The sequence below is a fragment of the Sphaerodactylus townsendi genome, linkage group LG13 (genome assembly GCF_021028975.2).
Source record: "Sphaerodactylus townsendi isolate TG3544 linkage group LG13, MPM_Stown_v2.3, whole genome shotgun sequence".
Taxonomy (NCBI): Eukaryota; Metazoa; Chordata; class Lepidosauria; order Squamata; family Sphaerodactylidae; genus Sphaerodactylus; species Sphaerodactylus townsendi.
The window spans coordinates 38,648,434-38,704,772 of NC_059437.1; the positions used below are offsets into that span (position 1 = coordinate 38,648,434).

The 56,339-nt window shown below is 43.7% G+C and overlaps 1 protein-coding gene across 1 annotated transcript; it reads right to left on the bottom strand.

Annotated features, from left to right (window-relative positions):
• Positions 1–25,062: 25,062 nt before the first annotated feature.
• LIF (LIF interleukin 6 family cytokine) lies at positions 25,063–31,322 on the bottom strand. Its single transcript, XM_048513841.1, has 3 exons — positions 31,303–31,322; positions 26,330–26,508; positions 25,063–25,494 (listed from the first exon to the last, which is right to left on the bottom strand). Exons 1-3 carry the CDS (start codon positions 31,319–31,321, stop codon positions 25,063–25,065), a joined length of 630 nt encoding a protein of 209 aa, XP_048369798.1. The 5' UTR covers position 31,322.
• Positions 31,323–56,339: the final 25,017 nt, after the last annotated feature.

Below are 56,339 nucleotides of genomic sequence, written 5' to 3' on the forward strand. Positions count from 1 at the left end.
GCAAGTATGCCTAGACAAGTTCATCACCTGTCAGTCATCACCTTGCACTCTTTGTATTTGGGTGTAACTTTTATTTATTTATTATTGGGTTTATTCACCACCCTACCCCGGAGGCTAAGGGTGGTTTCTGCCAACTAATAAAGCAATACATCTGATACAACAATATCCAATAAAGCAATACATAAATCATTACAAATATTTTAAAATTACACTTACAAGAGATTCAAATTTAAAATATATCTGTTAAAACTCATGGAGGCCCACAGTTCAATTTAATATATGGATCTTCCCTCCTAATAAAATGTCATTATCTGATCAGAGTGGAACCTCAACAAGGGGATCAGGAGAACAGAATAAAAGAGGGGGGAGGGGAGGGGAGGGGAGAGTCAATTGATGTATCACCATAATTGGCTCAACCATATGCCTGGTGGAACAGCTCTGTCTTACAGACCCCAGAACTGCATTAAGGCTTCCAAAGAACAGTTATGCATCCAAAGTAGATAAGCATCTGTCAGTCAAAACAGGATGAAAGCTCTGTCTCATAGAGAACTGTTGATTTATCAGTCTGCATTGTTGCCTTATGTTGACTCAGACTACTGGTCCATATGTCTCAGTTCTGTCTTTGCTGCCTAACAGTGGTCCATTCTGCACAGCACAAATAAGACGCCCTGAAGACATCTTAAAAAGAACCGGTTTTTTCCTCCTACACAGCACAAATAAAACGTCTTTCGGACTTCAAAAAGAACCCCTGTTGACTTTGTTGTCTGCATAGCAGACGTCTTCTATTTTTCCCATCTTTCACCCCACTTCCCTCATTAGAGCACTTGCTTTCATTTTCATAGCAGCTTGAACCCACTGTTTTGTACAGCTTGAGAGTCCCTGCTGCCATCATTTGCTGCATTTGTTTCCCATGGAGGTTTCCTCTGCTTGCAGCTCATTCGATTGCTATTTCCTTGTAAAACGTTAATGAATAAAGTTTGTTTTTCTTGGCGATCCTGTGCACGTGTCTGTATTTGTAGCCATGATGACAGACATAAGAGAATCACAGCCACTTGGTCTACCTCCCATTAAGAAGCATTGGGCAGACCTGGCCTCTGTGGACCATCTTTTTTTCTTTTCTTTTACTGCACAGAAAAACTTGATTACTGCAATATGGTCCAAGTGGGGCTGCCTTTGAAGACAGTGCAAAAGCTTTAATTGGTACAAAATGAGATATCATCACTTAGTAGTGAAAAAACTAAGATGGTAGGCAGAATGCCCCAGGTTCAGTTGCCAACATCTCCAGTTAAAGAGTTCCAAGTGATAAGTGTTTTTCTGTCCAGGACCCTGGAGAGTGCTGATTATCACAGTAGCCCAGGGGTCTGCAACCTGCGGCTCTCCAGATGTTCATGGACTACAGATCCCTCCATTGTAGTGGGAATTGTAGTCCATGAACATCTGGAGAGCCGCAGGTTGCAGACCCCTGCAGTAGCCAGTACTAAGCTGGGTGACTGGTGACATAACTAGAAATGCTCACCTTTCTCCATATGTATAAGATTTGATGATATTATTTTCTTGCTCTTCTGTAATTGGCCAATATTTTAATCCTATCTCTCCCTGGGCAGAGTAACCTGTCTTGACTAGGGAAGCTTTTGAACGCAAGGGATGGATTCATTAGATTCTCAAGGAGAATTCATTTTGACTGGACCTGGTTTTACAATGGAAGTGAGCCAATCACAAGACAAATTTCCTTCATTTTCTAGGGCTGTTTTTATTTTGAAAGAAAAAGATGCTTTTAGTCAAATGAGTTTGAACTTTGGGGGCCATAAAGTTCTTGGCCTATTCAAGACTTTTTGGCTAAGGAAACTCAAATTTGGGGGTGGGGGAAGTAGATAATTATTCCCTGGAAGAGGAAGGTTCCTGAATTTTAGAGCCATCATTGTAAAGAGTCTGCCTCTCCCTTGCCACTGTTGCGGTCATAACAAAAATAGTTTGTAGCCCCAATCTTAATTTTATAGGGGCTGAGTCAGAAAAAGGCAGTCTTTCTGGTATTTGGATCCTAGGCCATAAAAATCCTTAAAAATTAAACTGAGCACTTTGCATTGAACCTAGAGCAGGGATGGCGAACCTTTTCAAGACCGAGTGCCCAAATTGCAACCCCAAACCCACTTATTTATTGCAAAGTGCCAACATGGCAATTTAACCTGAATACTGAGGTTTTAGTTTAGAAAAAACGGTTGGCTCCGAGGTGCATGTTACTTGGGAGTAAGCTTGATGAAGCAACCGTGCAACGCTTCGAAGAGGTGAATCATGACCCTAGGAGGGTTTACTCAGAAGCAAGCCCCATTGCCAGCAACCGAGCTTACTCCCAGGTAAAGGATCGTGCCCAGGCTAGCCTAGATGTGTGTGTGTGTGTGTGGGGTGATTTTCTGCCCCCCCACATGATGAACTCTGTGCACGTGTGCCCACAGAAAGGGCTCTGAGTGCCACCTCTGGCACCAGTGCCATAGGTTCGCCACCGCTGACCTAGAGGACAACAGACAACCAATGCCACTGGAGTAGAATGAGCTGGATCTACTCATACTTCCCTTCTCCTGAGAGGAAGCACACAACTACTTTTTATTACTCCATCATCCACCAGCCTCAGTATTATCTACCCTCACCAATAACAGTTCACCAAGATCTTAGGCAAAAAAACCCCTGCTAGCTCTAACTGATGAGGCCAGAAATTGCATTTGTGACTTTGCTCATATAAGGCTTACACTCTCACACAGCTAGGTTATATGCCATGGAATATATCTCTGTCTAAGGTAGGTCTCCTGTCCAAAGAACGGAGTTTGTACGCAATAGTTGACCAAATTTTAGAAATCCAGCCAAGAGACTATTCCCATCACACTCTCCAAATTACAATCCCCAGGATTTTTGAAGGGTAAAAAACATCCTGACTATTACATCCACATAAAACAAATAAAGTCAAATCCATCTCACTGCCTCTTTCATAAACTGAAGCCAAGTTAGGGATGAAATACTATGATTGGATTGTGCATCAACAGACTGTGCTACCTAGCATAGGCTCTCATGTAATAAACTGGAATAGTCTCAAAAGTTATGAAATCCCACTGCAAAAGTAATTTAAAAATAAATAAAAATCAATACAATTTTTGGAAACTGCCATAAGATCTGTCCGTATACCAGACATATTCTCATTAATTAAGTTCAGTTGGTTCTATATAGGGTATTTGGCTAAAAGAGTTGCCCCACCCCATGTCTTCTCCTTGACAGGTAGGACAGAAAGCAACTTTTCTGCTTCCTGTGATGATGATAGACCATATCCTGTGATGCCACCCTGGGTGTGGTAAAGAATCTTGCTTTAGGGTGCTAATCTCTGTAAAGTGAGCTTTGGTTGTTCCAGGCTGAAATGTGTTGCAATATTAGGTCTCTTTCTGCGCCAATATTAGGTCTCTTTCTGCGCCAAAGTATCTGTTCTCTAGGAGAATCTTTATGCCTTGCTAGTAAAATTGGAAGTCTCCCTTATGGAGATTTAGCAGAGCAATGAACTCCAGAGCTGCAGGAAAGCCTTGTTTCACATTTGCCTTTTGGCACAAGCTGAATAGTTAGCTTTAGGCCAGGGATGGGCAGAAGATCATTTTGGGAGTGACCAGTTGCTCTCCAAGCAATTAAAAACCTTTTCCTTGAAAAGGAAAAAGAGGCATGTGCATGCATGTACCTTTGCTCTGGATAGGAAAACAGCTCCCTTTCCGGTTTGCCTCTCCTCCACCTCCTCCTCCATATGTGCACAGATACACCTTTCCTCTAGATAAGAAAAGAGCATTCTATTGCCTTTTTACCCCTGACGGAAAGCTGCTATTTGCTTCTTCTAGCCCTGGCAATGGCAAGGTTTAATGTATTACCTTCGGCTCTTCTGACTGGAAGATACAGGAACGTTCATCGAACCAAAAGATTTTGCCCTTGTAATAATGGTAGCATGGAAATGCTTATGCACTCTTTGTTTGAATGCCCTAGGCATGAAAAGATCAGGTCCGAATATAATTTGGCAAATTGCTGGGGGGTGGGGGGTGGGCGTAAAATATGTCCACAGCCAAAATTCTGCCCCGAAGGGAATGTGTGCTTACCACTAGGCAGAGCGCAAGTGCATAATAGGCCGGCGTTTCTTCTGACCCTCCCTCACAAGCTTTTCACCTGCAAACATAAGAACCCTAAGATGTAGCGGGGGCATTTCCTGGGAGAGGGACATTGGAACCCACATTTTAGCCCAAAATATAGCTCAGAGGCAGTTTTTGGACCTCTCCCCAACAGTTGTGTGGTGTGTCATAATGGAACCAGAGAAGCCATCACAGGGTGGAGCTCCAGGGAGCTCACTTAGCTCTAGATTCTTTTGGCCTCCCTCACTAGTTGTGCACCCCCTACAGCAGGTGGCATCAGCTACTGATTTCTTGTGTGCCTTGTGGTAGATTAAGTCCTGGCAGTACAGTTGAAGCAACCAGGTTACCATATCTTGTTCAAAGTTACTTTGTTATGTGGCAGAGACTCTGCAAGGACCTTGGGGATATCTCATCCACCTAGTGAGCATCTAGGATTCACTGGCAGCAGAAGGCACACGTGTAAAGTCAGATGTAATAAGAAGGTCAAGGCAGGATGCTGTCAAAAGGGTGTAAGTGCTACCACATCTAGGAAATTCCCAGATTGCATAGTTGGGAGTTTTGTGCCCTGCGTATACAGGGCAATCAGTGTTGATTCACAAGGCCCTAGAAAGACTGTTTGGGGTCAAGGTTAGCCAGTGCTTAAGAAATCAATCTGTTTCCCTGCTTTGACCTTTGCAAATCAGAGGGAAGCTCACAAATTTTTACTAAAGTGAAGTTCCTTTGATCCTAACCTTAATAGATAGGATTCTCCTCTCTCTTGTGAGAGTGGGCAACACACTTTAGTCCTACAGCTGGGCATAGTATAGGGCCAAACTATCAGCAAGCACAACTTGAAAACTGGAGAGGGTTGCCAACCTCCAGGTGAGACCTGGGGATCTCCTGGAATCATACCTCATCTTTTGACTAGAGAGATCAATTGTACTGGAGAAAATAGATGCTTTCAATGTTGAACTCTAAGGCAGTGTACTCCACTCACTGAGAACCTTCTCTTCCTCAGGTTGCTTCCCCAAATTTCCAGGAGTTTTCCAGTCTGGATATGGCAACCCTACCCCTCCATCCCCTGTTGATGGCCCAGATGGACCTTGCAACCCTAGAACAAGAGCCACCAGTCTTTGCTCTACAGCAGCAGGGTGGTGATGCTTTTCAAGGGTCGTTTCCCCACTTACCATCTGCTGCGCGCTACTCTTGCCAAGTAGTGTAGGGTCCTGCAGCACTCCCCACTATAGGGGCAGCGACAACGCAGCCGCCCCTTCGCTGCCGCTCTCGCGGCCCCTCAGTGCGCGTCATTCCTGGCGCTCCTCAAAACGGCGCCTTTTGATGACCCCGCGCTCGTGGGGAAGCCCGGGAGTGGGCCAGAAATGACGCACGCTGAGAGTAGCGCACAGCAAAGGGTGGTTGATGGTAAGTGGGGAAACGACCAAGGAGAGAAGAAATGGGAGAATATAAACCTTCCACTGTTCCACAGTCTTCTGTGAACTTTTGCCACCAGCTGCTCTTCTTGCAGAGAGGGTTCCCAGATATGTTTTTGTAATCATGTGGGGGAAAGCAGTTGGGAGATGACAAGGAGAAACTGAAAGGTGGGAGCAAAGATTAGAGAGCCAGCGTGGTGTAGTTGTTAAGAGCAGCTGGATTTTAATCTGGAGAACTGGGTTTGATCCGCCACTCCTCCATCTGAGTAATAGAGGCTTACTGGTGAACCAGATGTGTTACCGCACTCCTACATTCCGGCTGGGTGACCTTAAGCTAGTCACAGTTCTCTCAGAACCCCCTCAGCCCCACCTACTCACAAGGTGTCTGTTGTGGGGAGAGGAAGGGAAAGGAGCTTGTAAGAAACCTTGAGTCTCTTTACAGGAAGGGAAAGGTGGAGTATAAATCCAAACTCTTCTTCTTAAGCCCTAGGACACAATTTTAAAGCAATTTCTCTATTGGAAGACCTAGGAAATCACTGATAAATGTGCCTGTTCCACCCATCATCCAAGGGGAGTTTAACATAATATTTTGAATAAGCTCCAACGGGGTGTGCCAAATATGTTTTTTTAAAACTACATGTGAAGCAACATGCCTCCTGCCATATTTCCACGGCTGTATCCCTTAACCTTGGGTGACTTGCTATTCTGATAAGTTTTTCCAGTGAATTGCCTGGGGTTTAATTTCTCTTTCGACTGATGCCAAAGCAGTTAATCTGGATCCAAATGCAATGCCCCCCCCCCCCCCCGGTCACTTCCGCAAAAGGATTGTTCCCATGCACATGCGGAACTGTTTGCTGTTGATATATTTATTGCTGCCAGTATGTTCTTTAATTTCCTTTGTGGCATGGAGAAAAAAGGGGAGAAAACAACTGCAATTTTAAAAAAAACATTTGGAAGAAAGTCTATTTTGCTAGGTCATCAGTGCTGTGGTTATTGGCTGTCTGGAGGCTGGGTGAGGGCAGGAGTCCAAAGGGAACTGGCTAGCTTTCCAGCTTATGTTTATATTCAGGAATGCTCATGTGCCCCCCACCATCTCCAGACAGAGTTAAAGAATTGTTGTTACACTCCAAGGATGCATTCAGACAGCCAGTTTAACCATGGTTTATAATGAGCCAGCATGAGGTAGTGGTTAAGAGCAGGTGGGTTCTAATGTGGAGAACCGGGTTTGATTCCCTGTTCCTCCACCTAAGTGGTGGAGGCGTGTCTGGTGAACCAGTTGTGTTTAGTTACTCCTGCATTCCTGCTGGGTAACCTTGGGCTAGTCACAGTTCGCTCCAAACTCTCTCAGCCCCACCTACCTCACAAAGTGTCTGTTGTGGGGAGAGGAAGAAAAAGGAACTTGTAAGTCACCTTGAGTTTCCTTACTAAAGAGAAAGGTGGGATATGAATCCAAACTCCTCTTGTTCTTCTGTACATAACTGCTGCTTGGGAAAAGACTGCTGCAAAGCCAGGATTCCACACTGACTTCAGTGTAGATGGGATAGACATGATTTTCTCAGTGCCACTCACATTTTCCCAGCTTACATACAATACCAAAAGTACAAAATTTAATACAGTACGGCAAGTGCAGACATCTTGCAACAGACTACAAAAACAGCCAGAATGTCTGAGACAATGATAGAGTCCACAATTGTATAAAGAATCCAAATGTGGGATGAACTTGCCGCTGTTGCCTGATTTGTGGTAAAATTATTCCTCTTCCACAATAGATTTTAATCTTGCCGATATATTCAAAAGCCATAATAGGATCTATTATGCAAAACAGTAGTTTAGAATTACAAACTGATATGTATGTTTATGATTGACTGTCTGTGCACTATACCTGTCCTTGTTATGTCTATGTCCCATTTTTCCAGTTGCCACCATAATGATGCTTTCACCACTATGTCACACTGGTGGGAAAGGACATTGATGCATACCTTCATAATGACAAAATATTGTTTAGGAAGAGTTCTGCCTGCTATTTTACATTCTGTTTTTCTTCCTATCACATCACAGAAAGAAGCACCCTAGAATTAAGAAACTGAGGCAAAATGATAACATAGCCATGCATGAACCCCACTTCTCTGCATAGGGCTTCTTCTTATGCAAAGAATATTCTGGTCCTTAAAGATAAATGTCCAGACAGCAGGAGAGTCCATAAATTCTCCCCACCCCCACCCCCTGTATCTGTCATGTGTCACTTGGATAAAGATATTTTCTGTCTTGGTGGTTGTAAGTCTGTCTCAGTGGAAACTTTTCAAAGGCAGCATGTGAATGATAAAAGAATGGCAAAGCAGATTAGATGTTGGTCTTGATTGTTGGATTTCAACATCACTGCCCTTTTATCTGGAAAAAAAGACCTTCAGTTTCCATTTTTCTTTCACTCTTTTGCAAAGCATTTCTACATTCCACCAATCCTCCTCCCCCAATATTTTCTTTCTTCGGGATAGAAAATGGACAGTTCTCCCAACGGAAGAGTCTTTTAAGTAGGAGGAAGATTCTTCAGGCTGGAAGAAGGCTTCAAACTTTGCTGAGCAAAGTTGCTGTCTGATGCCGACTGATGGTTTTCAAACTATGGAGCAAGATCCTTAGGTGCATCATGGAACCCCTACATGCCTTTCTTGTTTTTGAGTTGGACTATTAGATCATCTAGTTTAGCTTTGTCTGACTGGCAGCAGTTTCTAACAAGGCAACACAAATAAAAAACTAGGTACAGACTAGCAAAAGCAGTCACAACCAGAAGAAAAACTGTACCTTGGCTGCCAGAATATCAAATAGTAACTTACAGGTTGTTTACAAAAACAAAGTTAAATGTATTTCCATCAGAAGATTTTTGTGGTAGGTTTACAGGTATTCTATACTCTCTTAGACCATGCCCCTGTAATTTTCGTGGAAACTGAAACCCTGCAGCACATTTATTTTATCCTGTGAGTTTTCCATTGTGAGCAACAACAAAGTATCCCCCCCCCCCACTGACAAATCTGAGACAAAGTTCAATACACTCTTGCATTTACTGTCTGCTAGAAGACAAGAACTTCAAGATCACACGGGACGTAGCAACATGATTGCTGGAGGTACCCAGAATTAAAAATCAGAGAAGTTCTTCTGACTTCCATGTCAGAAACAAAAGGCTGCAAAAAGGAATCAACAAATTGTAACAAAGGCTCGAAGACTGAGTCTGTCAGAGTCAATAGGTCTCCTCTGAGGTAAAAACCCAGACTTGTATATTTTTGGCAACACATAAAATACAGGCACATGGGGAATTGACACATGAGGAATTTTGCTGTATTCTCTTTGGGCCTTTCCCCACTCTCCTCGTTCCCCTCTATACCTCGCGCTGCTCTCAGCGCGCAGCATCCCAGGCGCACGCCCGGCCATTCCCATCAATTCACAGCTTCATGCTGGCCATCGAAAGGCTACCAAGTAAGAAGAGCGCCTGGGATGCTGCGCGCTGAGGGGCGCGACAGCAGCAGCTTCGGGGCGGCTGCGCTGTCGCCGCCCCTCTCAGTGGGGAGTGCCGAGGGACCCCACGCTACTCTCCTCGAGTAGCGCGGGGCTTAAGGTAAGTGGGGAAAGGCCCATTGATATACTTCCTCTACTACTACTTTGATGATGTACATTGTATAATCTGTGGAGGTATCTGTAAACTGTTTCCTAATCTCATATAGAGAATTTGTGCTATTTATGTCTCCCCCTTTATCTGCTTCCTTGATGACCATGTTTCTGCCTTCTGTAAGTCCTCTTAGAATTTCTTTTTTGATAGATTATGGTGCTTATAGGTGACTCTTTTTTCTATCCTATTTAAATCCCTCAAGATTTGTTTCTCAAATGTATGTTTGGTCATCTCATTAACTTCCAGAACAAACATGGATCTCACTTTAAACGTATTGTGTTCTTTTTGACCAATATCTACCCTGAGAAAGCTTTTACTTTAATTCATCTATTTATAAATGCCCACCCTGATTTGGAAAGCATCATACAGGGGTACAGGAACAAAACCCATGCCAAAATTAAATGTGTATGTCACTTTAAATTATTAAGTTGTTATTTCAAGCCAGAGAATGCTGTTTCTCATCACCAGGTACGCAATTTCTTTTTAACTTGTGATGCTGGGGACCAGCCCCAAGATCTGCCTACAACGCATGAGCTTGCACAAACTTCTCTCTAAAATAAAAATTTTAAAAGGTGACTTCACTTGTGATCTTTCAACCTTATATTCTAGCTTTGACACTAAACAAGAACAAGACATTTGCTCCATTGGCTAAGTCTGGAATCGTAAGCAGCCTTGTTGTGGGAATTCTATTGAAATCAGTGGGATGTTCCGAGTAATCTCTTCAAATATAACTTGGCTATTCTTGTCCTGGCTGCTTTCCAAAACCACAAATGTCATGCTTAATGTCCCCACACTTACTGTTCATGCCCAACTGAGACAGATAACTGCATGATGTGATCGGAGGTTTGATCAGATTTGCTGCCAGCATGTGATTTTATTATTGGTTGTTTCTTGCTGTTGTTTCCCCCTATGCCAAGCATAGGAGAATATTGTTTACTTACTTTAAACATTTATTAGCTGGCTTCCTTGTGGAGCTCCAGATGGCTTACAATGTAAACAAAACATATAAAATAGATTAAAAACACATCTAGAGAGTGCTTTAAATTGTTTTTGGGTTTCTAACTGAGGCCCCTTCTGCACATGCGGAATAATGCACTTTCAATCCACTTTCAATGCACTTCGAAGCTGGATTTTACTGTGTGGAGTACCAAAATTCACTTTCAAACAGTTGTGAAAGTGGATTGAATGTGCATTATTCTGCATGTGCGGAAGGGCCTGAGGCCCTTTCCGCACAGCAAATGTAGACTGGATTGCAGCCAGGATAAATGAACCCAGCATAGCCCTGGGCCGTTCGCATGGCTGGCTGTCCTGTGGACAGGTAGTGCATTGGCCAGGGTGCACGCCTTCACATGGAGGCACATCTTGTTTCTTAAAACTTACCTCCCACCAATGCCCAGTTCCACAGGTGTGTGCCCCTGCTCCCCCAGAGCCTTGCTGAAGCCAGAACTCCCTGCGTGGCTCCATAGAGGTAAGCAGGTAAGCAAAAACAAAAAAACAAAAAACCCCAACACCCTATGGGAACCATCAGAAAAAGCATGAGAGGCAAATTAGGGTATGTTCTGAAGGCACATGACATTTAAACCTTGGTTCCCTCAAGACACTAACACACATGGATTGTGTTATTTCCAAAAAGATCAGAGTATAGCAAGTTTGGTAAAAGCATACTGAGGATTGGGGAAAACCTGAAGAGAGGATAATTAACACCTCCCCAAAGACCCCCCCCCCTCCCCAAGTCCAGTTTGGAAGCCAAGGTAAAGAAAAACTTCCATGCGGAAGCAATCATGATCGCTGCTTTCCACCTGAAAATTAATTGCCCACACTTTACTCTTGCAATCCTTCGGCTAAGTGCTACCATCTGCTGCTTCCTCTGCTCTCCTTGTTTTGTCTACCATACTGGAATCCGAGTCTAAACACCCTCATTTAAATTAGCAGCTTGTGGATGTACTCAGAGATCCATGTCTCTCAGAGCGCTGTGGGTTTCTGTTAGGAACATCTGCAAGGCAGCCGTCTTTCTTTCTCAGTCAAAACTTTTGGTTACAGTTGGATGCGAAGTTCCCATGAAGGCTATCCTGTGTCATGGCTCTGGGAAACCAGTCACAGCTTCCTCTGATCTTGCAACTGCAGCAGTTTGACTTGTGAATGACAAGGAACCACAACAGCTTGGCGGCACAGATTGAATAGGATTTAAAGTTGCATGAGTATGTTGGATTCAAAATAAATCTGGCCCTTACACAAGCATATGGAGAAACCAGAGTTTCTTCAGTTGCTTCAAGTCTGTGGTGTGTCAGGCCTGTTCCACAGGGGCCAATAAACACAGGTGTAGGACTCTAAAAAATTGTTGGGGGAGGGGGAAATCGCACAGATCCTGCCTCCAAAACGAGTCTGCCCTGTGTTATTTCCCTCAAACCAGGTTTTTTGAAAGTCGCTAAACAGGCGAGTCTTTTCAAAAATCCCGGAGCTGCAACCTCTTGTGAGCAAATGGCTGGGCAGGAGACACTTTGTTCGCCTCCATTTTCCTTTTTAAAAATTTTTGCGGTTTGCATCTGCGTAGCTGTGTAGCTATGCAGGTGCAGAAGGTCATATAGTGGGACATCGGCATTGCTGCAGGGGGCTCATTTGTGCATGACTGGTGGGATCCAAAATTTTTAGTAACAGGTACCCATGGTGGTGGGATTCAAACAGTGGCATAGCGCCAATGGGGCTGGGCGGGGCACGGCGGGGGCGTGACCGGGCATTCTGGGAGTGGGGCATTGATGGGCGGGGCTGTGGCAAGGATGCAGCCACTGCGCCGGTCCTTGGGTGGGAAACGAATGCACGCAGGCGCAGGCTGCCTCGCACGCCGGTGCACTTCCTGCTAGACTGCTTCAAGTTCTGCGCGCTACTGCTGAGGAGCGGAGGAGGAGCGTAACTAAGGCAAAAATCACGTGGCAAAATCACCAATTAGTAACCCCCTCTCGGCACACACAAATAATTAGTAACCTACTCTCGGGAACCTGTGAGAACCTGCTGGATCCCACCTCTGCCTGTCTAGCTACGCATGGGTGGGAAGTAATTTTTAAAAAGATGTGTCTCCATGTGAAGGTGCAACAGCAACCCAGATTGTTTCCGTGGGCTCCAATTGCTGCCTGCACGGATGCATGCAAACGTGAAAACAGGAAAATGGGTTCCTTTATCCTGATTGCAATCCATAAGAACATAAGAACTAGCCTGCTGGATCAGACCAGAGTCCATCTAGTCCAGCACTCTGCTACTCGCAGTGGCCCACCAGGTGCCTTTGGGAGCTCACATGCAGAATGTGAAAGTAATGGCCTTCTTCTGCTGCTGCTCCTGAGCACCTGGTCTGCTAAGGCATTTGCAATCTGAGATCAAGGAGGATCAAAATTGGTAGCCATAGATTGACTTCTCCTCCATAAATCTGTCCAAGCCCTTTTTAAAGCTATCCAGGTTAGTGGCCAACACCACCTCCTGTGGCAGCATATTCCAAACACCAATCACAAAATTTCTCTCTGTCAACATTTTTGATCCCATGCATAATTTTATAGACTTCAATCATATCCCCCCTCAGACGTTTCCTCTCCAAACTAAAGAGTCCCAAATGCTGCAGCCTCTCCTCATAAGGAAGGTGCTCCATTCCTTCAGTCATCCTCGTTGCCCTTCTCTGCACTTTTTCTCTCTTCGATATCCTTTTTGAAAACATTTACTATGTGGAACGGCCCCCAGTTAATGAGGTGAAGGTAATTAAAAGACCTCTTTTCTAGGCCCATTTTGTTTCAGGATGGCATGTATGCATCATATCATTACGTCAAAGTTGGTGATGGATGGATTTCTCAGAAACAAGCAGGGCAGATCTGCATTATAAACATATCAATTTCATACCAGTTTAGCTATCATGGTCGTTTCCAAAGAATTCTGGAAATTGTAGTTTGCTGGGCATTTTGTTTGAGAAATCCCTAATCCCCCATTCAGAATGACAGTTGCCAGGATTCCCTGAAAAGAAAGAATGGGTTTTAGCCATACCTACAGTGCACTAGTCTAAGAACTACCAGATGCAAAATGGAAACAGGATCTTATGCACCTTTTACATAGAAAGGAGAATTTCGGTAGGTGTGCCTTTTCCCTTCATAATGTAGCTACAGTGGAAATCTCCCTTCTGTTAAGATTTACATTCGGCTAACTGTTGTAGATTTCTCTCCCAAGGTCTTTAAGAAAATTGTGCAAATGTCACATCTACTTGCAATTTCCTTTTTTTAAAAAAAAATCAGAAACAATGAACTGAAACCAGGGTTGCATTTTGGTCACGTCCTTATCTGGAATGCGAAGATTCTTACTGAATTCCCCAGAAAAACATTTTTTGCTTCATACCGCCTTATGTTTAGTTTCCACATACTTAGATGTATGGCAGATGACTGTTTTGGCTTCAGATGCAAGGAAGTTGATTGGGACTTGTGAAGGGCAGTTCATGGAAACCGTCCAAGTACATGACAGTGAACAATTCAATGGACAGAAGAAGAAGAAGAAGAAGAAGAAGAAGAAGAAGAAGAAGAAGAAGAAGAAGAAGAAGAAGAAGAAGAAGAAGAAGAAGAAGAAGAAGAAGACTTTATTTACAGTCAATGACCAAATATATTACAAATCTCCAAAATATCTACAACAAAACAAGAATGCAGATCTCTCTCCCGTATTCCAGCACTATTCATCTATATATCATTATACTTTGTAAACACACCGAACAGCATAAAAATACTAAACAAAACAAAAATATCTAAGGGGGATACCATATTCAGATCATTTTTTCTTTTTCATAATGAATTGACAGAATTTTGCTACCCATTTAGTAATATTCTCCTTCTTATCTTGTAATAGTTTTTCACAACAAACTTTATCAGAACAATATGTCGTCTTGTGTAGTAGATGTGACAGGCATTTTTTCCTTGCCTCATAAAGGGGACACTTTAATAACATATGCCCTATAGTTTCTACAGAATTCAGAGAATTCAATGGACAGAGCGGCACTTCCTTCCACGGAGGGAAGGAATGGTTCCCATGAAATGTCATACAGAGGAGAAGAACTATGCCAACATGATTCTGCACATTACATGCACACACAGATGGATGGCGCACACCAGATCAAGAAAGACTCAAAGCAAAACTGACACATTTGATATGGCAGCCAAGAAAGCCATTACAATTCTGGGATGCATCAATTAGTGTCTAGATCGAGGGAAGTAATTGTACCACTCTACTCTGCATTGGTCAGACCTAATTTTGAGTACTGTGTTCAGTTCTGGTCACCACAATTTAAGAAGGATATTGACAAGCTGGAATGTGTCCACAGGAGGGCAACCAAAATGGTAAAAGGTCAGGAGTCCATACCCTACGAAGAGAGGCTTAGGGAACTGGGGATGTTTAGTCGTCTAGAGAAGCGAAAGTTAAGGGGGGACATGATAGCTATGTTTAAATATTTGAAGGGATGCCATGTTGAAGAGGGAGCAAGCTTGTTTTCTGCTGCCTCAGATACTAGGACACAGAACAATGGATTCAAGGTGCAGGAAAAGAGATTTCACCTAAACATTATGAAGAACTTTCTGCCAGGGCTGAGCGGCAGTGGAATTCACTACCTCAGAGAATGGTGGAGTCTCCTTTGGAGGTTTTTAAGCAGAGGCTGGATAAACATATGTCAGGAGTGCTTTGATTGTGTGTTCCTGCATAGCAGGGACTTGGTGGCCCTTGTGGTCTCTTCCAACTCTAGGATTCTATGATTCTACATTTGTTCAAAAGTCAGTCTGACAGACCATTTTGGTCATGCCACAGTAGCAACAGCACTCTTAACATACCTGCATATGTTTCATAGAGGATAACAGGGATACTCATTGGCCATTGTTGCTGCCATCCGGCACATTTTAATTGCACATGCACACTGACTGCACAATCCACATATAGGATGACATAAGATGGATGCATTGTGTACAATAACAGCATTAACAATCCAAGCAATTTAAGGTAAGGAAAGATTACAGTTAAAGAACCTTTAAGACTGTGTGTTTTTGAGGGTCCAGGCTGCGCTGGTGCCATTTTCTTGCTTCTGCCCCTGTAGTCAAGTCAAGTAGTATTTATTGTTTGAGCCATTGGCTATAACATCCAAAAATACATACAGTTAATCTGCCCCCGTAGTAACCATTCATCCCCCAAATAGACACTGGATGGCTTTTTTCTGTGTGCTGGGCACTCAGAAGATTCCAGGTTCAGACCCCAGCATCCCCAATGAAAGGATCCAACAGCAGGTGATGTGAAAGATCTTCATCAGAGACACATGGCTGCAGAATTAAAAAAAATACCTGTTAAAGCTCATGTTATAGTGAACACACATACACCCTGCAGGTATGTGCAGAATTTGCCAACACACATCCACTTTACAAACTCAACCAGATGACAGGCATTTCAATAACTGCAGAGTTTATATTCCATGTTCAGCTGTACATGTACACGTGGGTATATGTAGAAATAGCCAACATACATCCACTTTACAAACTAAATTGGATAACAAGCATGTGGATAACTGTGGGGGTTAATATCCCATGTTCAGTTGTACAGTTGTTGAATGTAACATAAGGATGTATCTATCTATCTATCTATCTATCTATCTATCTATCTATCTATCTATCTATCTATCTATCTATCTATCTATCTATCTATCTATCTATCTATCTATCTATCTATCTATCTATCTATCTATCTATCTATCTATCTATCTATCTATCTATCATCTGCCTATCTATCACCTGTCTGTCTGTCTGTCTGTCTGTCTACTTACTTACTTACTTACTTACTTACTTACTTACTTATACCCCTCCCTCCTCAATAGGGTGGCAAACAACAGGGTGGCAAACAACAACAGTTATTCAGTATACAGTATACAGACAAATCACTTTGTGAATAGGGCTGCTGTGAGGCAGCTTTGTGTGTTCAGGTTTGCGGCAGCAGCCAGGGAAGAAAGATGAGCAAAGGAATTGGGCAGGAGACCGAGAAAGCAACTTTTTTGAGTTTGGTTACTAGGAAGAGGTTTTAATTGCAAAGTTTATGTTTAAGCAAGCAAAGCGTTCCAGAGTGTTCACTTGAATGTTTTCAAAAGACTTTGAGCTTTAATAAAAAGAGCAACACAGCCTGCTCAGCTGGCCAATTAGTATTTGAAAATCCTTGGGACAGTGCCCTGCAGAGACAGAAGAAATAGAACTCTGATTCTTTTGGGTTTTCAGATATCTGAACCATGGAAGACCCTGGATTAAGGGATTTCTATGTTGGGTCTGTGACGCAGGGCTCTGATGCTATCTCAGCAGGACAGAGGTGACACATAGCAAGACCCAGTTTCACCGCAAGAAAATCTAAACGGAGCTATCAATAGAGCATTTGTAAGGCCAGCCATTGTCCAGAGGCTGCCAAAAGGATAAACAGGCATCCACGCACTTTGCATCACTGCAGGTCAAAGGTCAGCCTTCGACAGCCTCCTCGCTCATCCCTCGTGATTTCTCCGCTTAGCAAGCCCAGAGAAACCCCAGCACAGTAACCTGACACGGCATGTTGTTACACAGAGAGAAAGGTTTTTTTTTAACATTCCCTGGAGAGGCGGACGATGATCAAACAGGATCTTAGCTCATCCAACTTTCTGTCTCATGCCTTGGAGGTTTGGCAAAAATCCATTGAGACTTTGGAGGAGGATTTCATCACACTGCTCACAAATCACAATTGCCCTTTTGTGAACTGATACAATCCTGGTTTTATTGGCTAGAGGAAGGTCACTGTTCTCTTTTAAATCTAGGTGGTCCAAGCTGAAGTAAATGTTCCAAGGGCTAGTATCTTTGAGGTGGCTATAGTATTATCTGATCTCTTCCTTTCTTTGGTCCATCTGTAACTGTACATCTATCTGCCAACATACTGAGGTTTCACTTTTTGCAAGAGGCAACACCCTTCCTGTCCAATAACCCAAAATCTGATTCTTGAAATCAGCATGCATACCACTGCTGTTGCCCTATGCTATCTTTTTATCCGCTTAGATTTATAACTCACCTTACCTCAAGGACTCATGTTTACTACTGGAAACTCTGGTGTTCCAAATAAACCAACATGCTCTTTGAGTATCAACGTTGTTTAGATTTCTTGTCCTCTAGCAACGCATTCTATTTTGTTTTAAGAGCCATGGGACTCTTGCAAAGAACTGCAGATGACACTGGGTATCTTACAGCAGTGGCGTACCACCCAGGGGGACATTTGGGGTCAAATATCCCCGGGTGTGGCCATTTAGTCATGTGGGGGTGCCGAAAATCAACTCCCACACTCCTCCTCCTTCCCTGACTTCAAGATCTGGTGCAAAAAAACGTTGTTTGGTAGTGGTGGGGGAGAGTGGCCGCCCATACGGAGAGGGTGGGGCAAAAAACCTCAGTTTTTGCACCGGGCTACATTTTCCCTAGATACACCTCTACCTTACAGTCACCCTGCATGAATTGAAAATTAATGTTGAGACATGGTCAATATTCCCCTGCCAGCAGCTCCATGTAGTAGTAGCAGAAGCTGGATCATCAAGTCATCCTTGATGTGATCCTAAGGAACAGTGGGTTTCTCAAGAACATGGCTTGCACATGATTGCACACAAATGCTTCTCCAGGACTACTTTCTTCCCCTCTCATGACTTCAGCGTACTTTACTATCACAAAGAGAGAGAGAGAGAGAGAGAGAGAGAGAGAGAGAGAGAGAGAGAGACCTCTCCCCTCAGTGCTATGGGAAGCTTTGTATCAATGCTGGATGAATGTAGAGCATCTATTGCTACATGACAACTAGACATAAGAACAGTTTTTTCCCGAATGCCATCACTCTGTTAAACAAATAATTCCCTCGATAATGTCAAACTATTTATTATATATTTATTATATAATTACTGCGCTACTTTTTTCATCATTCCTATTACCCATCTCCTCCCAATTATGACTGTATGACTATAGCCTGTGCTGACATTTCATTTTATTTTATGATTTTACATTTTATGTTTTTATTACTATTGATTGTTTCCTGATTGCTTACTAGACCTATATGACAATCATTAAGTGCTGTACCTTATGATTCTTGACAAATGTATTTTTCTTTTATGTACACTGAGAGCATATGCACCGGAGACAAATTCCTTGTGTGTCCAATCACACTTGGCCAATAAAGATTCTATTCTATTCTATTCTATTCTATTCTATTCTATTCTATTCTATTCTATTCTATTGTTGGTGTGAAAACTATTCAGGCATCAGGTGGAGGGGTCAGATTTTCACATAAGAATTGATGCTACACATCAAGTACAAAAGCGGGAAATTATATGGAAGTTGCTACCATTTGGATGAAGTAAGGAGTACACCTGCTCCAAAACAGAAATCCCAGGGGGAAAATCCAGCCAGCACATAATCTTGTGGCACCTTAAAGATCAACCAGTTACTTGTGGCATAAACTTTCATGTGCTAGAGTCCACTTCATCAGATGTAGGAAGCATGTTAAAATGCAATTATGTGGTTCTGCATAAAGGAAGCCATTGACTATATTTAGGGCAAATGCAACTCATCCAATGTTGATTTTAAAGAGTTTTTTTTTTAAATTGGGATCTACTTTGTAGAATGTAGTAACTTCTTTTGCATTGTCTGTGATTAAAAAACAAAAGATGCAAATTTCACATCAAATAATAGACATGAGTTCCAAAGGCTGTTGTTCAGTCATGGTTCCTATTTTCTTGATCCTATTCAAGATAAATCTCTCCCTCTCCCTCTCCCTCCCTCCCTCCCTCCCTCCCTCTCTCTCTCATCCCTATTTCTGCCTTTGGGGAATGAATAACTTTTGTTAACATGAGCTGCTACACTTAAGTTTCTTTATATTTTAGCTCTCTTCCTTTTGACTTGAGCAGAGGACATTGTACATATGCACATTAATGTTTGCACTCAATGCAGGGCTCCAGCTATTATATCACTTGCACTACAGCTGATGAAGTTCAATGTAAATTGTTGATAATACACTAGATAATACACTAGTTTGTTATTTTCTAGAGGGAAACCCTTCTGGCTTTTAAAACAGCATTAATGGGTTATTGCAGAGTAATTAAACATAGCAGATAGTCAGTGGAGTAGAACTATGAAGCACCTTAAAGATTAATGTGCAATTGTGAGTGTGTGGGCTTCAGGAATAATCTTTGGTATATGATTAGGAGCATCACATGTAGTTTCCTCTGGAGAAAGATACCAACAGTGCTTCTGTCTGCACAAATCTTTGCCTTCTGAGCTTAGGTTTGGATCCAGCAATGAAAATGTATTTAGTGCAGTTCTTCTTGTGCGAGCAAAAGCAGGACCGCAGCAGGACACAGCGCTTCCATATAATTTTAATTAAAGGACAACGCACATACGGAACAAACAGAACGTACAACAGACGGTCTGCATGATTTTGTTTATGAAATTGTATGGGAAGAGACCATTCTTGTGTATGCGGAAAATATAGGAGGGAATGGGATCCCAGTAGCACAAGCAGACAGCAGAGAGCTGAGCTTAGCACTGCATTGTTCACGTGGAAGTTTTCAAAGCGATCCAGCCCCGGCTTTGAGGAACTTGCTGTTAGCTGATGCCAGAGTTTGTCATGGGACAGAAGCTTTCCGAATAATTGGGTGAAAATGGGAAGAACACTTTGTTTCCTTTTCTGTGGAATAGCTGCATAAGGAACACCCAAAGTTTTAACCATTGAAAATGGTAAAAAGATGATGGCCTAGGTTTCTGGGACCTATTTGGAAGAAGAGGAGGAGGAGGAGGAGTATATCCCACCTTTCTCTCTTATAAGGAGACTCAAGGTGGCTTACAAGCTCCATTCCCTTCCTCTCCCTACAACAGATACTTTGTGAGATAGGTGGGGCTGAGAGAGTTCTGAGAGAACTGTAACTAGCCTAAGGTCACCTGGCAGGAATGTAGGAGTGCAGAAACACATCTGGTTCACCAGATAAGCCTCCGCCACTTAGGTGGAGTAGTGGGAAATCAAACCCAGTTCTCCAGATTAGAATCCACCTGCTCTTAATCACTACATCATGCCGGCTCTCAATTTAAATTCACATGTATTCCCCAACTTTGTGTTTGGCTTTTGGCACACAGGATGAAGCTGTTATACCCTCTCGCCCCAACTGTGCAATCCCAGTGGGGTTTCTATTAACATTTCTGTTAACATTTCTATTAGCACCAAGAGTATCTTCCCAAATCTTCCCAACCCCTCACCTACTACCTGACCTGTGATGCCACTCTAGCCCTTCTGTGTGCTCCTCAACAAATCAAAGTGCCTGACAGTTGAGCTATCAGGGGTTTCCAACTCTGGCTCTTCAGATGTTCATGGACTACAGGGGCTGGTGGGAATTGTTGTCCATGAACATCTGAAGCACCAGAGTTTGACACCCTTGAGCTATAGCCTCTTGCTGAACTACTTCACCATCCTGGCTCTCCTATACTTCTGCTTACTGGGAACTGCGACAATGACTTCATTGCCTTCTTTTCCCAGGAACATCCTTTCTATGGGCAGGGCATCTACTATCACTGACTCAGGTCTGGAGGTGCCTGTTGTACTTTGTGTGTGGGAACCTTCTTCCCTTTCCCCTGCAACATTCCTTGGGTTACCCTGCCTAGGGTTACCATCCTCCAGGTAGCGCCTAGGGTTCACCCACAGTTACAATCGATCTCCAGCCTAGAGACAGCTATTATCCTAGAGAAAACAGCTGTTTTGGGGTGTGGCCTCTATGATATCACATCACTAATGAACTTCCTCCTATCCCAAAACTCCACTTTCCCCAGGCACTGTCCCTAAATCTCCAGGAATGTCCCAAGCCAGAGTTGGCAGTTCTACTCCTGTCCCACTGAGGGCCTTCCACTTCCTCTCTGTTGGCTTGACCAAGCTTGTTAAAGGGACCTCTGGACTTCCTGCTTCTGTGTATAGGGAAGTTTTTCCAAGGGTGGCAGAAAGGTGACTGGGAGCCAGGATGTATCTGTGCCACTGGCTGATGGCAGGGGCATTGACATCAAAGAAGGACCCCTGGCGGACCTACCAGCTGTCATGGAGTGTGTGTCACCAGCTGTCATGGAGTAGGATCGTGCATTCCACTGGTAGAATCTACAAGCTTCTTTTCAGAACTGCAGCTTCCTTGGTTAAGAATCATTAAGCAATTCTGAAGTCGGTTTAAATCCAACGTGTAGAACAGATGGAAAGGTGACAAAAGACACTTCTGAACAGAATCTCTTAGAAAAATTTATTTTATAAAAGGCATTTTTGATAAAAAATATAAAAAATAAATATTTAAATAATGTACAATATATTAACCTCAGAAATATTATTATTATTACCATTTAAACGTCATATAAAATATGATCCTAGGTCTCTCCAAGGATCACTAGATGATACTGTCCGTAGACCAAGGAACACTGGCTACCCTGTTGCCATAGACCAAATAAATAGTCATTCTAAATCATAATAATTATTACAGTAACAATAATAGCAATAGTTAAAAATTAGACCTGACACTGCGAAATATTAAATACCCTGGCCTCACAACATCCCTGTGAGGTAGGTATGTCATGGTTGCTCCCACTTCCTACACTATTTTAAATAGGATAGGTAGGGGAGATCCAATTCTGACCCATCTTATATAACAGCAAACCCTGATTATCACCATTGTAAGTGTGAAAAGAATTCTCTGTGTCCAAACAGGTCAGCCAAGAGACTGTATTGTTCCTGGCTCAACTGTAACATTCATCTGTCAGTCTGTACATCCCTCGGGTTCATTGTACATTGCTCTCTTTATCTGGGAAGAGGGCAAAAATTTTTTTGACAGAACGTTCCTTCTGAGGATTTTCTTAGGAATCAAATTCTTGGGGTAAAAGTGCTATGCCTCCCAGAAGGGAAGGGGGGGGGGTGTATTTGCATATATTCAGACATCTAAATGTAGGTTGTTTGTTTTTAAAAAGCCCTTTGCTTAGCTTTGAATCTGAGCTAAAGAAAAAGGACGGTGGCAAAGATCAACAACAAGCCGCTTCTCAAGATCGTGGCTAAATATGACGCCAGGAAACGGTAAAAAAAGAACCGCCATAGCGCAGAGCTGCTCGCGACAAGAAGGGCGGCGGAGGGTGGCGCGATTCGCTACTGCCGCCGCTGAAACGCCTTAAACCGGCGCGAAGACGCCGTATTCAGAAAACGCTTTAAACCACTCTTTTTCCCCCTGTGGACGCGATCGGGACGCGAGCACTTCGCTACGTAACAAGCCGAAGGGAGCCGTCTTTCAAAATGGCTTAACTGCCAGACGGCCGTTAAGCTGGGTCACCTTTTCCCCTTCCACACACACACATCGCCTTCGTCACCTGGTGCGCTTCTCTGCATGGCCAAGCACCTTTCCCAGACCCATGCACTGGGACTGACAGTAGCTGGGAGGGGAGGCACTGACAGATGGGGGACGGGCAGGACATCAGGGCAGTCACGCCGGTTCCATCGTGACCGACTGCTGCGCGGCATGACGCCGGGCCTGCATCGGCTTCGCGAAGTGCGCGAGGCGCTAACATCGCGAGACGCCAGCTTCCGCGAGCGCTTCAGTGCGAACCGCCACATTTTCATGGGCGGGCTGGCTGCTGGACGCTTCTCGCGAGTCCCGCCTTCGTCTGTGTGAACGCTTTTTTTCAGATAAGCGTTCGCAATTTATGCACGCTATCGCTACGTCGCTGCTTTTGGCCGTGCGGAAACGGCCAAACAAATAAAAACACCCTCAGACCAACATGGAACCAGCCAGATGGCAACAACTTGGAAGTCAATATTACAAAAACTGAGGTTGTTCAAGACAATACAAAAAACATTCAGAGCACTTTTTAGAAGGTTTAAAGTGTAAACACCCCACATTCATTATATCAGTGTTTTTTACAACAGTCCATGTAAAGTAGGACACTGTTATAATAACCATGTCAACCTATATAACCATGGTTATACATGGATACATACATGGTTTTCCTCACAACAGTCCTGTGAGATAGGCTAAGTTGGGAGCATGTGACAGTCCCAAAGTCAGCTAATGAGCTTCAGAGCTAAAGATCTGAAGTCTCCAAGGGCCTACCCACACCACTAGGCTGGTTGTCTTACTTAGCAGCTAAAAGAGCAAGGTGTACTCCCGCAAACGGAGGGAGGGATTGACAGAAGGAGTATGTTTACCATAGGTCTACCTAGTGGGGGTTGTTGTTGGGGTTTTTTTTGGCAGAAATTAGGTTTGCCAGAAGAGTTTCCTGGATCACACCTTAGTCCCTTAGCTGCTGGACCACCCTGGCTCTTGTAAATGTTAAACTGTGACCCTAAATAAATACATCTGAATGTTAATAAAGATAAGCCTGCAGAGGCTGCTTGGTCAGAGAACAGGCCACTGTCTTACCTGCCAGAATTTGGGTGCCACTAAAAGTAAACAAGAGAAAAACTGACAGATGATATCCATAGAGCAAAATCCACCAGATGTTCTAGAAACACTTGAAGAGGTGTGCTATGTCAACAGTTTGGATCAGGGATATCATTGTGGCTCTGGCACCAAAATGTCATAGGCGGATCCTGCAGACAAGAGCTATAAATCCTACTTTTAAAAAAATTGAATATGTTTTTTCACTTGCCCAACAGTCCACTTTTATCTTGCTAATTCCCCACCCTCCTAGAACAATGATACCTTTAACCTTGAAAGGTGCTGAATTTTATTGTAAAAAGCTAGAATTAAAATACTTTTAAAATAAAGTAAATCACTGGGATTCAAATAAATATTAACCCGACAGCTACCAAGTAGCTGATATAACGATAAAAACCAGGTGAGCTGGACAATAAATAAAGAATTTTCACAAGGCTGACTCCAGGTTTTACAGGACCCAGGGCATTTATAGTTCCTCCCCCAGAGCCCCTTTCTGATTACCTGTGCACACATGCACAAACCTGTATGCATGTGTACACACAATTCCTCCTGGCAGAAGGAGAAAAGCATATTTTGGTGGTCCTTTAAACCCATGAGCAGTGGCACGGGAAAAAGTAGTTTGGAAGTTATGCCCTCTGTTTCTTCCTCCAAGTGCCACTAGCACCAGATTGAAATGAATAGGCAAGCAAGCGAGCTATTACCCCGGACAACGAAATCCTTCCCCGGAATCCTACACTGGACAACAAAACAGCCATGATGGCAAAAAGCAGCGGCTGGTCTGCCACCACTTGCTTGCTTTTCTCCTTCTCAGTGGAAGCAGCAGCAACTACATTGGAACTGGGTCCTCTTTTTGGCACTTGTGCAAAAAAAAAAAAACATCCATAAGCTGTTTGCATCACCAGAGGAAAGAAAGCCTAATCCCTTCAGGGAGCCAAATCCCGCCACCACAAACACCATCCAAAGAGAGTACAGGAAGCAATGTCTGTGCCTTACTCTTACACAGCAGCAAGTCTCTGGGTTAGTGGTGGTGAGACATCCTGGTGCACCAACAAGGCCTCAGCAACTGCCTAGCAATGCCGACCCCGGATGCTGGCCCTAGATTGCAAAGAGAACCTTTGACTAGAAATTGCCTTGGAATTGCAAGATGAATTCAGCCACCCATGGAAGAGAGTTCTACCATGAAGGAGGAATCAAAACTCCAAGGAATGCTGGGAAGATATTTTGAGAGAGGCTGGAGACCTCATCTGAGGACCATATGGATGTAACCAGTGGAGCAACAGTGGCCATTTCAACACATTATCCCCTGCCTGGATGGATTTTTTCCCCATGTCTTTCCATGAATCACTTGTTGCTGATCCTTGAACGTTCTCCAAAGCAAGCAGGAGGAGCCAGGTGAACTTATACCGGCTTGTGGAGTTTCTTCAAGATGGAAGCTGCCTCTGAGATGACTCCTTTGTACCACCTTAGCACCTGGCAGCCTTGCTTCTTACTCTGGAACATATGCTTCCAACTGGAGCTGCTGCCATAAGTCACATCCACGTGGGTGACGTTGTACACAGAGCACAGCAGGCACGTGAGGTTGGAAAGGAGGCCTCGAACCGCTTCAGAGGTTTGATTGAGGTTTTGTAGCAGCTGAGTGGCATCGCTGTTGATGACCTCTTGATCTATGCTGATGTTGCCCAACGAGGTTTGGAAAAAGACGAAGATCTTGTACAGGGCTATCAGGATCTCCTTTTCGTCATTTGTTTGATTGATAGAAGGGAAAGTGGCATTAAGTGGGCAGACATGATTCAGTTTCTTCGGATTGAATGCGTGGCCTTGTTTTTCCACCTGTTCAGGAGAGACAGAGGGAAAAAACCACTTTAAGTGCTGAAACAAATGTTTTTAATATCCCCCCCCCATTTCAAATCTTGCCACTCACATTTGGAATGCAGCGTGTTGAATTTGAATTCTGGATTTACTGACTTCTAGTTCAAAAAGCGTTCTTGTTGGCATCTCTAGGGTGTTTGACTTTTAGCAGGTATGGAGTTGGATATACTACCATAAGAACATAAGAAAGAGCCTGCTGGATCAGACCAGAGTCCATCTAGTCCAGCACTCTGCTACTCGCAGTGGCCCACCAGACGCTTTAGGGAGCTCACAGTGATGTGAGGATGTGAAAGCAATGGCCTTCTGCCGCTGCTGCTCCTGAGCACCTGGTCTGCTAAGGCATTTGCAATCTCAGATCAAGGAGGATCAAGATTGGTAGCCATAGATTGACTTTTCCATAAATCTGTCCAAGCCCCTTTTAAAGCTGTCCAGGTTAGACCAGTTGTCTAGTGCTGTCGAATACTAAATGGCACATCGTCCATCAGATACTAAGTACCACTGCATGCATCATCTAGTGCAGTGAAATACTATAAATACTAATTGCAGGGCAACTATCAAATTGTTAGAGTATTCAACTTCAAAATATCCATAGAAAAATTTGAAAAGCAATCCCTCCCCCACACCACTAAATAGATTGGCCCAATTTCTTACAGCCACCTGAGTGGAATACACATGAAATTTCCAAAATGACCCAGAACTGTGCCCCAGATGTTTGACCACCTCTGGCATGAAACTTAAGGGCATGGTGTTCCAATTACATGTATGTGTGTTGGAAAATGGTTGCATGAAAACTTACGTAGAGGTTCAATAGACCTGGAGCCCGCCTGTTCAGATCTGCCACCTGGTGCCGAACCTGACTGAAGACGTGATGGTTGCATTGACTTGAATTGTTGCACATGAGATTGCCTTTCTGCATCGGCAATGGTTTCCCAGACATCAGCTTGCAGTGCAAGACCAGCAGCAATGGAATAATTCCTGTTTGGAAGAGAAAGGGTGGGGGGATGTCAGGTTTCTGCTCCATGGGAAAAACACTCTGCATCTAAACTGAATAGCCAGGTTGCAGATGAGGAGCCAATGAAGCAGGGTTCTTAATCAGCTTTCAGATCTCTTAGCCTTGGATGTTAGATGGATGTTGACTGGGAAAGGCCTGTTCTGTGCTGGCACCACAGCTATGCAGTATTCCCCACAGAGACATTGTCCTCCTCTCTTGACTTAAAAGCAGAGGTGGGATCCAGCAGGTTCTCACCAGTTCCCGAGAGTGGGTTACTAATTATTTGTGTGTGCCGAGAGGGGGTTACTAATTGGGTCTGCTTTTCCGTTAGAAATTCCATTAGGTCCAAAAATCTTAAAGTCCTGTTGTTTCCTATGTGGCTGGTTAGCGAAGGTAGAAAACAGGATAATTCTCCCTGTTGGCCTGTTTTAAAAATATGTTTTAGAAATATGGTAAAGTTGCTTGTTTAAGGAAAGTATCCTTCTTTTGATTTCTAGAAACAAAATGAAGTATTTGAAAGTATTAAGTATTTGACAGGCAGTCAATTAGAGGAGAAGTAGTTGTTTCTGTTGGCAGTAGACGATAGGACTTGCTATAATGAGTTTAAATTATGGACAGATACCAGCTGGAAATTAGGGACTTTTTTTACAGTAAGAGTTTTTTACAGTAACAGAGAAATTATTAATGCCCTGCCCCGGAATGCCCGCCCACGTCCCCGTTGTGCCCCGCCCAGCCCCATTGGCACTATGCCACTGTTTGAATCCCACCACCAAGGAAACCTGTTACTAAAATTTTTGGATCCCACCACTGCTTAAAAGTTCTATGTTAAGATGATACTACTCTGGTTTTTAATGCATGACATATCCATTTTTTTTAACCACTGTTGCTGCTATACCTCCTATAGCATCTTTTTAGGGTTGGCGGCTGTTTGATATTTGCCACCATAGTCTTTGTTTGCTTTCAAGGGTATAACCATTTTAAATAATTAAATAAAAGTCTATGCTGGCCTGGATCCAACCACACAGTCTCCTTCCACGGAAGTGGGGATTTCTTCCATCTTCTCCCCTCCCTCCAGCCTCTTGAAATTTTGTTCTTGGGGTTCAGCAAACCCTCAGGAAGTGTACAGTGGTAGTCTTGGGGAGGTGTTGATGAAAGCTTAAAAGCACTTACAGTACCATCCTAAGAATATTTTCTTGGGCGAAAGACTCACCGATTACAGCTCAATAAGATTCTAAGTAGACCTGTTTGGGATTTATTTCTTACAGAGACAAAGCTAAGCAATCAAAATACTTAATTGGGGGGGGGGATGTGAAAATGGCACAGAACAAGTCATGCGCCAATCATAATCTGCTTGTATTGGACCCAGCAAAAATACAGACATGTTTATGGAGCGTGTAGGGATGGAGACGGGAGAAGGCATGTTGATGTGATGCTGAGATCTACTGATCATCAAGAGTTGCTGAAAACCACCACTGGCACTAGGGTGGTCACTGGCCAGCTCTGGGTTTGGAAATATCTGGAGATTGGTGGGGTGGGGCAGGGTGGGCCGGGGGGAGGCAGAGCCTGATGAGGGTGGGGTTTGGGGAGAGAAGGAACTTCAGTAGGGTATACAGGCTTAGAGTTCGTCTTCCAACGCAGCCATTTTCTCCAGGGGAAACAGATCTCTGTAGCCTGGAGATCAGTTGGAATAGTGGGAGATCTCCAGCCACCATCTGGAAGTTGGCAACTATCTGGCACTCAAATAAAGACCTTCATCCACACCACTCTGACCTAAACCAACATCACCGGAAAACAAATACCTGACTTGCAAAGCTCCATGGGCTTCCAGAATGATCAAATCCTCCAGAATTCTACTCTTTATTCCCCTCCTCTTGATGGACAGATCAGAAGCAAAGCTAACTTTTCAGTCCATTTTATGTAGTGTAAAAGGCAGACAAGTGGAGAGGTAGAGCTTCAATTGGTTAGGAAATTTGAGACTCGCACATTTAATATTGCCTTTTCCGTTTTGCACAGTTACACGCCAATAGAGGGAGGTGGCTGCAAAGTGCTCTCTCAATGGCACATGCAAATTGAGTCATCCCCATGCCACAAGGAGAAGTCTGGACATGCCCGAATGTTCAGCAGCCAGTGCTGCCTGTCTATCTCTCTTCTCCCAGAGTATTACAGCCAGGTGTCTTCCCCCTCCCCTCTCCGGCCACCCACTGCCATGCTCCTGCTCTCAGTTCGGGAAGCCCTACCCAGCTACGTCATTAGAATTTCCCTTCCAGCCTGAGAGCCAGGAGGCAGCGTTCCCAGATTTCGTAATAACCTGTCAAATATGCAAAGCAGTTCCAGCTCCACGTGTCCTCCGTGCAAAGCAACGAGAAAGAAGCAAGCCAGCTGGAATGTCTCCAATTAAGCAGATGAACAGACACACTTTAGGACGAATCTGTCCCTTCCTCAGCATGGCCACTGGCTTTTCTGCGATTATTATGGGCTACATTTGCATCATCTCTTTCTCCTCTGAGGACCTTGGAAGGCATTCTTACCTCAGAACCACACTGGGAGATAGGCTAGGCTGGGAGCCGACAATAAACACAAGGCCACCCATTTAGGAAGGTGCCTTGTACTGAAGAAGAGTTTGGATTTATATCCCACCTTTCGCTCCTGTAAGGAGACTCAAAGGGGCTTACGATCTCCTTTCCCTTCCCCCACCCCTAAAACAAACACCCTGTGAAGTGGGTGGGACTGAGAGAGCTCCGTAGAGCTGTGACTAGCCCAAGGTCACCCAGCTGGCATGTGTTGGAGTGCACAAGTTAATCTGGTTCACCAGATAAAGTGGCAGAGCAGGGAATCAAACCAGGTTCTCCAGATTAGAGTGCACCTGCTCTTAACCACTACATCATGCTGGTTCTCTGAGTCAAACCATTGGTCTAGCTAGTTTGTTATTATCTGCTCTGGCTGGTAGCAGCTCTCCAGAGAACAGCCTTTCTCACCATTTGCTTTTGGAGATCCTTTAACCGGAGATGCTAAGATTGGACCTGGGATCTTCTGTGGCGCACCATGTATTCTGTCACTGAATGAATTCTCCTCCACCTGATCAGCTTTGTATCTGGCAGTAGTTTTATAGGCTAAACAGCAATTGTGTTGGCTACTATAGGTACACCAGCATCACCAGCTGTGTTCCCTGTACCAAACACAAGAGGTATGAATGACAGCCACCCCTCCTTTAGAGATCCTCCAGGAGACTTTATTGAAACAAATGTTGTTAGTCTTTAAACTATCACTGGCCTTTCATTTTACTTTGCCGTTGGGAAGCCAGAGTGGAACTCCTGTCACAGGCACGTGTGCACAGATGTTTAACACACACATGCAAAGTGTGGAGGTACTCATAATGGGGCTTCCAGCATAATGGGGCTTACACGAAAAACTCACTAATTGTGTGCCTGTTTAATTGTTGCCTCCAAAACACTCTGCGAAATGTAGTTTGGTGAAAGTGCTGAGAATTCTATTTTGGAAAGTTTTTTTTTCTTTGATCACTTTTTAAACTTATTTATTTGTTCTAATACTCAAATTACAGAGGGAGATAATGTCACCTGGTATTATCAACACCAATAAAGGTACCCTCAGTATTAACAGTGTTTGATAATAGTAACGCAAAATGTATCTAGCTAGCCCATGTTCAGAAAACAACAAAGGTTAGCTGCACCTGATCCCAATGAATTTGTATATTGTATCTTATGTATTTTGGGCAAAGTTAAACTCTAATTAAACTCTGATTAAATCTCCAAGCTGCTTCAAAAGGACAATTTACCCTGAGATCAAATGTCTATTACATTTCTGTAACAGCTAGCAAGGTGCCTCTGAGAAGCTTAAAAGAAGGGCTTTTCCTTGTTTGTTTTCTACAGCATTTGATCATTGGAGGTATACTGCCTCTATACAGGGAAGCTCCATTTAGCCATAATAATCATTTACCTAATCTATTGGAAATAATTTCAATAGAAATAATTCACTGTATTGGCATGATACAGCCTTTGAAAAATCACACTGTGATAAATTTTGTAAGTTTCTTTTAAAGTCTGCTCTGGTTATTTTCGTTAGAGTATGATAATATTCCAGCTGCGGAGTTATTTCATGATTTACATGGCTCTAGCAGAATAGCTTATATTGCTTATCTTAGTGTGAAATAAAATGGTTTAAGAAAAAAAATCTAGTGAAGAAATACTTTGTAATTCAGATAAACCTGATCACAGAAGATCGATCCATACATAAGTGATGTTATAAAAGAAGCAACCAACAAAGTAGGGGAAATAATCTAAGCAACCCAAACTGACAGAACTAGATCATTCCTTAGAAAGGACCAAACACTTGGCAAGGTTAGCGTTCATTCCTTCCTTCTGGTTTGTTCGGAGTCCTACCGGTAGAGTTTAATGCAATCTTACAGCCAGGTTGATTTAACTCCGTAGTTTTTCCGTTTCACACAACTTTTTTTTAAAAAAGCTGCGTTTGACAGGAAGGGAGAAAAAAAAAACTACTTTAACATGCTATGTTAGAGTTTGCCCAGAAACCCAAGAATAAAAGAAAGCATTCATAAGTCCCTTTTTTCCAGCTACCCAGATGTTTAGCAGAAGTATGCCAAAAATAGCATGTTCTTCTTTCAGTGCCAAATATGCAGGGATGCTGAAACAAGGAAAAGGAAGGAGGGGGTTAAAGTTCAGGCAGGTTGTGCTTGCATCTCAAGCGGGCTGTTGACAAAGTTACAAGAAGAAGAAGACCAGAGTCAGAAGAAGAGGAGTTACCTGCAGTCATGAGGTTCATGGTAAGCTGCATCTTGGGATGACTTAAGAGAGATGGTTGTTGACAGCAGCGCTCATTCAGAGAATCATGTTCATACTGGGGGATGTCACTGGTTATATACAGGTCCAGTAAGCCTGTGTTGTAAGAAAGTGGGGGGAGCCAACGTGAGGGTAAGGCAGATTTCATTCAAGTTCAGAAAGACCATGGAAACAATGAACAGTTTGAATGGTTCCAAAGATACTGGATTTTTTTTTCTTTTGCCGAGTGTTGAGGTCACATTCTGTGGTTTTGTGGTTCCTCCCTCCTCCCCCTCCCTGTGTATGGCTCATTTTGGAATGGTTTGATGCAAATGAAGTGGGCTGATAGAATAACATCATTTTAGAAAGTAGCAAATTGGAATCCTATTGAGGGGAGGGGAAGAAAGCTGCTTGCCTGCACACAGACAATGCTGCGAGTCATCGCAAGGGGGGGGGGGGGAACTACCAGGCTAGAAGTTCGACATCATCATCCCCCCCTCCCACCGTGAACACTTTCACCTAGCCAGGGTGATTCCCCTGAGACTGACACTTTCTATGCTGTGTCTGGGTGCTGGCCAGGGTGAAGGCAGAAACACCCCCACCCACCACCACCAACCTATTTTTTGTAAACTGTCCAGAGAGAAGGCCCTGATGCCTGGGAAAGAATTTTGAGTGGGTGGATGGGGAAAATGGCAAGAAAAGACATGAATTACTCTGTGTGTGTGTGTGTGTGTGTGTGTGTGTCCGAAAGTGTGCCAGAGAGAAAGAGAAAGTGAGTGCATTGCCCCCTAGTGGTTCATTTGACAAACTGGCAATTCATTCATCCAATCAATGAGACAGGTATTTACACATTTGATTTAGAGATTTGGATGTGGAAGATTTTCGAATCTGTGGGGCAAAACTATAGAGAACTTTAACACCATAGTATATGAAATGTTCACTGCTTATTTCATCCTGGAAACCACAGAAATGAGCCAAACCCCACAAATATTTTAGATTGCGGATATAATAAGTGGGTGGCAAAGCCCAGGTTTTCCTTGACTTCCTTGGGGGTGGGGCTCTTCGTTGTGGCACAAAACTTGAATTCTGAAATGGAAAATCGGTCTTTATTTGGCACAAAAATAAACATTTCAGATGAACCCGAAGGGTCATCCCATCAATTTTAATTCAAGGTGCAATGTTGCGTTACCTCTTCAGTTCTAAGGCTCCAATGCACATCTGAGTCAGATAGTTGTACTTGTGAGAAAAAACAAGAGGACAATCCAAACCTTCCCCAAATGATGGTGTTGCTTTCATTGGTACTGGAGAGAGTGAGGGTGCAGATTGAGTGTCTTGAATTCTGTTCATGCATCAGGTGGCGCTTGGGCCCTTTCCGCACATGCAGAATAATGCACTTTCAATCCACTTTCAATGCACTTTGCAGCTGGATTTTACTGTGGAATAACAAAATCCACTTGCAAACAATTTGAAAATGGGCTGAAAGTGCATTATTCTGCATGTGCGGAAGGGGCCTTAGGCTTGCACAGGGGAGGAGAGGCCTGTTTGTATATGGGTTGCCACATGGTATCTGAACAAATTGTGTATATTTGTGTGTGTGTAACATTTTCTGAGCTTTTGTAGAAACATGTAGAGTGTCTTTTAGCACATTCTTTTATGAATCCAGATTAACCATACATGTTGAAAACCATGTCTGAAATGCTACATGAAGTCCTCTTTGAGGCATGTTTTATCTATGAAGGCTTTTTCACACATGAAACTCCTCTTGTGAAGTTGTGGTCGGCAAGTTATTGATTTGTTGTGGTCGGCAAGTTATTGATATGTTGATATGATATGATTATTAAGATCTATGGGCCCCTTATACCACCGGGACCATTACCCCCTCTTGCTAAGGGACTAGGTCTAGATAGGACACCATCTTGATATATTATAACTGCTGTTTTTATTATAACTTATGGATGCTTATGATGTTTTTATGTGATTTTATGTTGTACACCGCCCAGAGCCCTTCGGGGATTGGGCGGTATATTAAATCAAACAAACAAACAAACAAACAGATAAATAAATAAATAAATAAATGTGTTGCGCCCCCCCCCCTTTTTATATTTAAAGTTTTTACAACATTTTATTTAAAAAGAAAATCACAGTACTAATCAAACAGCTTTTTCATTCAGTTTCACTCAGTTCCCATCCTTATTAAATATCCTGCCTTTGATACTATGATTTTTAGTATGGGGGGGGGGGTAATGGAGAAAAAGTGAACCCCTTCCTTCCTTTTTCTCCAGCAATAAGTTGGTTGGATTCAACTCTCCCCTTTTAAGATCTCACACCTGCATAGCCCAGTCCCTGACAGATTCCAGTCCTGGTGATGTTTAAATGTAACTGTGACAGACCCCCTCACATCTACTTATCTTCTTGAGGCAGGGAACCACTCACTACCTTGTCCTGACAGTTTTTCCCCACTTTTTCCCCTTCAGGGACTGAGGTGCTTCAGAAAATGGTAGGGTTTGATTGAAAACACTTCCCCTCAACCCTGTAACACATCAAAGAAGGTAAAGGATAACCACTGACTTTATTCCTTTCCAGACACACCCCTCACTAAAGCACTCTAAAATAAATACTTGAGACACATTAAACACTTAAACAGATTAAAGATTTATTATCAGATAGAGGAGATGGGAAAGGAGGAATAATAACTTAGAGATGGAGTTTGATGAGGCAAATAAGGCAGGAGGTAAGATAGCTAGATATACACAATGCACAAAAGGTTGGTCCACAGGTTCATAGGTTTTGTTTCTCAGCCCAGCACCTAATAAGGTTGTCCAGTTTCAGTTCAGCTTAGATGTTATAGTTTCTTAGATGCTTCACAGATTGTACAGTTCCTTTAACTTTACAGATAGTACTGGCTTTTGGCTTCTACACATACAGGGTCCTACCACTGGGTTGGTACACATGCACAGTACCCTCACACAGTCAACAGTTAGGAAAAACCCTCAAAATAAAACATAAACTCTCTCCTGAGGTAAACCAAAGCAAATCCCAATACTCCAGACCCAGTGATACATAGAAATCCCCCTCTCATTGGAAGATATTCCTATCCTGGCTTAGTATGGCCCTACACCTTGGCCCTCCAATAAACCCTCCACCAGTGTTCCTTGTCTGTGTATATATTTGCTTTCACCCAGCACTCAGGCTGATAACAGTAGCTTTTCACACATGGCTAAGGCAAGCAGCACTTAACAGCAGGAATGCTCATGACCAAAAAGCCTCACCGATTCTTCTGACAGGACGTTAACCTCCTCTCCACTCTGCATTATATAGTTACTTGGCCAATCAGAGTGTAGGAGGCCACAGCCAATCAGGTGGCTCCCCTGTTCCTAGGCCTTTCTGCCTGACTGTAAACAGTAAGTTGTTTTAGACAAAACTGCACTGTTAAAAATCATATTTCCTTGCAGTCCGTCACAGTAACAAAAATGTTTTTTTAGATAACTAGATCAGAGAGAATTCGGGGTTCTTCTGCGTCACAAAAGTTTTGTGGTTGAGAGCACAGAAGAGGATATTGGCAACAGAGAACAAGCTGACCTCTGAGTGAAGAGGAGGAAGTCACAAAGTATTACACAATTCTATCAATACTGCGTTAAAAGTACAGAGCATAGAAAATTGTGTGTATCAGCATAGTCAGATGGATACTAGGACAATTTTTAAAATATCAATTCTCAGCAGGTTTCTTACAAAATAACCTTTCTGCATTTCTGCTATGACTGATTAAATAGTGTTTAATTAAATAATTTTGTGACTTTTTGAAAGGCTTTTCAAATAATGTGATTTTTTGAAAGGCTAGCTCAGTTCAAGCATCATACCAAAACTAAGGCTGTTTTGTGAGACCAGGATTCAGTTCACAGACAACCACTCAAATCCTGTTTTGTTTTGTTGTCTACCTTATCTCAGGAACTTGGAAAGACACTGCCAAGAAACAAGGCAAGATTAGTCAAGAAGTCTGCAACTGGACATCATGCAAAACCATTGTAAGACCAGTCATGTTGGAAAATGCCAACAAGTCACAGCTGAGGGTTTTCAAAGCAAGAAATATTTGGAGGTGGTTTACTTTTGCCTGCTCCCAAGTGGGCTGAGAGTTCTGAGAAAACTGTGAGTAGCCCAAGGTCATCCAGCAGGTTTTATATCAGTGGTTCTCAACCTGGGGGTCGGGACCCCTTTGGGGGTCGAACGACCCTTTCACGGGGGTCGCCTTAGTGTTCTCCATCTGTAAAATGGATAAATGTTAGGGTTGGGGGCCACCACTACATGAGAAACTGTATTAAAGGGTCGCGGCATTAGGAAGGTTGAGAACCACTGTTTTATATGGAGGAGTGGGAATCGAGCCAGGTTCTCCAGATTAGAGTCCCATCACACCACTACACCACACTGGCTCTTATAGTTAAGACTAACCATGCTCAATACCCTAGCTTCAGGCCCCGGTCTCAAATCCCACTTTGACAGATCTGAACTAAACACAGGTAGCAGAGTGGCCAAAGTTTGGATATTCACACTAATCACAGCTAGTTTAATCAAACTGTAGTTATATGTGATGCCGACTGAACCATCGATTCATGAAACAAAAGTGTAGGATCAACCTGACATGAGGGATTTCTAATTCTTGATTAAGAAGAAGAGGAGGAGGAGGAGGAGGAGGAGGAGGAGGAGGAGGAATTTGGATTTATACCCCCCCTTTCTCTCCTGCAGGAGACTCAAAGGGGCTTACAATATCCTTGCCCTTTCCCCCTCATAACAAACACCCTGTGAGGTAGGTGGGGCTGAGAGAGCTCAGAGAAGCTGTGACTAGCCCAAGGTCACCCAGCTGGCGTGTGTGGGAGTGTACAGGCTAATCTGAATTCCCCAGATAAGCCTCCACAGCTCAAGCGGCAGAGCTGGGAATCAAACCCGGTTCCTCCAGATTAGATACACAAGCTCTTAACCTCCTACATCACTGCTGCTTAAAGTCCTAACTACTCCCTTCAGAAGTTGCTATAAGACTCACAAAGTAAACAACAACAACTGATCCTGTGTTTTTCCCACTGTGTCCTAAGGAGCAGCTGAAAGATGTGTTTTTGCTTGGGAAAAGGGTACTGGCGGGTTGACCTCCCATCTTCACCCCCATGCTGCTGCTGTAATCCAAATAGAAATTCCTACTGCTTTAAAAATTATTGTTAGGAGTTTACTGGATAATATAAAAATGATAATCAAACACAAATGTTCTGTGGCTTTTTACAATACAATCATTTGGAGAGAGATCTCCACAAGTAGCTTCAGCTTTTACACTTTTGCAAATAAAAGCTATCACTCCTTGTTAGAGCATACTTTCCTTTTCCTTCCCTCCTACACACCCAAACCAAGACATCCATAAAAACGGTGTGGCCTTAAATGATGTGGATTTTTCCATACCAGTTCAGATTGGTCCCCACTGATTAATCAAATGAACCTTACTTTAATTCGGTTGATTCAGGTTTGGGAGCTTTAATTTTTATCTACTAATTATGAATCCTTGGGGTTCCTGTCTGAGAGTTCAGACATAACCCTTCCCTTGTCTAGACAAGTATATTGGCCAACAGTGGGGAGTCAGAAGAGTGAAGGAGCCATTTGGCTCTGGGACAAAATTTTCTTACTCTAGGTTCCCTTCTGACTCCTCTTTCACTCGCCTTCCTCCTCCTCGTTTGTTCTCCACCCCCATATCCCTTCCCAACTTGTCATCCAACACCATAAAAGACAATTCTTCCAATTTCCAGGAAGAGCTCTGTTCCAGCTTCTCCTATGGAAATAATGTAGTCATCTGCATTACTATGCAAGACCATGCATTCAGACAAATGTCCAGTTGGAAAGAACAATAGCACCATCCCAATCCAAGAAACCCAAGACAGATTTCAGCAGCCAGATTGTTTCCGTCTACTGCTCCCCCAAATAAATGGGGTTATAACTAGTAACCACACACTATTTAACCGTGCAATCCTAAAAAATATTTACACTCTTCTAAATTCATTGAAGTCAGTGGGTGTAAGTCTGCTTAGGACCACACTGTGAATGTTCCAGGGATATTTTAAGCAAACATCAAGTTATCAGTAGCCATTAAGTAGAATATTTGGTCATCAACAGAGCAAAAAGCAAAGGGGAATGTGAATTTCTGCTCTTGTTGGCTACAAGGATAGTCTGCCTCTGCTCACAACTCTGTAGCTTATAGCCATTAGCCATAAAACTCTCGTTTAAGTGAGGCTCTTCTAGGCAATGATGTCTTCCTTTTGCTACTAGTGATGCTAGTCTATTGTTCTTGCTAGGGTTGATGACTCTTGAGCTGAGAGATTCCTGAAGATTTGGGGTAGAGTTTGGGGAGGGTGAAGTTCATAAAGGAAATGGACTTCAGCAGTGTATAATGCCATGGGATCCACACTCCAAAACAACCATTTCCTCGAAGGGGGACTGATCTCTCCAGTCTGGAAATCAGCTGTAATTCTAGGAGATGTCCAGGCTCAACTTTGATGCTATCAACCCTAAAAGCTGCCTCATTGGCTGTAGCTGTGTCTATAGGTAGGGTGGCCAGCTCCAGGTTGAGAAATATCTGGATGGAGCTTGAGGAGGGTTGGGTTGGGGAGGGACTTCAATGGGGTATAATCAGTGGTGGCAGAGGTGGGATTCAAATAATTTAACAACTGGTTGTTTACAAGCACCATTTTAACAACCGTTTCTGCCAAAGTGCTGCGAACCTGCTGAATCAGTGGTGGGGATTCAAATAATTCAACAACCGGTTCTGAAAGGACTTAGTGGTGGGATTTCAACCAGTTCTTCAAACTAGACAAAAAATTAGCTACCGGTTCTACTGAACTGGTGTGAACAGGCTGAATCCCACCACTTGGCCATTTTCTCCAGATGAACTGATCTCTGCCAGTTGTAATCCCTAGGAGATCTCCCGCCAAAGTATATCGATAAATTGGCAAGGTATATTGATAGGTATGGGCATTTGCACCTCCTCCTAAGAAATTACACCTCTCATTTTGTTTTGCTTTCGGGCTACAATGTGGAATACGTTATGCTGTACTTAAGCAGTCCTATGCCCATGTTCGTATTTACATTTTTTAAACTGTTTTGAACATGTCTTTTAGAGCCACAAAGCAAGCCTAAACTCTCTCACATGATTGTGGCATGGGTATCAAGAGCTATTTCGGGACAGCAGAAAACCTTTGAGAAGTAAAAAGAAAGTGGTGTCACATATGGAGGTATTTCTGTCAAAACAATGAAAAATGTGGAAAATAGGTCAAAGTTCTCAGTTTTACAAGTGTCATTTAATACCTACAAGTTGCGAATAGGGAATCTCTAGTTCCATTCATGCCTCTGCCATGAGTTCACTCTAAGCCACTGTCTTTCAGCCCCTCCCTCCAGCTGGAAGTAGGGGGATAATAAGACCTTTACACAGTTGTTACTACACAGAGGTAATGTATGCAGCAAATTTGAACATTCAGAAAGCACCAAATAAATGTTAATATTACTGTGTTTCCCTGAAAATAAGACAGTGTCTTATATTAATTTTTGCTCCCAAAGATGCGCTATGTCTTATTTTCAGGGGATATCTTATTTTTCTGTGTTCTGTTCGTCGGGCATGCTTCCAAACAAAACCTTTGCTACGTCTTACTTTCGGGGGATGCCTTATATTTCGCACTTCAGCAAAACCTCTACTATGTCTTATTTTCAGGGGATGTCTTATATTCGGGAAAATAGGGTAGGGAGATTCAGTTCCAGGTATCTCTAGTTTGCTTTGGTGATCTTGCTTTCCAGGGCAAGAGGGTGCCCAGGAAAATGAGGGCTACTTTCTGGCTAGAAAGAAACCTGATCTGACCAACTTTCAGCAGTTTTAATCCACCTGTTGGTGAAACTTTTCACAGCACGAATGTGATCACTGCTCATGCCTGCTGTGAAAGGCAGAGGAGCAAGGGACTAGTGAAAAGATGGCAACTCTTTTGCAAAAACACCCATGGATTTTCATAGATTTAATCGCAGCAAAGAATTTAAATTTTCCATTCGTGGGAATTCCAGATTCTGTCTTGATCGTGACACAGAAAGGCGATGATGCTATCGCTCCCAGTTTTACGCCAACAAGGAGAAGATCTCACTGTTCGCAAGCTCGGCAAAGCTCTTTGCGCATTCATTTGTTCCTTTTCGGGCGGGCATTACAGGAAACACAAAAATGCCATTGATAAGCCAGCTGTTGATCTCTGAAACAGTCACTCCTTGCCAAGCTGATTCAGAGCATAGTGCTTTGGAAAGGAAACATTACACCCCAATGAGCTGGACAAGGTAAAGAACTCAGCTGTCTAAAGAGTCTTTGCTCACAGAATTGTAGACAACCAGTGACCAAAATTGAAGGGCTCCAGGGGGAGAAAGTAGGAAGAATTTGCATAAGTGAAAGAGCAGGGAAAAATCTGACACATTCCCTAACACAATGGTCATTGCCTTGGAGGGTGAGCAGCTAAAGGAAAGGCAAGCCCGTGCCTTTTTGCAAGACCTATATTCTTGTGTGCAGAAATCCACCCCTCCATGCTGTACCGCACAAGCAAGTGGGCATACAGTTGCATTTCTTGTGGAAATCATGACCACCCAACTTGTGGCAGGAATGCTTCAAGCAGACAGCTTGCAAAGACTACATTGCGGCATCATCATCCTTCCTGCATATGACCCTTACACTTAATGCTTAAGATATGCATTCTGTCTCATGCTTATTTGCCTTGGGAGCCAGCGTGGTGTAGTGGTTAAGAGCAGGTGGATTCTAATCTGGGGAACCGGGTTTGATTCCCCACTCCTCCACCTGAGTGGCAGATGTGTTTCCGCACTCCTACATTCCTGCTGGGTGACCTTGGGCTCTCAGAACTCTCTCAGCCCCACCTACCTCACAAGGTGACTGTTGTGGGGAGAGGAAGGGAAAGGAGCTTGCAAGCCACCTTGAATCTCCTTACAGGAGAGAAAGGTGGGATGTGAATCCAAACTCTTATTTTTCTTCTTCTTTCCTACTGCATTTCTTCAAATGGCAAAACTTCCAGGCATCCACCCAGCAAAACTGAGAAAGAAAAGAGAGGGAAGGAAGCCCCCCCCCCCCCACTCTGCTAAAGATGCTGCCGGGGGTGGGGGGCATGGTACGTGAATGGGACTTCCCTTTGCACAATCATCTTCAGTTGGGATAAAAAGTCAGAAAACTGAGAACATCCACCCTTCTTTTCAACATATTTTGCAACCGACACCCTTGCTTGAGATTTGCTGGCTACACTTGATGATGCGACTATATTGCCTTACAGTTAGGCTGCAGCTTGATAAGATGTCGAGGGATGGCTTAAGGCTGCAGCCTTAAAAGACAGGAGGAGGGACTGTGTTTTATGCTCCCCAGTAAGTTTCCTAATGTATACGAACTCTTCAGGAGCAGCAGTGGCGTAGTGGTTAAGAGCAGGTGTACTCTAATCTGGAGGAACCGGGTTTGATTCCCCGCTCTGCCACTTGAGCTGGGGAATTCAGATTAGCCTGTGCACTGCCAACACACGCCAGCTGGGTGATCTTGGGCTTGTCACAGTTCTTCGGAGCTCTCTCAGCCCCTCACAGGGTGTTTGTTATGAGGGGGGAAGGGAAAGGGGTTTGTAAGCCCCTTTGAGTCTCCTACAGGAGAGAAAGGGGGGATATAAATCCAACTCTTCTTCTTGTATTTCTCCCACGGTCAATAAACTACAATAAATTCTTTTAGCCTCATGGGGTACATGACGATTCCAGAAAGGTGGGATTTTAAATCAGGAAAATGGCAAATAGGGGAAGAGTTTATTAAAAATAATTCTCTGGCATCAATCCTCTCCTGCCCATAGCAGAGAATTAGCAATAAAAAACTTGTGGGACATCTCCAGCTCTTACTCTTAGAGTCTAACCAGATGTGGCAGTGTCCTTGTAGCTACCTCAGGGACAACTGCCTCCATTTTCAAGCAATTTAAAAATGCCACAGTGTGGGGGGTTGAGGTGCTGTTTTCTCCCCCTCATGCACCTTATCAAGCGCCAAAATGGCCACACACAAGCACACTCACAAACGCATAGTCGTGCGCACACATGGCAACTGTTCCAGCTCTTGAAAAGGAGCAGGAAGGGGGAAACAGCAGAGCCATGGGGCAGGACTGATCAGGATTGGGGCCTTGTGGTATTTTTAAATTACTTTCAAACGGCAGTGACATCCTGTTGGTGGTGACAAGGACATTGTCACGTCTAGTCTGGCCCTTAGCTTGGCCCTGAGCAATCCTGAATTCTTGCATATCAGTTTTGGAGATTGCAGACCGCCTCATTCCTTGTAAAACCTCTGGATTCTTACACACTTATGAAAATTCTCATCCGCCTGACATCACCCGGCTGCATTTCTCTGGGCTCATCCAGGCAGGGGCAGAGTGAGAGATTAAGCCAGAAGAATTTGGCGCATGAGGAACAGACCCTGAAGGGAATCTAGCAGCTCAGATGTGGAGCCAGGGCAATTCCTGGCATTTTCAGACTAAATATTTTCTACCAAAACATTTTTTCCCAGGGCATTTATACTATAATTTAAACTGTTTTAACAATCGTCCCATCTTGCAAGTGAAATCTCAGAAACGCAGTTTCGTGAGGGAAAAGAGTGATCAGGGAATACTCAGCATGTTTACCAAACTATAATTCCCAGAATTCCTTGGAGGTAGCCATGCCCATGCCACTGGGAATGTAAATGCAGGCATGCCTCCAGTCCTGGACAAATGACCAGAAACGAAAAGACCACAGTACAACTTGCAGTTGGTACAGAGCGAGGCTGGCTCTAGGTCTAATTTAACAAATTCCTATCAGCCTTAGTTCTAGCAGCAGATAGTTCCATATGAAAAAAGACAGCCTGGACATTCTGAGCTAGGAAAGAGCTGAAACAATTGTGGATCAAAAGTAAGCAACAAATATGCTACAGGGGCAAAGAGAGAGAGAGAGTCCAGATGGTCTGTATATGATCTGAAACAATGGAATTATTGCTTAGGCTATTGCATCATATAGTTGAAGCGCGTCCAGTATTCTACTAGCAGATTGATCCAGAATTCCACCCATAACTCACACTTGTTTCTGCTGTACTGTGCCTTACAGATGTGCTAATTCATGGTATCGTAACTTTCCCCCTTGGATTATTTTTATTGGCTTCTTCTGGAGGTCTGTATGAAACCTTGGCCCTGATCAGGACAGCCCGACCTTGTCAGATCTTGGAATCTGAGCAGGGCCAGCCCTGGTTAGTACTTGGATGGGAGACCACCAGTGAAGTCTACGGTTGCCTTGCAGAGTCAGGCAATGGCAAACCACCTCTGAAAGTCTCTTGACTTGAAACCCCCACTAGGGGTCGCTGTAAGTCAGCTGTGACTTGATGGGGGGAAATGCCAATCCAATCCAATCCAAAAACCTTTATTGAGCATAAAACCGGAAGTACCGAACATTCCAAGTACAATAACAGGATCGCTGTTACTCATCATGTAGGACACGGATTAAAAATGTAGCAACTGCTTCAGTAATTTCTACATTAGAGCTGTTCAATAGCTTAGACATTTTTGTTTGTCTGAGAAAAACATAAATTCTGGAGGTAATAAAGCTCCCAGATTGGTTCTAATATCATTATACCTCGAACAGTAAAGCAGGATATGAGGAATTGAGTCCATAGTGTAGAAACAGTACCGACAACAACACTCACTTTGTGGGATGTTAAGGAAACGACCTTGAAGATAGACAGAAGGGAATGAGTTGCACCTTGCTCTGGTCATGACCCATCTACACTTATAGTTGGCAAGCTGTTCTAAAAATACAGCAGGGCTAGATTTCTGGGGTGTGATCCCAAATTATAGAGGGGAACAAGAGCTTTGCGCAGTACTCAGGAGAGATTGGTATTCCTGGTCATACAGTCTGGTCTTTAGACGATGGATGGGGGAAATGTCACCTTGACTTTGGAAACGTGGGGGTGAGAATTTTTAAACAAATCAAATAAAATAAATAAATTAACATTCTTGCTTAGATCCATTCATATTTTTCACTCACTCTCACTTAATTTCCCTCCTTACTACAGTCCCCATCACACTTGGCTTTTGTCCGTGCAGGTCCCATGATGTGACTCTTGTCTTTTTCACCAGCAAAACAGTTGGCTGGATCCAGCCCCATCAGAGCCTGCAAGGAGATTCACTGAAGAGTGGAAAATACACATCAATCAATAAGGAATCAGGAATGCTGCAGCTTTCGGCAAACCTGCTGTCAGAAATGCCTGCTTGGTTCTTGTTTTTTTCTGATGCAAATGAAGCCTGTGTGTCATACTATCTTCTGTTTCCTTCTGCTGCATATCTCTGATTAAATCTTTGTGATTTAAACATTATTTTTCCATCAGTTGTGTATAAACGGCATATAACGTATGGAGGACATTAAAACTGATAGAAAAATGGCATTAAAATGACAGAAAAAATTGGAACTGGTGCATTAAAAGTGGCAAATTAATTGGGAACACTAGCAGATGAGATGAAAAGAAAACCCCTCAGAAATGTACAACTTCTTCCTCTTCTTTTTCTTCTTCTTTTGCCATCGAGTCACAACTGATGGCAACCCTGTAAGATTTTCAAGGCAAAAGATGCCCCTGGTATTCCTTGCAGGTCTTGCATCCGAATACTTGCCAGGGTCGGGGCTGCGACTGTGTGTCTGGCCCAAGGTCACCCAGAACTTTTCCATGACAGAGTGGGAATATGAACCTAGGTTTTCCAAAACCTTTGTCCAACACCTCAACCATTGTACCTTGCTGCCTCTTCTACACAGCAATTCTCTATATTCAGTGGTGGGATCCAAAGATTTTAGTAACAGGTTCCCATGGTGGTGGGATTCAAACAGTGGAGTAGCGCCAATGGGGCTGGGCAGGGCACGACGGGGGCGTGGCCGGGCATTCTGGGGCGGGGCACTAATAATTTCTCTGTTACTGTAAAAAACTCTTACTGTAAAAAAAAGTTCCTAATTTCCAGCTGGTATCTTTCTGTCCATAATTTAAACTCATTATAGCAAGTCCTATCCTCTACTGCCAACAGAAACAACTACTTCTCCTCTAATTGACTGCCTGTCAAATACTTAATACTTTCAAATACTTCATTTTGTTTCTAGAAATCAAAAGAAGGATACTTTCCTTAAACAAGGCACTTTACCATATTACTAAAACATGTTTTTAAAACAGGCCAACAGGGAGAATTATCCCGTTTTCTACCTTCGCTAACCAGCCACATAGGAAACAACAGGACTTTATGATTTTTGGACCTAATGGAATTTCTAACGGAAAAGCAGACCCAATTAGTAACCCCCTCTTGGCACACACAAATAATTAGTAACCCACACTCGGGAACTGGTGAGAACCTGCTGGATCCCACCTCTGTCTATATTGCTCTCATTGTTTCTGTGAAAGCAGAATGGCAGCAACAACTGAGTATCTATATGGCAGTTTTCTCTGTTTTCTCCTTGCCTCATCCCCCTTCCCAGATGGCTGCCATTTTCCTTTGCCAACCTAGGCCTTTTTTGGACTTGTTTTTTTAAATCAATAACTGCTGGATTAATATAGTACAAAGGTATCAAAACCATATATTGCAATGAACTACTAGTCTTCTAGATTACCAGCTTTTTCTCTTCCTTTTTTAAAAGATAGGTCCCTAGCTCTGCTCATTGTCAGGGCAAGCCCAAGGGTTTTCAGCACACTAGGCCAGCTGCAAGCTGAGCACCTCCATGCCAGGCACGTGCCTTGAACTGGTTGACCCTGAGCTGCCGTGTCTGAGCCAGCTGCACATGAACCCAGACATGCTTGAGCCCAGAAGCCCTGCCTGAGCTACTGTGCGCAGATCCAGGTGGGCAAGAGTCATCCAGGTGGGTGGAGAGCTTGGCTGAGGCAGAGCTGGCAGCCACCTGCCTTCCTCCCTCCTCCCATGAGGCCAAGCAAGCAGCCCCCTGGCAGCCTTCCATGAACCTGGGAAGCAATGCTGGAGCCAAGGGCATTGTCTGGGATTGCTGCTTGCCACCCCACTCATCTGGCAATAGCCTAGAGACCTGTCTAATGGGTGAGCTGGGCTGTTTGTTGTACAGATACCAGGAGTGTATCTTTCTCATATTTTTGCAATGAACACAGCCTTGCCTGTTAAAATGAAATCTGGGAATTGGGAGGAACAAGTAGATCATGATACTACACGGCACTCCTCATTGGAAAGAGAAGTGGGGTATAAATGAAATGAAATAATTATTGATTATGCTGTTGCATTGCAGCAATCTAGCAATGGCCTCTTTTTTAAAATTCAGAAAACGGCCTCTGATGGCCTGGGAGAGGGGATGGCAGCCATCTGGAAAACGGCACTTACGGCACTTACGTGGGGGAGAGCTTGAAAAAGTGCTTGACTGCAATCTTTCCGCAAAGTTGCAACAAGCCAGATTTTGGGAACTTTGCAGCAAAACAGGAGAAATCCCAAACAGGGGATAATTAAGGGACTTCATGGTATGGATGCTCCAAAGCAAAACAACTTCCCCTGTTCCTGTTTGAATGCCAAAACCGGACAAAACCTCCATGTGGAAGCAATGCACAAAAATAATTAGAACTGGGTTGTAGAATGGAGGGGTGCATATGTATGCTGAATGTCTCAGGTTCAGTTCCTGGCATTTCAGGTTAAGGGTCAGGCAACAGATTATGTGAAAGACTTGGGTGTTGGGGGGTTTCCAGGCTGTATGGCCATATTCCAGTAGCATTTTCACCTGACGTTTTGCCTGCATCCCTTGGCTGGCATCCTCAGAGGATCCTCTGAAGATGCCAGCCACAGATGCAGGCGAAATGTCAGAAGAAAATGCTACTGGAACATGGCCATACAGCCCAGAAACTCCATAACACCCCAGTGATTCTGGCCGTGAAAGCCTTCGACAACATGTGAAAGACCACTGTCAAAGATCTGGAGAACTGCTGCTACTCAGAGTAGACAGAGTAGACAATACTAATCTTGATAGACATTGGTCCAACTCAGTATAAGATATTGTTCCTAACGTTTCACCTGTATCTGTGGCTGGCATCTTCAGAGATGTATCACAGAGAGAAGTCTGTTAACTTCTGTTAACACCACACTGTGTCTAGTTACACACTTCCCTCTGCGATACACCTCTGAAGATGCCAGCCCCAGATGCAGGAGAAACGTTAGGAACAAGTTCCACCAGACCACAGCCACACAGCCCGGAAAACCCACAACCACCACTTGAATCCAGCCGTGAAAACCTTCGACAATACATCAGTATAAGATAGTTCCATTCAATTTATTTGTTAATGCAGGCAGCTCACAAACAGTGTACTAAAGTATACGAGAGCATACGAAAGGATCAAAGAGAACAGCAGCTAGCATGCCACATGGAGGAGACCCATTGAATAAGAACAAGGCTCATTGGGAGTTTGGTGAAGCAGGTTATCAGCAGCCTTTTAGCCTCTGTAAAATAAGTAAGGAACAAGAGTCAACTGGTCAGGACTGAAAGGGAACTTCCCTTCAGAGATAAGGTTCCCCTCTCTCCCCTGCTTTGCTCCAGGGTATTTGCTGGTGCATTGGAAAAGATATAACTGAGAAGGCAAAACAGAAGCAGTCAAAGAATTTGTGTGGTCTTGGGCAAAAGAGGAATAGATATTCCATGGAATTAAGTGTTGTATAGAGTGAACAAAAATACTTCATTAATTCTGCTGCCAAGGCTTGAAGATCTATTTTAATTCTTCAGGTATTAAATGTGGAAGCTTTGAATAAGCAAATACATCCCTATCTCTCTCTTTTTTTACAAAACACCTACACTTGTACATGTATTCAATTATGTAACAAGACAGGCAATAAAACAGGCCCTTCTGAAGAGTAACCACTGTTGTACAAAGGAAGTTTCTATTATTCTAAAATCACAAAGCTACAAACAACACAGATTATGTTTCAGACACCATTTCAATCCAGCATTAAGCCTGAATGTGAACAACCCCACACTGTTTCTGTGTATGCATGTGTTTTTCCTGACTTAGGAAACAAAAATGAGAAACACACATACTGGATGGGGGATACATTACTGAGTAGCAGTGGACAGTATGTTAAATATAAGCAGCCAGTGTGATGCAGCGACAAAAAAGGCTAATGCAATCTTAGGGTGTATCAATAGAGGCATAACATCCACATTGCAAGATGTCATAGTCCCGCTGTACATGGCATTGGTCAGGCCTCTCCTGGAATATTTTGTACAATTCTGGAGGCCTCACTTCAACAAAGATGTGGACAGAATAGAGTCATTGCAGATGAAAGTGACATGGATGATCAATGGTCTGGAGACCAAGCCCTATGAGGAAAGGCTGAGGGACTTCAGCCTACTCCTTCACTGATATTTCAGACAGGTCTATGGGGCTTTTTAAAGGTCCAAAAGTCATAGAAGCACTGTGGCCAAAATCAACAGAATCCAGAACAGAAGAAGAAGAGTTTGGATTTATATCCCACCTTTCTCTTCTGTAAGGAGACTCAAGGTGGCCTACAAGCTCCTTTCCCTTCCTCTCCCCACAACAGACACCTTGTGAGGTAGGTGGGGCTGAGAGAGCTCTGAGAGAACTGTGACTAGCCCAAGGTCACCCGGCAGGAATGTAGGAGTGTAGAAACACATCTGGTTCACCAGGTAAGCCTCCACCACTCAGGTGGAGGAGTGGGGAATCAACCCAGTTCTCCAGATTAGAATCCACCTGCTCTTAACCACTGGGTCTCAGAGAAAGGCAACATGATGAAGAAAATGCTACTAAAGACGATACACAGCAGCATTCCAATTATGAGTTCTGTTTCTGTGTCAAGGGCTCCTGCTTAATTCAAAAATCTACATATTCATAAAAGTAACACCAAGTTTAGTAAAACCTTTTGCTATGCTCATTTTGTATCTTTCATCATTTGGAACGAACATCCAATTTCCCATTGCTTAGAAGAGTAACATTACCTTACCTCTTGGTCTTGGGTATCCAATGCAGATGGAGGGAATTTGAATGGGCAGCAGAAAGGGGAACACCAACTGCAGATCAAATCCACTCTTTTGTAGTTGAAGGAAAGAAGAAAGGAAATGAACAGAAGTGAACTTTGCTTGCTTGAAAGGGACTGTTACAGGAATGGCCGAACAGTATCTTGTAGAAGTTTTTGTTTTCTTTTTGCAAGACCTTGTTTAGATTCCTGTGTTGAGATCTTCCAAGCTCACATGCAAAGACAGCCAAGAAACCAGTGGACAATCCATCAGGCTGACCCAGGTTTGCTCCAAGTTAGCATGGGGGAGCAAGAGAGAATGGGGCTTTTGACCAGGGGAGAGAAAATTTCACACCCCTCCGACTGTCTAAGCCTGCAATCCAAGAGCAAAGCTTTCCTAGAGAGACTGACTCACCGGCCTGCTGATCTTGCTCTGTTTTCTGTCCAGGGCTGTGCCTGGAGGCCGACTGTGAGAGGAACGACTGACTCCCTCTGCTCCCATGACCAGACAGAGAATGCCTTAGGACTTTTTGACTCAGAGGGGGTCGGATTCACCTGCCACGATAGCTTCTGCTGCTCCAAGGATTAGAAAGTCCCTAGTTCTGATGCTTCTAGCAAGCTAGCACATTTTTTATTCTACCCTTCCTTCAAGTAACCCAGGGCACTATAATATCTGGGACCTTCTTCACCATCAGTTTATGGAGGGGATGGGGGGTATTTTGAACAGCAGGTGAGAGATGGTGGATTTAAAAATGTCTCCATCCTCACTTCTCACCTCCTGGTGGGGCCTGGAGATCTTCTGGAATTACAGCTGGTAACCAGAGGGCAGATATCAGTTCCAATTAAGAAAATGGCTATTTGAACAGTGAACTTCTCAATTACTGTCCCGCTAATGGGGAGAAGGGATGCATGAAGGGTCCTCAACCCACCCTGCTCATAGGGTTGACTTTGAAGACAGCAAACAGTAAGAATGCCAAAGTTTAAGTGTCTCCTCTCTTAGTTGCTCTTCCACCGGAAGCCACTGATGACTTTTTTCATCAAAAAGTCAGACAAAAGAAATACATGACGTTGCATAGCGCACAATGTTACTGCAGTTAATCAATGGACATAAACTAGAGTAACTCTACATACGATTACATTGATAGGATCAGCACTAAAAAGGGGACATGACTGAAATTTTATCAGCATTTCCTCAGTCCTGAGAGGGTTTTGTTTTCTCGCTAATGATCCAGTTCTTCAAAGCAAACTCTCACTTTTGGTCACTCCTTCACACTCAGGTGTTCCTAATTCACAGCCCCTTGCATTGTGCTGATTATCCCCCCCCCCCCCCCCCCCCCCCCACACAGAAAGATCAAACCATTTCAGATGCAACTTTCAGCAAACCTTACCTAGGCTAGGAGACAGAAAGAGCGTGGCAAGTTCTCAGGACATAGGATTTGCAACCTATTTTTAATAACAGCATTGAAAGGTTTTCATGTAACATTGCAGGCCAGACCGTGTGTGTGTGTGTGTGTGTGTGTGTGTGTGTTTTCTCCCCAACGAGACTTATAATTGCTTGACAGGGTGAACAGTTGACCTCCCCTCCCCTAGGCCTGACTGAAATGTCTTCTTAACCATGGGTCTTTTGCACACTTGCTGTGTTTAGGGAGCTAACCTCATTAAGCCTTCTGTTAATCAATGGAGCTTCTTCCTAGGAGCCAAAGATTGGGCTGCTACCTTTGCTTGTTGGATGACACACACTCAGCCTCGATCTTGGCTAGTATTTGGATGGGAGACCTCCATACCAGGGTCATGATGCTAGGGATGCCAGCCTCAAGGCGGGGCCTGAGGATCCCCTGGAATTACAGCTCATCTCCAGACTACAGAGACCAGTTCCCCTGGAGAAAATTGATGTGTTGTATTCCACTGAGGTCATATCCCCCTCAGACTTCATCACCAATCTCTGGGGTTTCTCCACCACGATCTGGCAGCCCTACCTGCTCCCTATCCCTGGCCAATGAGAGGGTCTGTTTTTCCCCAGTAGGACAAACAGCACCAGTGGGAGTCGGAGCTTGAAACTCTGAATGGGATATGAATTACTCTTCCCTTCCTTTAGCACTGCAAGCCTGATTTGAGGTCCCCCCACAGATTTTTTTAAATAAAAAGAGGAGCTACAATCATGGGTTACCCAAATCTTGTCCAGTTTGGCCTAGCTGGAGTTGCAAAGGACAATTTCCTTCAAACACCCTCCCCCTGTTCCAGTGGTTACCCAACATTCAAAGGGAACTCTGATGACCCTTTTCCAGCTCTGTGAAATTCTTTTGGAGATAAGGCAGCCATAGCTGCATTCCGGAGTTCTCTCTCAGCATTTGCTGTATGCACAACGGGATGTGGGATTGGATGGCAACAAGGCTCCCTGGGTTTTCCCCCCCACCAGCTGCTTTCCTCGGGAGGAGCGGAAGTCACCTCTCACCTCACTTTGCCGCAAGTAACTGGAGGAGGTTTGGAAATCAGGAATAGAGGTATTTCAGCAACGGCAGTTTTGAAAGAGTGGCCAATACACCCTGAGAGCCTTAAGCCAATGGAAAGTAGGGCAGGGGAATCTTAAGCATCTGAACACAGAACATTGGCCAAGGAGGAGCTAAGCAGGGTGTATCTGTAGTTGAGGTGCTATTCTTTGTACCCAACCAAAATGAAGCTACTTAATTCATTCACACCACTCATTTCTCTATTGCACTTTCTTTCTGATATCATGGAGCAAAAAGGGAGGATGCTTGGCCACCCCCACCTTCCAGCTGATAAGTTTGAGTGGGTTCTTACCACCTGATACTATCATTGTCTTTTCTAACTGTTTGCAACTTTTCAGGTTCTCAGGCAAGTCTTGCCCTGTGGTGTTAGCTTTTATCTAGAGATGCTCCAGATTGACCTTGCCAATAAAGCAGTGGTGGCGAACCTATGGCACGGGTGCCAGAGGTGGCACTCAGAGCCCTCTCTGTGGGCACTCGCAAACAGAGTCGCCCCCCTCCCACACATCTAGGCTGGCCTGGGCTGCTGGGCTCGATTATTAGCATTAAACCTAAGACCTAGTTTTGGGGAAGCAGTATAAGTAACCCTGTTAATTTTCATGTGAAGAACTAAAGCATGATCCTTTACCTGGGAGTAAGCTCGGTTGCTGGCAATGGCTCTTGCTTCTGAGTCAACCCTCCTAGGGTCGTGATTCACCTGTTGGAAAAGTTGTACGGTTGCTTCAAAGCAAAGCCACCGACTACCACCAAGCTTACTCCTGAGTAATGCGCGCCTCGGAGCCAACCAGTTTTTTCTAAATTAAAACCTCAGTATTCAGGTTAAATTGCCGTGTTGGCACTTTGTGATAAACAAGTGGGTTTTGGGTTGCAATTTGGGCACTCAGTCTCGAAAAGGTTTGCCATCACTGTAATAAAGTGTAATCCTGGAGCTCTTTCTCCAGGTGTGCAATACTATATGCTTTTCTCTCAGCATAGCAGAGCATAGGTCTGGGTTTGAAGCATCGTAACGCTCAGTCCTAGGCGCTACTCAGAAGTCAGTCCCACTGAATTCAATCAAACTTAGCTCGACTAAGCATGCATGAGACTGCAGCCTTCTGTAAAGACTTCAGGGAGAACAAGGTCTGTTTCACTTATGATGCAGCCAGCAGGTAGAAATATGACATAGAGCCTCATCCAATTCAGAGGTTTTGTATATACCTGTTTGATACACACATCAAGTGCACTCTGTGTTATCTAAATGTTTTTAGATGGTTTCATGATGTTATATATGGTCGTAAGCCTCCCCGAGCCTGGAAGGAGAAGGGTGGCATATTAAACCTAATAAAACAAACAAACAAACAAACAAACAAATTACTTAGGAACAACTCTGCTCTATGGTAGAAGAGAAATAATTGCAGTATTTGAGATTTAAAAGAAAACAGCAGATTGAAATAGAATATTGGAAATGATATAGTGTGTAACTGATAAATTATTTCATTTTAAATAGGTGCATGAACTATCAAGATTAGAATTCAACAGTGATATAGTGGGAAGTCATTATTTGGTGTCATGGTGCGTAGTTTAGTTGGTTATAATAGGTTGAGTCTAGCTATTCTATGAGTTATGCTTTAATTTGTCTACATGTGCGTTCTTCTGTATTTCATATTTTTGCTTTGTATTAATGTAACAGTAGTGTGAAAGTGTATATTTTTCGTATGCTGAGAAAATAAAAAAAATTACATGAAAAGGAACAACCCTGCTGAAGTTGTCAAAACCATTAATATTCCTATCTCAGCTTCCTCTGCAATCAGATTCATTTGCACTGAACATCTGTACAGGGGAATGGAATCAGACACACCGTCCCTGCTCCCAGATGTATGTACATACACGACATGTCTGCAGTGTACACTAGACTGTACATGTGATCAGGAATGCTGCTTTTTGCAAAATTTCTGAACCTACGGAGGACCATGTAGGAGTACAATTACATGTCTGTATGGTTGTCTGAACTTCTGTACATTTGTGATGGGACTCACAAGTTCCAACCTGTCCATCTCTCTGTTCATACAGTAGTTCTGAAGAGTGATATGGCACTCCCAAACAAATCCTGACAGAAGTTACATTTTGTCTGTTTTTCATGCATTGGGTGGTCAAATTTGAAAAGTGCCAATAGGTGGGAGGGATCCTTCCTTTCTCTCCTTTTAAATACTTAAAGTGTAGCAGATCAGCCCAACAAAGGATGTTTCAGTCTCCCTCAGGCTCCACAGCCAGGAAGGTTCCAGCTTTATTTCTTTCATAGGCCCCTTCTGCACATGCAGAATAATGCACTTTCAATCCACTTTCACAATTGTTTGCAGGTGAATTTTGCTATTTGGCACAGTAAAATCCAGCTGCAAAGTGCATTGAAAGTGGATTGAAAGTGCATTATTCTGCATGTGTGGAAGGGACTATAGATACCAAAAATCCTTATTGGAATGTATCCAAGGGGTAGAAAGGAACAAAACACTTTTTTCATCTGGCTACCATTCTCCAGAAAGAGTTCATGAAAGAACAACACGAAAGAACAAAATGAGTTTATGTCCTTACCATAATTCTATAATTATCTTTGTGTCTGTGAATACAAAAAAGGGAAATGGATGAATCGTTTCCTCCTCCCACATAAATTTGGTTTATCTGAACTGGAACTGAGACTTAGAGGAACTTTCTTGTTTCATTTTGCTTTTTTATCCTGCTTTGCTAGGACAGATTCCTGAGAGCTTTCAGGTAATGATCCCAGGATACAGAGGCGTAGCTCCAAGGGAGCAGGGGGGCGCAATGCACTGGGTGTGCGCCCCGTGGAGGTGTGGCGAGGGCTTGGCGGAAGCGTTCCGGGGCAATACAGAGGCGTTCTGGGGTGAGACGGGGGTGGAGGACACACCGGTGCACCGGGCGCCTTTCCCCCTTGCTACACCTCTGTCAGGATATGAGCTGCAGTTCTGTCAGAGCCCTGGTTGCTCTTTGGAAAACAGTGTCACGCTTACCTGTAATGTTTGTTTGTTGAGTTGTCTTCCACACAGGAACCCATTTGGAAACATGCAGACCAGCCACCTTCGTAGTGTGCCGAGGGCCATTTTCCCACTCAAATGGTCACATCTTTCGAGGGGAGGCACTCCTCTCTTCCTCTGTTACCCTGAGTCACGACAAGAGACACTGTTGTCTTAGAACAGCCCCCACCTGCCATGGATCAGTCTGGTAACACAATCATGCGTTTGAGAGACCAGCAAGCTACTCAACTTGATGGTGGGAGTTATACTGTCATTGGATTATAGAATGTAGGACTGCCTTTCCAGCCGACATCTTCCTTCTGGCATTGACATCCCCACCAAAGGTCTGGACATAAGTGTCTGAGATGACCACATTGTTGCTCTGCTTCTTCGTGAAGAAGCTGCTTTGAAGGGCAAAGAAATAACTATGGTCCTTTCTGCACAACCTTTTAAAGATGTCTTTTTAAAAAGTGTCTGCTGGTTTGTTTGTTTTTGTCCAGACAACACAGACAAATAAAGTGCTAGAGGAGACGATGGGTTTTTCCCCTCATCTCCTTTTTTCCTGCTGCTTGAATCCTCCGTCACCCATTACTATATATTTTCAGTTGGGGGGAAAAGAGTCCTAATTTCTTTGAGAAAATATTTTATTTCATTCTGTTCTCCATAAATAAATAGCCTAAGGGCAAAACAGTATCTGCCCCACATACAGGATAACAAAAAGCAATTACATCCTCTTTATAAATACACTTTGTATAGAAAACACAAAAACATATATATATATTATATAAATATTAATTAGATAACTTTAAAATAGATATTTTTCTGTGCAAAGATGCTTTCTTAAAATTATACACCGTTAATATTGATAAATAATAATCAAAATACATATCTCACATGTTGACAGTTCAAAGTTGCAGCTAATTAGAACTCAATATACTCAAAGTCACTAGAGGAGGAGGAGGAGGAGGAGGAGGAGGAGGAGGAGGAGGAGAAGGAGGAGTTTTGATTTATATCCCCCTTTCTCTCTTGTAGGAGACTCAAAGGGGCTTACAAACTCCTTTCCCTTCCCCCCTCACAACAAACACCCTGTGAAGTGGGTGGGGCTGAGAGAGCTCTGAAGAACTGTGACTAGCCTAAGGTCACCCAGCTGGCATGTGTTGGAGTGCACAAACTAATCTGGTTCCCCAGATAAGCCTGCACAGCACAAGTGGCAGAGTGGGGAATCAAACCCAGTTCCCCAGATTAGAGTGCAGCTGCTGCTCTTAACCACTACACCACACTGGCTCTCCCAGGGCAACTATTAATTAACTGGGTTGAGCAGGACACCATAGGGAACAGGTGCACTGAGGCAAAGTGCTGGGAGGACAGGCATTTTTCATACCATAGAAAGCACCATTTGGGAACCCTGTCTTCTCTTTGAGGTATTCGTAAAAGTTAAAGAAGTCCCCATGCTCTTGGGTGGTCAAGATTTTGCCAGGAAATCAAACCTAAGACAGGGCTATGCAAATGAACTGCGGAATGAAACAAGTGGAAACTGGCACAGAAGCTGCCACAGAATTGTATGGGATAAGGCACATTGGCTGAAGCTCAGCTGACAGAAGAAAAATGTGCCACAGAGTGGAACCAACTCACTGCAACCCCATCCATGGGGCAGAGAGGAGCAGAGGTAGTTTACTAGTGCCTGCTTCTGCATAGCAATCCTGGTCTTCCTTGGTGGTCTCCCATCCAAGTACTACCTGGGGTGTCCTTAGCTCCCAAGCTCTGTCCTCTCTGGGCTCAAATGGGTTATTGAAAGGCAGTGGCGTAGCGCCCACAGGACCGGGGGCATGACGCCCCGGGCGGAGCCACAGCAGAGGCATGGCCGGGGCGTGGTGTGGTGTTCCAGGTCACAGCGGGGGTAGGCAGCGCTGTGGCAGGGGCGCACGGCACATGCATGCTTTGGGCGCAGTTTCCCCTCGCTCCGAGTACCAAATATTTCCATACAGGTTCTGAATGGAACCACAGTACGGGAAGAATTTAATCACTGTCCGATGTTGTTCCTGAGTTCACTGATTTTAATTTCTCCCATATAAATGAATGCTTGCTGCTGAATTATATGGGAAAGCTATGTCTAACTGATGAGGAAAGGGAATTAATTATTCCACACTTAAGAACCATCTCCAGCTGATATTGAAAGGCCAGAAAGGAGGGTACAGCTGATGAAATCACGTGCAAGCGGTGTTTGTCCTGCAGTAGTTTAGTCACACAGGGTCACTGGGTATTGAATCACTGGAGGGGAAATAATCAGAGGCGATCGAAAGCATCTGCTGGCCTGCAGTAACCTCTGAAGACATTCCTTTTCTCCACAACCCATGACTGCCAACGAGTAGCAATACGCTCTAACCATTTACTCCGCTGCCCTTAAATATCTGCATAATCAGAAAACTGCAAAGTGAGATTTCAGGAAGAGAACATTCCATTTGCTGCTTCTGGTGGGTTTCATA

Excerpts from the sequence above, each read along its gene's own strand:
- LIF (XM_048513841.1), bottom strand. Across the intron at positions 25,495-26,329 it reads CAGGTCTATTGAACCTCTAC|GTGGAAAAACAAGGCCACGC; the intron begins GTAAGTTTTCAT and ends TCTCCTGAACAG.